The sequence below is a fragment of the Sorex fumeus genome, unplaced genomic scaffold, assembly GCF_029834395.1.
Source record: "Sorex fumeus unplaced genomic scaffold, SorFum_2.1 ptg000007l, whole genome shotgun sequence".
NCBI lineage: Eukaryota > Metazoa > Chordata > Mammalia > Eulipotyphla > Soricidae > Sorex > Sorex fumeus.
Genome location: NW_026606064.1, coordinates 4,526,358 through 4,598,446, shown reverse-complemented (window position 1 = coordinate 4,598,446; position 72,089 = coordinate 4,526,358). Strand labels below are relative to the sequence as shown.

The following is a 72,089-nucleotide window of genomic DNA, read 5'->3' as shown; positions in this document are numbered from 1 at the left end:
ATACCTCAACAGAGTCAGGAAGATAGAAATAGTATCAGCCATCTTTTCAGACCATGATGCACTGAGGTTAGAAGTCAATCACACACAGACACGGAGAAGCAAATCAAACACCTGGAAATTAAACAACTCGATGCTGAACAACGAGTGGGTCAGGAATGAAGTCAAGGACGAAATCAAAAGATACATGGAAACAAATGAGAATGAAGACACGAGCTACCAGAATCTATGGGATGCAGCGAAAGCCGTATTAAGGGGAAAATTTATAGCTCTGCAAGCATACCTTAGGTCTGTAGAAACGATGCACATAAACAACTTGACCTCACAGCTCAAGACCTCAGAAAAGGATCAACAGAAAGAGCCTAAATCAGGCAGAAGGAAAGAGATCATAAAACTTAGAGCAGAAATCAATGACATCGAAACCAAAGAAGCAATCCGAAAGATCAGTGAAACCAAGAGCTGGTTCTTCGAGAAAATAAACAAGATAGATAAACCACTAGCAACACTCACAAAGAAACAGAGAGAGAGAACCCTAATAAACCAAATCAGAAATGAGAAGGGGGATATCAAAACAGAAACCAAAGAAATCCAAAAGATCATCCAAGAGTACTTTGAAAGTCTGTATGCCACGAAACAAGAGAACCTAGAAGAAATGGACAAATTCCTGGACTCCTATAATCTCCCAAAGCTGAATCAAGAAGATCTGGAGTATCTGAATAGACCTATTAACATCAACAAAATAGAAACTGCAATCAATAGTCTTCCCAAAAACAAAAGCCTGGGCCCAGATGGATTCACTAGCGAATTTTTCCAAACATTTAAAGAGGACCTGCTGCCAGTCCTTCTCAAGCTTTTTCAGGAAATTGAAAAAATGGAAACTCTCCCAAACAGTTTCTATGAAGCCCATATCTCTCTAATACCAAAAGGAAACAAAGACACCACAAGAAAAGAAAACTACAGGCCGATTTCCCTGATGAAAACGGATGCGAAGATTCTCAACAAAATACTAGCAAATAGAATTCAACAACTCATCAAAAAGATCATACACCATGACCGAGTAGGATTCATCCCGGGGATGCAAGGCTGGTTTAACACTAGGAAATCAATCAACATAATCCACCATATCAACAAAAGAAAAGATAAAAACCATATGATCATATCAATAGATGCAGAGAAAGCATTTGACAAGATCCAGCACCCATTTATGATGAAAACCCTAGCCAAAATGAGGAGAGAGGGGACTTTTCTCAATATAGTTAAAGCAAATAGTTAAAAAAATCTACCACAAGCTTACAGCAAGCATCGTCCTCAATGGCAAAAAAACTGAGAGCCTTCCCTCTAAGATCAGGGACGAGACAAGGATGTCCACTCTCTCCACTGCTGTTCAATATAGTACTGGAAGTACTTGCAATAGCAATTAGGCAAGAAAAAGATATTAGGGGCATCCAGGTAGGAAAGGAAGAAATCAAGCCCTCACTATTCGCAGATGATATGATACTATACTTAGAAAATCCTAAAACCTCTACCAAGAAACTTCTAGAAACAATAGTCTTGTATAGTAAAGTGGCAGGCTATAAAATCAATACCCAAAAATCCATGGCATTCCTATATGCAAATAGTGAAAGAGAAGAAAGTGACATGAAGAAAACAATCCCATTCACAATTGTTCCCCAGAAAATCAAGTACCTAGGAATCGGCTTAACTAAGGAACTAAAGGACCTGTACAAAGAAAACTACAAAATGCTACTTCAGGAAATAAAAGAGGATACGAGGAAATGGAAAAATATCCCCTGTTCATGGATCAGGAGAATTAACACTGTCAAAATGGTAATTCTTTCCAAAGCACTGTATAAATTCAATGCAATCCCTATTAGGATACCCATGACATTCTTCAAAGAAGTGGAGCAAACACTCCTGAAATTTATATGGAACAATAAGCCCCCACGAATAGCTAAAGCAATTCTTGGGAAAAATAAAATAGGAGGAATCAACCTCCCTAACTTCAAACTCTACTACAAGGCAGTGATAATTAAAACAGCATGGTACTGGAACAAAGGCAGAGCTGTAGACCAATGGAACAGGGTTGAATATACTGACATCTCCCCCAAGCATACGAGCATCTAATCTTTGATAATGGGGCAAGAAAAGTTAAGTGAAGCTGGGAAAGCCTCTTTAACAAATTATGCTGGCAAAACTGGATGGCTACATGCAAAAAAATGGACTCAGACCTCTGCCTAACTCCATGTACAAAAATAAGATCTAAGTGGATTAAAGACCTCAACATCAGACGGGAATCTATAAGGTACATTGAGGAAAATGTTGGCAAAACCCTTCATGACATAGAAGCTAATGGTGTCTTCAAAGATGTCACACCGCTGGCCAAGCAAGTGAAAACAGAGATAGACAAATGGGACTATCTTAAACTAAGAAGCTTCTGCACCTCAAAAGAAACAGTGACCAAAATACAAAGACAGTCTACAGAATGGGAAAGGATATTCACCAACTACACATCTGATAAGGGGTAAATTTCAAGGATATACAAATTACTGGTTGAACTTCACAAAAAGAAAACATTCAACCCCATTAAAAAATGGGTGATGAAATGAATAGAAACTTTCACAAAGAAGAAATCCGAATGGCTAAAAGGCACTTGAGAAAATGTTCCACATCATTAATCATCAGAGAGATGCAGATCAAAACCACAATGTAATATCACTTCACACCACAGAGACTTGCCCATATCCACAAGAACAAAAGCAACCGGTGCTGGTGTGGATGTGGTGAGAAAGGGACACTCCTTCACTGTTGGTGGGAATGCCGACTGGTTCAGCCTTTTTGGAAAACAGTATGGATGATTCTCAAAAAATTAGAAATTGAGCTCCCATTTGATCCAGCAATAACACTCCTGGGAATATATCCCAGAGAAGCAAAAAAAGTATAGTCGAAGTGACATCTGCAATTGTCTGTTTATTGTAGCACTCTTCACAATAACCAGAATCTGGAAGAAACCTGAGTGCCTGAGAAAAGATGACTGGTTAAAGAATCTTTGGTATATTTACACAATGGAGTACTATGTAGCTGTTAGAAAAGACGAAGTCACGAAATTTGCATACAAGTGGCACTACATGGAAAGTATCATGTTAAGCGAAATGACTCAGAAAGAAAGGGATAGACTTAGAAAGACTGCATTCATCTGGGGAACATAAAGTAACAAAATAAAAAACTAACACCCAAGAATGGCCAAGATTAGTACCAGGAATTTTACTCCATGACCTGGAGGCCAACCACACATACTAGGGGAAAAGGGAGCTCAGATAAAGAGGAGAACACCAAATAAAGGTGTTGGGAAGATCCTCCCAAGATGGGAGAAGCATGCTGAAAGTGGACTATAGACCAAACATCATGATTTGCACTCAATGTTTCTTTTGCAAACCACAACATCCAAAAGGAGAGAGAGAACAGAGGGGAATGCCCTGCCACAGAGACAGGGTGGGATGAGGGGATGGGGGTGGGAGGGATATTAGGATCCGTGGTGGTGGGAAATGGGCACTTATGGAGGGATGGGTATTTGATCATTGTATAATTGAAACCCAAGCACAAAAATGTGTAAGTCTGCAACTGTACCTCATGATGTCTCACTATTACAAATTTTTTTAATAAATAAAAAATGTTTCATTATGTGTCTCTTTTGCCAACCACAGCACTCAAAAGGAGAGAGATAACAAAAGGGAATGCCCTGCCACAGAGGCAGGGTGGGATGGGGACAAGGGGGATGGGAGGGATACTGGGATTGGTGGTGGTGGAGAATGGGCACTGGTGGAGGGACGGGTATTCGATCATTGAATAACTGAAACCTTAGCACAAAAATTTATAAGTCTACAACTGTACCTCATGGTGTTTCACTAATAAAAATTTTAAAAAAATGTTTCATTATGAGGTAAAGGTAAAGCTAAATCACTCTGTCCCTGCTATCATCAGTCATAAACTGATCAAACATGCATCTAGAAATAATTTCTGTAACTTTCCCCAAAGATAATGTAACATTCCAAAAAGAAGTCCAAATCAGGCCCTTGATAATGATAAGGAGATTTCTAAGGGAAATGATTACTATATTCTCAGAACCTGATGTAGTTGCTTTTAGTCCTTGAACTTTAAGTCTTGGAAACATGCCAAGCAATCATCCTTAGAAATTGGTCCCCCAGGGATGATGACACATTGCATTATCAATCCCCAATATATGAGACACCTGGAATTAAGGAGATGGAAGATAAGGTACAAAGTCTGCTCATGTTGACAGCAGCAAACCTGTTAGTTATTTTAGACTTAACTGGCAAATTTTCTACATAGCCAACAAATTATCAAACTCCAGGGTGATTTATTTTTTCTTCAGAATAAAAAAAAACCCAAATGCGTGCAAAAAAGTTTATAATGAATTTATATCAACTAAAATACACATTTTATTACAATTTTTTTCAAAACAAATGGTTGTTACATTTTATGTGTGGTGGAAAAGTTATGTTTACAAATTTATAGACAAACATTAGAAGGAAGATTTTCACCAACATTGGCTCACAGTAAGTATCATTCATAAAATTAGAGGGTTTTATTTAGAATCAAATAAAATGTGATTATTGAGCATGGTTGTAGTTCAGACTGAAGACAGAAAGAAGGAAAGAAAGACAGAAAGGAAAGAGATAAAGGAAAGAAAGAGAAAGGAAGAAGAAAGGAAGAAGAAAGAAAGAAAGAAAGAAAGAAAGAGAGAGAGAGAGAAAGAAAGAAAGAAAGAAAGAAAGAAAGAAAGAAAGAAAGAAAGAAAGAGAGAGAGACATAGGAAGGGAGGAAGGAAGGAATGAAGGAAGAAAGGAAGGAAGGAAGAAAGGAAGGAAGGAAGGAAGGAAGGAAGGAAGGAAGGAAGGATAGAAGGAAGGATAGAAGAAAAGAAGAATGGAAGAAAGTGAAAGAGAGAAAGAGAAAAGAAGATTAAAAGATAGACAGAAACAGCACTTTTATCAGACTGATATACACGCTTTATTATTAGTACCATAAATGATCTCAGGGTGTTTGAAAACAAATAGTTATTGGGATCCAGGTTTTAAGGAAAATCAGTATTTCAAGCATGATGTAAGAGATAGTTGATTTTATGTAGTCAAGTTTGAAAGATTATCTTCTGGAAGTTATGATATTTACTCTATTACCATTCATTTTGTGAACTGATGTTTATTAGTAATATCATTTAACAACAGTAATTTTAATATTCTTTACAATGTTCTCTAAGGAAAATATATTCATCACCAATGTTAAATAATATTAGTAACAAAGGGACAGTAAATGATGCATTAAAGCAAATTTTCTATCATTGTCTATTATAATGACATTTCCCTCTGATTTTCTGAAATTAAATATAAATTGGATTATGTATTATAAGTGTCCCCTATGAATCCAGTCTCTAAGTAATACCAGACTCACCGTTTGATGGCTCTGACCATGAAAGAGTCACTTCAACCGTATGTGTCCTTTTTCCTATTTTAAATGTGTCAAACCATAGCTTCTAAAGTATAACATTATGCATAGTAATTATATTAGTCAAAGGAAGCATTTTGGAAAGATAATTCACTAAAAATAAAGTATCACCATTGCATGAGAGATAGGAAAACTATTGGGATTTAGGTTTTAGGGTGGCCTGAAAGAAGATACACACACACACACACACACAGACACACACACAGACATCCAGACACACAGACACACAGAGTTCTAATTATTTATTCGCACATATCCCCACGTACACTCCAGTTTATGTAGCATTCTGAGAGATGAAGTATTTCCAATAGATGAAAAAAGGGAACTAAAGTAGTAGTTAAAGTCACAAGGCCTTTGTTTTAGCAAAGTACAAGACAAATTTCTAACATTCTGGATGAAAAAAAATACATTGATCTTTGAAATTATTCAAAGAGCGATAGCACAACGGGTAGGGCGTTCGCCTTACAAGCGGCCAACATGGCCGACCCGAGTTCGATTCCTCCGCCCCTCTCAGAGAGCCCGGCAAGCTACCGAGAGTACTCGATATGCCAGACACAGTAACAACAAAGTCTTCAATGGAGACGTTACTGGGCCCGCTCGAGCAAATCGACGATCAACGGGAGGGCCTTTTGAAATTATTATCTGAAGCAAGAAGAATTCCAGGTGGGAGCAAAAGCATGTAGGATTCATCATAAAATATTTTGAATAAACATTTAGTGGTCTGATCTTTGCAAGCTATTGCAATCAACTTAACCTTATAGGCAGGTGACTGGTCTAAGAAACAGAACTCAAACCTGCTAGGGTTATAGGGCTTCATAGCCTCAAAGAGAATGATCCCTTTATTATTTTTAGTTGAAATTAACCTCTGCAACTGCACTTCTCCCAATTTCATTCCACAAACATCAGACTCATTCTTACTGGGCTACATATTAGTTTCCAGTTTACCAAATCCATCTTTCAAGTCATACTTCTTTCTACACTTGACAAGCAGTCTGTTTTTTCCATCTTCTCAATTTCTTCAGTCTGTAAATATCGCTCACTTCTATAAGCATGTTCTTTTGAAATCATTTCCACTAAGCATTAACTTTTATTTTTTTAACAGCTGCCATCAGTGACAGAATGGATAGTAGCAACACCACAGACGTGTCTGACTTCATTCTGATGGGCTTGACGGATTCGGAGGAGATCAAGCTGGTCCTATTTGTGCTCTTTCTCCTGATCTACCTGATCACCATGCTGGGGAATTCAGGCATGATACTCATAATCCGCCTGAATCTTCAACTTCACACCCCTATGTATTTTTTCCTCAGTCATCTCTCATTTCTCGACCTTAGTTACTCCAGTGTTATCACACCTAAGACCTTAGAGAACTTAGTCACATCCACCAGGAACATGTCTTATGTGGGTTGTTTCACCCAAATGTACTTTTTTGTCTTCTTGGGTGCTGCAGAATGCTTCCTTCTCTCCTCAATGGCCTATGATCGCTATGTAGCTATCTGCAATCCTTTGCACTACCCAGTGATCATGTCCTCGAAGCTCTGCCACGCCCTCATCCTTGGGTCCTATCTGATTGGCTTCACCGACTCTTCAGTCAATGTTCTTTGCATGAGCAGATTGCATTTCTGTGACTCCAATGTTGTCCGTCACTTTTTCTGTGACACGTCCCCTATTGTAGCTCTGTCCTGTACAGACACACATAACATGGAAACCGTGATTTTTGTTTTCGCTGGCTCCACCCTGATGGTGTCCCTTATTACAATCACTTTCTCTTATGCATCCATTCTCTCTACTATCCTGAAAATTCGCTCCTCCTCAGGAAGGCAGAAAGCCTTCTCTACCTGTGCTTCCCATCTCTTGGGGGTCACCATTTTTTATGGCACGATGATTTTTACATATTTAAAACCAACTAAGTCTTACTCTTTAGGAAAGGATCAGGTAGCTTCCGTGTTTTATACTATTGTTATTCCCATGCTGAATCCACTGATTTACAGTCTTAGGAACAAAGAAGTGAAAAATGCTCTCCTTAGAGTTATGCAGAGAGGGAGGTTTCCAGGCAAGTAAAAAAGCAGTGAAAAGTGTCTAAGCTCTTCTGTTGTGTTTTGTATGTCTATTGAGCTGATGTTTATGTGTCCAGATATGATCTTGGGCATTTCCTGAAAAATAACTTTTAGAAACCCTTATTATTACATCAGGAAGGCCTTAAATATAACTTAAACCTGTCACTGTCACTGTCCCCCCTTTGTTCATTGATTGCTCCAGCAGGCCCAGTTACATCTCCATTGTAAGACTTGTTACTGTGTTTGGCATATCAAATATGTCACGGGTAGCTTGCCAGGCTTTGCTATGGTATAAATATGTGCTTTCATGTTAATGCCTGAGAAAATATAGTTGCCATATTTTAAGTAATATCACAAATTTTCTTGTCTACTTCATCCTCAAGAATTTTATTGCAGAAATTATTTGAAATTTGGGGGGCAATTAGGAAAGTTTCTGAAATTGTTTCCTTCTGTTATATTGAGAAGAGATATAGCAGAGTGATTAAAGGCACTTCTTTTGGAAATAAACTGAAAGTTTAGCTTGAAAATGTACTTTTCTTTCACTTGTATAAGCCTTAATGCCTGTGAAACCTTCAACCTCTTCCTCTACACTTCAAGGTAAATTATAATTTCAAGTTCATAGAGCTATTGTAAAAATTGATAATGGATGTAGTCTTCCGGAAAGTACATACACGTACTTACCATTACCATTAAAAGACTAAAGTCCCTTAGTCTTTTAATGAGAAAGGGAGAGATGATATTGGTTAGACTCAATTCCTGACATCCTGCACCCCAACTCCCAACATTGCTGGCTGTGGTCTTTAAAAACCCTAGCACCACTGTGAGATGCCCAGTTATCCCCAACATCGGAGAACCCAAGTATCTTCATATTCACTGGACCTTGACTTAAGACACGGACAGGAGGAGAATTGCTGGTGGGGAACTTGGGGTCTTCTTAGCCAGGCCTCCCCCACAAATTAAAGACTTAGTTTCTCATAATATTATTTATATACATTAAAAGGTAAAGGCCCTCCCGTTGATCGTCGATTTGCTCGAGCGGGCCCAGTAACGTCTCCATTGGAGACTTTGTTGTTACTGTGTCTGGCATATCGAATACTCTCGGTAGCTTGCCGGGCTCTCCGAGAGGGGCGGAGGAATCGAACTCGGGTCGGCCATGTTGGCCACGTGCAAGGCAAATGCCCTACCCGCTGTGCTATATACATTATGTCATATTTATTTTACAACTATCCACTTATGCTTATAGTTTACTCTCGGAGAGCCCGGCAAGCTACCGAGAGTATCTCGCCCGCACGGCAGAGCCTGGCAAGCTCCCCGTGACGTACTCGATATGCCAAACACAGTAACAACAAAGTCTCCAATGGAGACATTACTGGGCCCGCTCGAGCAAATCGATGAACAATGGGAGGAAAGTAACAGTAACAGTAACAGATTTTGTGAAGGGAAGAAAGGGAGGAGTAAAGGAGAAAAGAAAGAAAGAAGGAAGGAAGGAAGGAAGGAAGGAAGGAAGGAAGGAAGGAAGGAAGGAAGGAAGGAAGGAAGGAAGGGAGGGAGGGAGGAAGGAAGGAAGGAAAGCAGGAGGGTGGAAAGAAAGGAAGGAGAGAAGAAAGGAAGAGAAAAATCAAGGAAAGAAAGAAAGAAGGGTTTCAGGTAACTTATGAAGTGGGGAGACAAGAGAATTAATAGCCTTGAGAAATGAATCTACAGCTTTCCTTTCTATCTTAATCACCGGAGAAGTGAAGAATGGATGCTTGCACTCCATCACCTCAATTCAGCTATCTGTAGATTGTACTTGAGTCTAATTTGATCTACTTGGCTTGGACATTAATTTCTATCACCGTTTCTTGGAGTAAATTGGAATTGAGCTAAGAACTGCTCTTTTCAGGAAAGAGAAAAATCAACCATAACTATTACCCGGATTTTTTTATAGGTTTATTGCTTTCCCAAACTAAAATGAATTTCAGGAGGATTTAAATAGTGATGTTAACCAACAGTATTTAGAGATCATGTGAAAGAAAAAAGAGAAAGAGAGGTAGATAGATTGATGATAGATAGATAGATAGATAGATAGATAGATAGTTTGTGTGTTTGTGTGTATGTGTGTGTGTATGTGTGTGTATAATATATTTAGAGTGAATGTTATCTTCCTTACAGGAAATAGAGCACTGTTGTTGGTTTTTCAAATGGGATTATATATACAGACATTTTAAAAATTTCCTTGTCCTGTTAGTATCAAGGCTGTTAGTGTCCGCTGGGGGAAAAAGCAGCTCAGATAGAGAAGGGAGGACCAAAGGGTGTTGGGAGGATCCTCCCAGGATGGGAGATGCGTGCTGTGAGTAGACTCTAGACAGAACATGATTTCCACTCAATGCCTCTTTTGCAAACCACAGCACCCAAACGGAGAGAGAGAACAAGGGGGATGCCCTGCCACAGAGGCAGGGTGGGATGGGGCAGATGGGGGGTGGGAGGGATGCTGAGATCAATGGTGGTGGAGATTGGGCACTGGTGGAGGGATGGGTATTCGATCATTGTATAACTGAAACTCAAGCACAAAAATTTGTAAATCTACAACTGTACCTCATGGTGTTTCACTAATAATATATATATATTATTAGTTTCACTAATATATATATATATATATATATATATATATATATATATATATATAGGCTGTTAGTGTCCTCTTAGGACTGGAGCTATAACACAGCAGGTACGGCGTTTTCCTTGCACACAGCCAACCCAGTTGACCTGGATTTGATTCCTCTGCCCCTCTCAGAAGCCCAGCAAGTTATGGAGAGTATCTTACCCTCACAGCAAAGTCTGGCAAGCTACCTGTGGTGTATTCGATATGCCAAACACAGTAAGAAGTCTCACAATGGAGACCTTACTGGGCCCGCTCGAGCAAATCGATGAACGATGTGAGGACAGTAACAGTGTTGGTTAGTATCAAAGAGGAAGAACTTTGAACATTTGCGGTTTTCTTCTATGTCTTTATCACAGTCTTTTTGTTGAAGAAGTTTCTCCTCTCCTATAAGGCTTTCCCTAGGCCAGTGCTATAACAGTTAGAATTTATGGGTCTCAATCCTGTGTCCAAAAATTTGGCCTGACCTTCACTATTTTTTCCACTACTCTAGGGCTAGTGATAAAATTACTGTATCACTGTCATCCTGTTGGTCATCAATTGCCTCGAGCAGGCACCAGTAACGTCTCCTTCACCCTAGCCCTGAGATTTTAGAAAGTGCCACATTCGAGGTTCTTTCAGGGTCAGGAGAATAAGACCCATCATTGTTACTGTATTTTTGTATATTGAGTATGCCACAGGGAGATTGCCAGACTCTGCCGTGTCGGCAGGATACTTTTGGTAGCCTGTCAGGTTGGTTCTCCAGAGTAAGAACTAGATAATAAGATGTTGTGCGGCTGACTTGATAAAATAATGTTTTAAAATCAGACCTTAAAGTTATTACTCCCAGCCCCTTTCTTCCCGATATACCTGCTTTAAAACTAATCCATTGCACTGCAAATTAACTTAAAAAAAACTCATGTCCTTGCCATGATAATTAAATCTTTTATATGTATGTCTAAATATGCACACGATAGAACAAATTTTAGTACCTAGATTCTTAGCCTTGACACAGAGTTTCAAATCAGAGGAGGGAGCAGTGACAGGGGAAAAAAATGTAAAGCTATTTCAGGGCTAGATGAATAGGGAAATCCATATAATATTAGGTTATTTTGGAGTAGAAAGAATAATGTATGCCAGCTTGTTGCCCTCTGAATTGTGCTTGTCTTATTCCATTCTTGGATGTAAATATAGAAAGTAGTTGGGATTGCATGTAATTTTACCATTGAATGAGTATATTCCCAAGTTAGATAAAATTCTAACATTATTTGAATTTGCCACTAGGAAAGACTGTTTGGTTTGTAGCATATTAAAAGTTTATTCTATATGTATATTTAATTTAATTTTTTATTTCTATTACTGAGTCCAGATTGATTACAACATCACAAAAATTTTAGAAATACAATTCAATACCTCTTCAATTTCATAATACCACACCACACCACCACAAATGTTCTAACTAGTGTACACCAACACTTTACAAAAAAAACACATGTATACATTGCTCAGTATGTGGCTATAAAATATGTATATATACATATACATAAATTATAAACTAATACTCACGTGAAAATTTCAATTCCTATCCTCAGGTTGTAAATGAACTTGAAGATAAGTTCCTTGTGAGACGTTAGTTGAAAATGAGAACTCTAGATCTGGCCCTCATTCAATACACTAGTATGACTATAAGAAGAATATATTAGGCCCCATATAGAGAAAAAGATAACTCCAAAACCCAGGAAGTAGGCATCATTTAAAGTAAAAGATAAGGGCTGCAGAGAAATTAACTTTATCTGGGCTCAGACTTCATCCTATAAGATCACGTTGAGAAATGAATTTATATCTCTGGAAATCACAAATATGTGGCAGTTTGATATGATTGTCCTTATAAATTACTACATTCTGTATTACATATCATATACGTATATAAATATGTGTATATTTCTATCTCAAAATGAAGAAGCAAATTATGATCATTTATTTTGCTTGTGTTGAAACTCAAAGGTGGAGACATCAACATAATCATTATATTCAAATGTCCATGAACAAGAAGATGCTAACATAAAAAACATTATAAATAGTTAATTGACATAGACATAATGTATATAATTCTTAATTTTTGAATGTTTAGTTCCAGTGTGAAAAAAAGACTTTGTTGACAAACCAGTTTTTCCCAAGGACTCTTCTTGTTGCTTCTTTAACATCTTTGTTCCTTAAACTGTAGATGATGGGATTCAGCATAGGGATCACAATGGTGTAAAATATTGACACTATCATGTCATGATCCAAGGCATAACTGGAACTTGGTCTCACATACATGAAGAGGATTGTCCCGTGATAGATTGACACACCGGTGAGGTGAGAACTACATGTAGAAAAGACTTTACGTCTCCCTTCAGCAGTATTCATTCTTAAAATTGCTAACAGGATGAAACCATAGGAGATCAGGATAATCAGAATGCTCACTATCTCAATGGAACCCACAAAGTAGAAAAGCAGGATCTGGTTGATATGAGTATCAGAGCAAGAAATAGCGAGGAGTGGAGGGATGTCACAAAAGAAATGCTTAATTTCATTGGAATCACAGAAGGACAGGCTAAAAGTGGCGGCTGTATGTACAGAAGCATTTAAAATACCACCAATATACGAGACAATAATGAGTGGCACAAAGACTCTGGGTGACATGCTCACTGAGTACAGGAGGGGGTTGTAGATAGCTACATAGCGGTCATAAGCCATTGCTGCCAGGAGAAAGCTCTCTGTGCCCCCAAAAGTAACCGCAAGAAACATCTGTGTTGCACATCCAAGAAATGAAATGACTTTATTTTTTGACATTAAATCTACTAGCATAGTCGGTATAATTACAGAGGAAAAACAGGCATCCACAGATGATAACACACTCAGAAAGTAATACATAGGGTTGTGCAGTCTGGAATCTGCAATAACCAATAGAACCAATCCCAAGTTTCCAATCATAGTGAACAAGTAAATTGCTAGAAAGAGTAAGAATAAAATGACCTGTAGTTCAAATTTATCAGTGAAGCCTTTCAGTACAAATATCACAACTTCAGTAAAATTCTTCATGTTGATTTTTCAAAAAACAATCTTGGTATGGTTAGAAAAATATCCATAGTACTATGAGAGAAATGAGCAATACTGTGATTCAAGGAAATTGTGCAACATCATCATATTTATTTCTGTAGATGAATTATTACAATTCAGTAGTCAATAACTATTGATGCCGCTCACTGCAAAATCAAATGGAAAATTTGATTTTAAACTCAAGGCTCCAAACATGTCATTTCTAAAGCCATCAGACAAAATATTTATTTAACACTGAATTCTTAATCTGTTTTTATAATGGTATGTTAAAATATGAGGCCCATTGTTTTTACTGTTTAAAATATAGGCTCTTCATGTTCCTGGAGTGAGCAGATGTCATTGTGCTACACTAGGGACGAATAGAGATGTTATCAGCTCCCTCTTGAGCAAATGGATGAGTAATGGATGTCAAGTGATCAAGTGATATTAAAATATACAGTGACTAGCTAAACAAATCTTCCTGTAAAGTTAAAGTGTGATAAGCCCTATCACAACTTCAGTAAAATTCTTCATGCTGACTTTTCAAAAAACAATCTTGGTATTGTTAGAAAAATATTCATAGTACTATGAGAGAAATGAGCAATACTGTGATTCAAGCTGTGATTCAAACAATACTGTGTTCTATTCCAGTGATAAGCTATACACTGGAATAGAACATCAGAGGGTGGAGCGATAGCACAGTGGGTAGGGCGTTTGCCTTGCATGCAGCCAACATAGCCAACCTGAGTTCGATTCCCCCGCCCCTATCGAAGAGCCCAGCCAGCTACCAAGAGTATTTCGCCCGCACAGAAAAGCCTGGCAAGCTACCCATGATGTATTAGATATTTCAAACACAGTAACATCAAAGTCTCATGATGGAGACGTTACTGGGCCCGCTAGAGAAAATCGATGAACAATTGGAGAACAGTGACAGAACATCAGTATTGTAACTATAAGTATTTGAATATTTCATTAGGTTATATAAATGAATTAATCAATTTGTATCTTGAAAATATAGACTATAATTGAACACAAAAATTTTTGAGAACCTGTATTTATTTCAATTAATAGTTAATTAGAATTGTGTTATCCTCTGGGTAAAACATACATAACACTTTGCATTATTATTGGAAATATAAGATTTTGTTATACTACTCTCACAATTTTATACCAACATATGAGAATTGAAACAATAATAATAATTATCTTTCACTTCAGTATCATACCTGTCTTATTTTTTTGATTTTGGGTTTAATGAAGTAATGACTGGAAAAAATATTACACAAAATAGCCAGTAAGTTTATCATGTTCAATATTTTGTAGTATAACAATACAGCAACCATTGCACATGGACATGAAACTCAGTATTTAAGAGCAAAATGGTGCCAAGAAATGAAAATTAGAATATGTGGAATAACACTTTCCTGATTAATCACAAAGTCAAAACTTAAATGTCAAATTTTTAACTCTACCTCAATTCTTATTATTAGCCTATAGTTTTGCAATATTTGCAGAACTTTTATTCAAGTCATTTATTACATTCATTTTTTATATCCACCCATAGAAAATTTGACTCAGTCTTAAGGACACAAGATCTCTGAATTATGTTTTGCATATTATTTGAGTCCATACAGCAAAAGAAGCTTTCTTTCCAATACAGTAGCATGATAATTATCAATAAAACAGAGAAAGCATCATTTGCACTAGAAATAATAACAGAAGAAAAACAAAGAACATACTTAATAATCTTCTGGGAAAGAGAAGAATACCTAGAGGAATTGTCAACATTAGAAGATGACTATTTCTTAGAGTTATTAAAAACATTAAACAAAGAGAACAAGAAATACTCACATGAGACCTAAGAAAGGCAGAGTTTAAGTTGAATCCTATGATTTGTAAATACAAAACAAGACAAATTAAAGCATAAAAGCCACATATTTAAATTAACTATTTCTGAACTAGTCCGAAGAACAAAGTGAATTTTTTTTGAAGGGGGACTTGGGGTGGGCTAGAGCGATAGCACAGTGGGTAAGGCATTTGCCTTGCACATAGCCAACATGGCAGTCTCGGGTTCGATTCCTCTAACCCTCTTAGTGATCCCGGCAAGCTACCAAGAGTATCTCACCCCCATGGCAAAGCCTGGCAACCTCCCCGTGCAAGTTCCCCATAACATATTCAGTATGCCTAAAACAGTAACAAGTCTCATAATTTGATGTGAGACATTACTGGTGCCCCCTCGAGCAAATCGATGAACAGAAAACAGTGCTATGGGACAGTGTTACAGACAGTGCTTGGGGTGGGGTGGGGGACCTGGCAGTGCTCAATGATCACTCCTAGTGGGCTTGAGGCACTATATGTGGTGCTGGCAATCTAACTCAGATCAGAGCACGAAAGGCAAGCCCACTACCCGCTGTCCTAGTTTACTGGCTTATGTAAAATGTTGTTATATCTATTGATTTGCTGAAAGTGCTTAATAACGTTATTGGAAAATCTCTAAGTAGGGCTGGAGCGATAGCACAGCGGGTAAGGCGTTCGCCTTACAAGCGGCCAACATGGCCGACCCGAGTTCGATTCCTCCGCCCCTCTCGGAGAGCCCGGCAAGCTACCGAGAGTATTCGATACGCCAGACACAGTAACAACAAAGTCTCCAATGGAGACGTTACTGGGCCTGCTCGAGCTCTAAGTATAATTTTGCTTATATATAAAGAAGAAACTTTTTGTCTGGGGGCCACACCCAGTAATACTCAGGAATCACTCCTGGTTCGGCACTGAGAAGTTACCCTGGGGGATGCTTAGGAGGACAATATGGAATGCTGCGATGGAAACCCAAGTCAGTTATAATGTTCAAACCTTTTCTGAGGGTTAGAGAGATAGTATAAGGGTAACTTACCTTGCACACCACTGACCCCAGTTTAATCCCCAGCATCACAAAGAGTCCCTGGAAAATAAGTGTTACTAATAAGTTTCAGAAGTAAAACTATATTTGCATATATAGCAAAAATAGAAAGAGACGTCATACTTATAGATCAAAGGGAAATTGAGAAAAATAATTCAATTAATATTTTAAATGAACTAAATAACAAACTTTGATAACATGATGAAATTGATCTGTTTTCATTTGTTTAGAAGTCACAAGAAAAATTTCAGTTGCCATAAAATTGACATCAGCTTAATGGAATATTAAGTAAAAGGAAATTTCAAAGAAACGTTCGCTCACCTCCATAGTTAAAATTTATTTTTAAGTTTATTTCTTCCAAGTTTATTATTTCCTCAGCAGCATTGCATTTAAGTAACATAAAAGAACTGATCATGTAAAACCAAATGAGTAAGTATAGATTTAAAACAATATTTAAAGTGATTTCCTTGAGCGATAGCACAGTGGGTAAGACGTTTGCCTCGCGCAGGGCTGACGTGGACGACCCAGGTTTGATTCCTCCACCCCTCTCGGAGAGCCCGGCAAGCTACTGAGAATATCTCACCCACACTGGAAAGCCTGGCAAGCTCCCTGTGACGTATTCAAATGCCAAAAACAGTAACAACAAGTCTCACAACTTGTTGTGAGACATTGCTGCTGCCCACTTGAGCAAATCGATGACCAACGGGAGGACAGTGCTACAGTGTTAATGTGTCTTAAATATAACCTGTCAATATAAGTAGTAGACTTGTACCATTATATAGTGTATTATTTAAAAATTAGAAAATATGGACCCAGGACAATATTTTTTGGAACAATATTAGTAAATTTGTGAGGAGAAAAGTTTGTTGCAATCTTCAGTAAGATATAATATTTTTACATATAGATAGTATGCATACTTTACTAAATTTTATTTTATTATTTTCTTTTTTTTTGCTTTTTGGGTCACACCTGGCAATGCACAGGGGTTACTCCTGGCTCTGCACTCAGGAGTTACTCCTGGCATTGCTCAGGGGACCATATGGGATACTGGGAATCGAACCCGGGTCGGCCGCGTGCAAGGCAAATGCCCTACCCGCTGTGCTATCTCTCCAGCCCATTTACTAACTTTCAATAAACACTTTTCATGATAAAAATGACTATGACTGTTAGAAATCTTAATTACAGATCAACTTTTAACTTATGTAGACATGCATCAAAATTGCAACTTTAATAGAATTTAGAATACCCCAAGTATCTTGGGTTCAAGAGTGAAGCAATTTTAAAAGGTGGAGAAAACAACAATAGCCTTTATGCAGCAGTGAAAGTGGATTGTTGCACACATTATTTTCCCTTGATAGTGAGTCTCACAGCTACCAGGAAGTGTCAGAGACAAGATTTCATTAAGAGTTCCATTCAGAGTAAATATATTTCCCCCTGCCTCTGGGGCCAAGAGATATAGCACTGCAGTCAGGGTGCTCGCCTTGCATGCAGCCAAGCTGGGTTCAATCCCTGGTACCCTATCTGGTACTCTGAGCACCTGAGCACCACTAATAGTGATCTGGCACCCCATCTTGTATTTTGAGCACCTGAGCACCACTAATAGTGATCCCAGGAATAAACTCTGGGTAATGCTAGTATGACCCCAAACAAAAACTTTAAAAAAAAAAGTTTTCCATGGCTTTTTAAAAAGGCTGGCGCACAGCGGGTAGGGCGTTTGCCTTGCACGCAGCCAACATGGACGACCCGAGTTCAATTCCTCCGCCCCTCTCGGAGAGCCCGGCAAGCTACCGAGAGTATTCGATATGCCAAACACAGTAACAACAAAGTCTCCAATGGAGACGTTACTGGGCCCGCTCGAGCAAATTGATGATCAACGGGAGGGTCTTTACTTACTTACTTACTTATTAAAGAACCATAATTTACAAATTTATTGATAGTTACATTTTTAGACACACAACACTTCAACACCAATCTATCTACCAATGTCAATTTCCCTCTAAGAGTGTTCCCACATTCCCTCCCTACTCCAACATCCGCTCCAGCCTATCAACTTGACAGGCACATTAGAAAGCTTAAGTGGCTGCAGTTTAGATCTCATATTTTCTTTTTTGTTTTTAAGTCTTTGTTTGGGGGGTATATGGCTCTGCCCCTTACTCATATCACTGGTATAACCGAAATCCTGATGCCTGTTCATCCATTACTTCTTATTCTCTCCCTCCCTACCACAGTCCCAAATTATTTCCATCTCTGTCCATCTCCTCTCTAAAAACTGGGGTCAAGAGTGATCTAGGCAGTCTCTTTTACTGCAATGCATATCCTTATCCAATATTCTATAATCCACAGATATGTGATATAATCCTGTGTTTGTCGTTCTTTTTCTGACTCACTTCATTCAACATCCTACCTTCCCATTCCAACCATTTTGCAGCAAATTGCCTTAGTTCCACCTCCACTAAAATGAGTAATTCCAAGTGTTTTCTACATCTCTTACTTCACAAAATAAACTTAAAATAATTCTTATTTCTTTGTTGTGTCGTAATCAAAAGCATCAGATAAGTTGACTGGTCAATATTTTGTTACCCTCTCTCTATAAATGTTCTTAATCTTTTATTTTTAAATGTTCTGATATCTTCTGTAAAATAAATAAAACACAAAACTCTAGAGGGTTTTCATTATTTTACGATCATAAATTTAAAATTTTTGGTTGTCTTTGTTTTATGTAGATTTAAAAATAAAAATTGAAAAGCACTGCCCATGTATCCTAGCAATATATTCTACTCCTCTGTGCAATGGTGATCATTTAGTAGTGAGGAATTCAAAACATATTTGACCTTGATATTTTAGGTTCTGTCTCCTAAAATATCTAGCAAATAATCTCAGGATTTCTCTTACCTCTGGAACAGCAACTGTGTAGTTAGGTGCATTTTTCTTCCGCTTCTTTTAGTTTGCTTATATCTATTTACTTCACCTTGATAAAACCCACAGGGGACAGTCTCATGTGAATTTGTCCCAAATGTATTATCATTCAAAATAGCAATATGAAAATCAACTAAATAATAAAACAATGGTTTTGAATAATTTATAATATGTTCTATCACTTAATCACTTAATCCCCGTTATTCATCAATTTATTCGAGCGGGTGCCAGTAACGTCTCCATTCATCCCGGTTGCGTGCTAGCGTAGCCTAATGGTATCTGTTCGTTTTAGGAACATGTAGAGCCTCAAACCGATCATTTAGGGTCTTGACGAAGAAGTCTGACCACCTTATAGGTGGGCGTCCACGTGATCTTTTGATGTCTCGTGGAATCCAATCAGTAATGGCTCTAGTCCAGCGGTTGTCTGTAAACCTCATTACGTGTCCAGCCCATCTGATTTTTGATGTCTTGGCAAATGAGACAGCGTCCCTGATTCTTGAGCGTTGACAAAGATCAGAACTCCGGATTCTATCTCTCATTTGAGTGAATCGTGATATTCCAAGCATAGTTCTTTCGATTCCTCTTTGAGAGACCCGAATAGTGTTCTCATCCTGTTTTCGTAGGGTCCAGGTCTCTGGACATATATATATATGTTCTATATGTAAAAAAAAACTTCTTAAGAAAAAATATACGTGTATATTTAGCGTCCAGAAAAAGTACACAAGATAAAATCCTTGCCTTGCATATAGCTGAACTTGGTTTGATCTCTCTCGTGTATATGACCCCTGGATCACCTCAAGGAGAACCCCTAAACACGGAGCTGGGAGTAATTCCTGAGTATCACCTGTGTGGCCTAAAAATATTCCACACAAACACACACAGTGTGTGTGTGTGTGTGTGTGTCTTAAAAACAATTAAGTACTCTTAAGACCTGAGACATACTCAATAGCTCTAATACTGGCTTAGAACTAAGTTCCTGAGAGTCATTTTCCAAATCCTATCAAACTCAGGTATTTTATGTCACAAGATAGGTTAATATGGTAAATTATATTATCTCTTACAGAATCTAACAGAAAAATTTAGAATCATACAAATTCATTACCTATCCACTCAAAGGATAGAACGGTCTGGTTTATTTAATTCATTTGGGGGCCACATCCATTGGTGCTCCAGGGACTACTCTCAACTCTACCTCAGAGGCCATTTTTGATGATGCTTCGGGAACCATGCATATTGGGGATTGATCCCAGGACTTTAACATGCAATAGATATTCACTAGGTCTTTGAGACATCTTGCTAGCCAGGCTCTGTGATTTAAATAAACAATGGGGCCAATAACAGAGACATAGAACAGCAAATATGATTCCTGCCTTTCACAAGGCTCAAACAATTTCAATTCTGGCACTTTATAAGAGCCCTCAGTCCCAGCAGGAATGATCCTTGAACACTGAGCCAGGAGTAAGCTCCAAGTATCGCCAAATGCTAACCCCTCCAAAGAAATTAAAAAGAAGTTATATTTCGAGCAAAGTAGTATATAGGCAAGATATATTTAGATTTAAGAAACACTGGCTAAGTAAAAATAAGTCAAAAAGAGAAAGAAAAATGTCAGAATACTTTAGTAATGTGTGAGATGCAGAGAATAAAGCAAGGTAACAGGTAAAATCTATAAAGAACAAACCTTGGCCACATAACTGGTTATGAGTGAGCAAAAGCAAAGTGAGGTATTGAAAGAAAAATCTAGCACATTAGTCTTGAAGGATGTTGGTATTTTGGTGATGGGTTAAAAACATAAACGGTTTTCTAATTACTGTTACAACAGCAACATAAACAACAATTTCAAAAATTGAAAAAAAATAGCAGATAGAATATGTTCCTGAATAGTTTGTATCTGATAATTAAATTGAAAATGATATATAGTAATTGAAACATACAGAGGAATAAAATATGAAATAAATACCATATTACAAAACATATTCACTGCATCACTGTCACCCCATGGTTCATCAATTTACTTGAGCGGGCGCCAGTAACATCTCCATTCATCCCAGCCCTGAGATTTTTAGCAGCCTCTCCTTACTCGTCTTTCCCAACGCTGCTGTATTGGAGGCTCTTTCAGGGTCAGGGGAATGAGACTTATTATTGTTACTGTTTTTGGCATATTGAATACGTCGCAGGTAGCTTGCCAGGCTCTGCTGTGCGGACTTATAAACCACTGATGGAGCTAAATAATTATGTACTTGAAAAAATATATTCTCATGAGGAGGAGATGATGATGTGAGTTGTTGGCAGGCTCTCAGGGCAGCTCTCTCTCTGTCTCACTCTCTCACTCTCTCTCACACTGCCTGCATCCAGTGCTCTCAAGCCGCTGTGTATGGACCAGATCGGGATGTCTCCTCCTTTGTGCTCTGCTTCTGTGTGTTCCACTGTGCACTCTTCTGTCTGTCTCTCTATCTCTGACTCTGTCTCTGTAGTCTCTCCTCTGGTCTCTTCTGATCTCTCTTTGGATCTCACTCTCTCTTTCGCTCTCTCTCACTCTCTCTGGAGCCCTTCTGCTTCTCTCTCTGGAGCCCTTAATATTAAAAATATTAAATTTTTAATGTTTCCATTAGCAATGGAGCGATAGAACAGTGGTAGGGCGTTTGCCTTGTACGCAGCCAACATGGCCGACCTGAGTTCGATTCCTCCGCCCCTCTCGGAGAGCCCGGCAAGCTCCCTGGGACGTATTCGATATGCCAAACACAGTAACAACAAAGTCTCCAATGGAGACGTTACTGGGCCCGCTCGAGCAGATCGAAGATCAACTGGAGTGCCTTTACCTTTACCTTTACCTAAATGTTTCCATAAAATAAAATGTTTCAGAAATGAGATAACTAAGCAACAGGAAAATTTTCAAAGGTGACAGAAAACTTAGAAGTATCCCTCAGAAAGAAATATTCAGAGTCAATTAATTAAATGACAAAAATGAGTAGTCATTTTTTAAATAATAATTAGGAAAATAATGTATATATAAAGATAAACTTGTTTCAAGTAAACAAAGAATCTGATAAAAACAGAGACCTAAAAGTACTTCCTAACTTCTTAAATGATAAAAATGTGACCGTGAAAATGCATTACATTGATTAGTTTTCACACATCAGTAATGGTTGGTATATAAGAGAAAGATGATAAACTGATACAGAAGTTTTCAAGAAATGTGAATTTGAGCCGGGGGTGGGGAGGAGAGAGAGAGTTCAAAGGGCTGGAGTGAATGCTTTGGCTTTATATGTTTGTTCCCTAGTACCACATGGTCCCTAAACACTACACTGGAAGTGGTCATGAGCACTGCTGGGTATACAAACACACACACAAATATATAAATATATATATACACACACATATACATATATACATGTATACACAAACATATATACATATCACTGTTGCACTGTCCTCCCGTTGTTCATCAATTTACTCGAGTGGACCCAGTAATGTTTCCTTCGACTTGTTGTTACTGTATTTGGCATATCATTACTGTGTTTGGCATATCAAATACGTCACCGGTAGCTTGCCAGGCTTTGCCGTGCGGGCAATGTACTCTAAGTAGCTTGCCGGGTTCTCCAAGAGGGGCGGAGGAATTGAACTTGGGTCGTCCAGGTCGGCCACATGCAAGGCAAATGCTATACCCTCTGTGTGCATATGTATGAAACATGAGTTTATGTACTATATGTATTTTTTGATTTTTTCATTTGGGGCCACACCTAATGGTGTGGAGGGCAAGATCTATTTAGATTTAAGAAATAAGACTTATTTTGGTGCCAAACTTTGTGGTGCTCAGGCTTTACTTCTGGCTCTGTGCTCAGGGATCACTCTTGGTGGGCTCAAGGGACCATATTCCCTTGTCCAGGATCAAACTCATCGCAGCTGCCTACTAAAGAGTGCCTTACTTGCTCTACTATTTATTTCTCCAACCCACAGATATTGTATTATTTATTACTTAGTAATTTTATTGAAGAAAATAGAAAATATAACACAAAGTATATGGATTGTCAGTGTATCACTTAATACATAAACTATATACATAGGTGAATATATGTAAATAAATGATAATCTAGGGTTGTTACTGTGTCTGGCATATCGAATACTCTCGGTAGCTTGCCGGGCTCTCCGAGAGGGGCGGAGGAATCGAACTCGGGTCGGCCATGTTGGCTGCTTGTAAGGCGAACGCCCTACCTGCTGTGCTATGTTTTTTAATTATTTTATTTCCTTAGGGTGGAGAATCCCTATGGTTCTAGCCAGCAGGAGTGGTAGTTCAATCATGCTTCTGGGACCCTTCAGTGCCCAGCTCCACCCGATGCCCAAGTCCAGGGATACAGTGAACGGTGATTGAGTGACTATGGAATGCGGAGGATAGATCTGGGGTTGCCAGCAAGCAAAGCATGCGCCTTTACTCCTGGACTATTTTAAGGGACTAAATGCCCCTGGGGATGCCTTTAATTAACTGAATTTTTGCTGCAAATTAAACTACCAATGTCATTGTCTTCCTTTCATTGTTTCTTTTCTTACTCCTATTTTCTTTACTTCAAAATTCGAATACCATGACCAGTATTTCTTTTGTACTACTTTAGAGGCCTTAGATATTAAGATGAAACTTTTATGAATTCTTTAAATTTTTTGAAATATGGTAAGACACTATTCCACAGATCACCACATAAAGTTTCTAAGACAAATTAATCCTCAGTAGATATCAAAAAGGTTGTCTTCCTCTCTTTTATATTTCTCAAATCCTAATTTTTCACTGCACAGTATTTTTCTAGAAAATGCTATCCCATACTACCAGTAATTCCATCATATATCCATGTTCTATCTCTACTTTTCTCAATTATTTTGTTTATTCCTAATATCAGAACAGTACTTTCAATGGTAGTTTTCTTTACTAAAATGTGTCTGAATTATGTCACAGTTCTCATATTTTGTTATAAATGTGTACACACAAATCCGAGAAAACTAAAGGTTTATTCTCTAGAGAAGAAAATTCTGGATTTTAGATCATTTGATGTTGACTCATCAGCACAGCATATCAGAGTCAGGACTATGTCTTGTGTCATTAATTTTACTTGTCTGTCTTAAGCATATCCTTTATCTGTCAGTGATCATATTATTTTTTAAATTTTATTTGAGGCACTTTGTTTTATGTATGGTCTATGGTAGGATTTCACACATACAATATCCCCATACCCAGCAGAGTGTATTTCTCTTTCTGCCATTGTCATAGTTACACCTTCCACCCCACTTTGCACCGCCCACTGAGGTCAATGACCGTTTAATACCAAAGTTTAACGTGCTTTCCTGCAAACATTTTAATCACACGTTTCATTGTTTCAGAATATTTACTTGTCTGCTGGAAAAAAATAAAATAAAATTCTCTTGTTATTTTCCTGTCCCAAAAGAGAATTAATGTGTTTTCTCCTTGGAACATCCCTATGGACTTGAAGAAGAGCTCTAGACCGTGATATAAGAGTTTGAACACTTACTATTCAGAATGTGTCTTACTTGAATAAGCAGTTTATTTCCCAGGTAAGAGGAAAAATGCGATTTATAAAATGTCAGAACCTAAAATTTTGAATCTCTTACTAGAGTCTGAGTTTAATATTATCATGTGTTAGTTCAGAGCTGAACTTAAAAACGAATAAAGAACATTTGTGGAACCATAGACCAGATAATAGGAAAAACTGCATATATAAGTAAAATAATTGTGAGTTAGATATTTTACTTACTTGAAGAGAGGTCATTTTCAGAGTAAAGAAACAGATATAAGCGTCATACTAAAATTTAGAAACATTACTAAAAGGACCCATATTTAGTCTGTAACCCAAAACCAGGTATTTTGAAATCATAATTTTATATTTCACAGAGATGTATAAATGAATTTCAATTTAATTCTACAATTAACTAATTCACAAGAAGGCACTTAACTTGTGTGTGTTTTTAACTTTGTTTACTAAAGTTTGATGTCTTTACAAAAAATTCCAAAACATGAAGATGTTATTTTGTATTGTTTGTAAGACTTAACATTTCCATACTTTTGAGTGGAGGGGCAGGGCGCACAGTTGACAATGCTCAGGGCTTACTCCTGGAATCACTTCTGGCAGGGCTTAAGGGGTCCATATGGGAATCCAGAAATCAAACCTGGTTGGTTACAGCCTACCATTATATTATATCTATGGCCCTACTTCTATACTCTTGATATATTTAAAAAAGTGCCTTATAGAGTGCAAATAGCTTAAAAAGTAAAACATATAAATATAGACTTCAACTCCACCTAATTTGTAAACATGTGACCTTGACAAAATTATTAGTCACACCAGTTCTCAGTTTTCATCTCTATAAAAGGATGCTAAATTATTTAGTTACCAGGATAATATTAGATCATGTAAACTAATATACACAAAAATTTTAACTCTGATAGTGGCTCTTAATATATTTGTTTTTCTGGCATACTCTGACAATGATATCCTTTTGGACACCTAATTCCTCATGTTTTTTTGACTTTATGATAATTTAGCAAATCGATAATTTGACAAGTAATTTTATTTTAGCCTTGCACATTAGCAACATTTATTAAAAATCTAGCATGTCTATCTCCAAACAGATACATTTTTGTCTCTCTGATCTCTTTCTCGAAGTGAAAAAGCTGAGAGTAAACACAATCATTTTTGTTTTCTGAAATATGTTGGAATTTTTTTGAATAGCTTTGATACACTTCTTTAATGATGTAATACACTGTCAATTATTCTTTGAGTTCCTTACAGCAAAGTAGATAATTGCTCTAATAAGACATGATTTGTATAAAAATAAACCTTTATACATAGGCTACCTGCTTATACCACATCTTCAATAAGAGAAGAGATAGGCCCAAAAAATTTTGCACATATTATCAAGAAACTTTAAGCACAGTATTATTTTACTGATATATTCCAGATCAAATTAAAATAAGAGAAATTCATTTTTTTGAGAAATGCATTTTTAAGGTGTTTAATACCATAGACTATTTGAACTCACAGGGTTCAATCCCAAGAGAATGTCATTTAATATACACTGCTCCATATAGAAATCCTATGCAGAATTATAAAAAGCAAATCTAGGTGCTGGGGATATAGTGCAGCCATTGGGGCATTTGCTTAGCATACAGCTCACTTTGGGTTGGATGGCTGCCACCCTATAGGGTCCCTCAAGCCCTGCTAAATGTAATCCCTAAGTGCCAACCTAGGAGGAATCCCTGAGTACCACTCAAAATTCGGTTCAAAGCCAAAATTTAAAAATCAAATTTAGCTTCTACTTTTTAGTCAATATTTATTTCCAAACGCTTTACAAAAACAGATTGCCTTTATAACTTTCTATTTTATTGTTGTTAACTAAAATTTGGAAGTTGGGGCTGGAGCGATAGCACAGGGGGTAGGGCATTTGCCTTGCACATGACTGACCCAGGTTGATTCCCAGCATCCCATATGGTCCCGCGAGCACTGCCAGGAGTAATTCCTGAGTGCATGAGTCAGGAGTAATCCCTGTGCATTGCCAGGTGTGATACAAAAACCAAAAAAAAAAAATTTGGAAGTCATATTTCGCATGCATAGGTCTTTGACATAAAATGGCTATTTATTAAATCTTTTATATTTTATCATTAAAATTTATTTATTTTTTTTATTAGTGAAACATCACAAAATACAGTTATAGACTAACAAATTTTTGTGCTTGGGTTTCAGTCATACAATGATCGAGTACCCATCCCTCCACCAGTGCCCATCCTCCACAATCACGGGTCCCAGCATCCCTCCCACCACCCGCATTCCCCACATCCCAACCTGCCTCTGTGGCAGGGCATTCTCTTTTGTTCACTCTCTCTCCTTTTGGGTCCTGTCCTTTGCAAGAGAGGCATTGAGTGACAATCATGTTTGGTCTATAGTCTATTTTCAGCATGGTCCTCCCACCCTGGGAGGATCCTCCAAACACCCTTTATTTGGTGTGCTCTTCTCTATCTGAGCTTCCTTTTCCCCTAGCACGTGTGGCTTGCCTCCAAGTCATGGAGCAAAATTCCTGGTACTAATCTCGGCCACTCCTGTATTAAAATTAAAAAATAAAAATAAAAAAAGGAAAGAAGAAAGAAAGAAAGAAAGAAAGAAAGAAAGAAAGAAAGAAAGAAAGAAAGAAAGAAAGAAAGAAAGAAAGCCAAAGAAGCAAGTAAGAAGAGGATGGGAAGTAATGTGGAGCAGGGGACAAGAACCTTAGGTAAACCAATGATATGGAGGAGTGGTAGAGCTACATATTCAAACCTTAGAGTCAAAAACACTGAAAACATGAGATCCAAACTACAACCATAATTAACAAGTCAAGATGATAACATGAGGCTATGGGGGTTGGGAAAGAAGAACCTGGGACGCTGGTGGAGAGAAGTTGATACTGGTGATACTGCAGCAGGAACGTTGTCTCAAACCAAACTCTGACTAAATGATGGTGATTTAATAAAATACTTTTTAGAGGAGGAGAAAAGAAAAGGTATTCCCATAACAGATGAGCGTTACCAATAAGTACAGTAAACTATGCTAATTATCTCAAATTATTTGGGAAATGCAAATTAAAATAGCACAGAGATAACACCTTACGCTTGAGAAAGTGATCTTTAGCAAAAGTGTCTAAAACAACTATTGAGGGGTATGTAGAGAAGAATCCTTTATTTACTAGTGGCATGAATGTATATTGGTCCAGCATCAACTGACAATAGTATGCAGAGTATTCAATATATTAAATGAGGATCTACCATATGATACACAAACTCTACTGCTAGCTATCTACAAAAGGAAACAACTAGAATAATAAATTTTTGTAAACCTAAGTTCTTTGAATTACTATTTACATATGTTGTTTGGAGATACAATGGAAAACTATATAGTTATAATAAAATATTTAATACTGAAAAAAATTTAATATTTTTATCTTCTATCATGGTAACATAAGTCTATAAGCATGCATATGCTTACATTTTGAAGGTGTGTATTTCCACAGTACACCTATCATCATCGTGGCAACATCCGTCCACAAAGGTCCAATATATAATGAAAGCAAATCTTTTCTTCCATAGCCTCTGCTCCACCCTACTTGGAGAAATAGCCTTAATTCTATGCTTAGAGTCTTGGAATTTCCTTTTAGTATCTGTTGTCTTTACCTGAGTTTTATATATATATATATATATATATATATGTATATATATATATTATACATACATATATATATACATTTGAGTGAGATTTTCCTATATCTTTCTCCTTATGACTCAATTTTAGCATGAATCCGTCCAGTTACATGTCAACATACAAAATCATCTATAGCAATCATCTGTTACTGAAGCGAGTTGTTTGTACAGAGTTTGGCTATTCTAACTAATGCATCAATGAGCATAGAGTTACATATATCTTTCTGGGGTTAATGTTCTCTGGGCGGATATCTAAGAGTGAATTGCTGGACCACTTGGTGGTTCTAATTTTAAATTGCTCGGAGACTCTAATAAATGGTAAAAGAAGATTTTATTTTCTCTACAACTACCCCCTCAGATACTTCCTGTTTTTGAGCTTTTTCAAATAATTTATTCTCACTGATATGAGGTAATATTCCATTGTCCTTTGATTTGCTTTTCTGTGATAATAAGTGATGATGATCATTTTTGCTATTTTGGGCTGAAACCTACAAATCCTGAGGAGGTACTCTTGGATCAGTGCCTGGGAACACACATGGTTGAGCTTGGGGGACCGTATAGTGCTAAGGATTGAAATAGGGTGTTTAGCCTGCAAAGAAAGCATGTGGTCATTGAGCTCTCTCCATAGCCCCAATAATGAGTATTCCTTAGAGTCTTTATTGGCCATTTTCATGTCTTATTTGGAGCTTCAAGTCTCTAAAATTTCCTTGTATACTTGTATTTTTTATCACTATGCTGTTTTCTCTTTGCCATATTTAGTAAATATTTTATATACAATGCAAAGATAATTATGGGGGTTGGATAAAGAAAGAAAGAGATAAACAGACACCAGAAAACAGTGAAACAGATGGAGGCAAAGATAATGATAAAATTAAAAAAAAATCAAAGAAATAAGTTGTGAAACCCTCAAATGCACTGACAAATATTATTGATCATTTTATAGAATATGTCATTAATATAAATATTTTATTAATATAACCAGAAATGATTAACAGTTTTAAATGTCCCTGACCCTGTGAATGATAAATATTTTATTATCTTAAATATACTTAGGTCTACAAATACTAGAGGCATAAAATGATGAAACAAGCTGAAACATTCATCTGAAATATAGTATATGCAATAATTTACTTTCAGTCATGGAGAGTTACGTTGCAGACACAAATGACCAGTTAATTATTTTTCTTTGTTATGCAGTTTATTTTATTAATATTGTGAATTAATGAGAAATAGTCTGGGGTAGAGAAAAATGCCAGAAGTAAACATTAATTTGTAGCTAGTGTAATAAGATACTTCTTTGAGCAATAACTGCTATAAAGAATATTATCATTGGGTCCAGAGCCACAGTACAGTGGGTAAAGCACTTGCCTTGCACAAGACCAACCTGGATTCAATCCTTGGCATCCCATATGTCCCTGGAGCACCTTCAGGAGTAATTACTAAGTAGACAGCCAGGAACGGCCCCTAAGCACTGACTGGTGTGGCCCAAAACAAAAAAATATTATTCACTAGTGCATTTTTGGTATAGTATTTTCAAAATAAGTTATAATTACCAAAATCATATAATCTAAATTTTCATCATATGACTCAAAATAACATGTTAGGTCTTTGAAACATAATGAGTATATGAATGAATAAACATTTACTTTGATTTGCTTTGGTGTTAAAATCTGAAAAACATATAAATATAATAAACTTCACATGGATACTGAAACAGAAAACTTAGTATAGAGAAATAAAGTATAAACAGAGGAAAATAGTAGAAAACATAACTGCTTTTTCTTTGTACCCCAGAATAATATATATTATCTCTTCACAAATGTTACAGAACTACTAGTAAAGCAGAATAGTAGCTAAGTGACAACATAATAAAAAGCCTGTCTTCTACTCCAAAGATCAGGTGGAAATATAAATCTCACACCCTCTTCTATAACCCTGTGAGATTGTAAAATTAGTAATTTTCAGGACTAGAGAGATAGTACAACATGTAGGGAAACTTGCTTTGCATGCAACTGGCCCAAGTTCTATTTCCAACATAACATACAACCCCACAGTACTGGGAGAAGTGGATTCTGAGTGCAAAGCCAGGAGTAAGCCCTGAACATTACTGGGTACGTCTCCAAATACCCCCAAATATAAAAATTAAGAAATTTTCACCTTTTTCTCGTTGAACTATAAGTTAGTCTTGTAATAAGTGTGTCTGACTTCCATTTGAACAATTTTGACCATCAGGGATGGATAGTTCATGCTTATCATATAAGACAAATTCTGGTTTTATAAGTTGGGGCAGAATATTTTCAGATTTTAACATTCTATCCATTGATATTTTTGTAATTTATAATGATGTATGCTAAAGTTGGAAGTATGTATACATTAAATGAATGGGAATTCTTTTAAAATCTGCTCATACTGCCAATATTTTTAACTTGATAAATAGAGCTCACAACTGAATAAAATAATTTTTCCAATTTTTTGCAGGTCAATTTATCCAACGTTGTTATCCCTACTGTCAAGAATTTCCAAATTCAAAATTAAAACTGACATATCAGGAATGTCATCACATGTAGATTTACCGAGAATGCAGCTGCAAAATGGAACTGAAGTCACTTTGTTTATATTAATGGGTTTCACGGATGATTTTATGATGCAAGTCTTGCTATTTTTACTGTTTCTCTCAATCTATCTCTTTACTCTGATAGGAAATTTGGGTCTGGTTGTGTTGGTCGTCGGAGATTCCCGACTCCACAACCCCATGTACTATTTTCTGAGTGTTCTGTCATTTTTGGATGCCTGCTATTCCTCAGTTGTCACCCCCAAAATGTTGGTCAATTTCCTATCAGAGAATAAAGCCATTTCTTATTATGGCTGTGTAGCACAGATGTTTCTCTTTGTTACCTTTGGGTCCACAGAATGCTTCCTCCTGGCTGCAATGGCTTATGATCGCTATGTGGCCATCTACAACCCTCTCCTGTATACAGTGAGCATGTCACCCAAAGTCTATGTGCCACTCATTATTGCCTCGTATATTGGTGGCATTGTAAATGCTTCTGTACATACAATTGCTACATTTAGCCTGACCTTCTGTGCTTCCAATGAAATTAAGCATGTTTTTTGTGACATCCCTCCACTCCTCGCTATTTCGTGCTCTGATACTCACATTAACCAGCTCCTACTTTTCTATTTTGTGGGATCCATTGAGATAGTCACCATCCTGATTGTCCTTATTTCCTATGCTTTCATCCTGGTGGCAATTCTGAGGATGCGTTCTGCCGAAGGGAGACGAAAAGTCTTTTCTACATGTGGTTCTCACCTCACTGGAGTGTCAATATACCATGGGACAATACTCTTCATGTATGTGAGACCAAGTTCCAGCTATGCTTTGGAACATGACATGATAGTGTCAATATTTTACACCATTGTGATCCCTATGCTGAATCCCATCATCTACAGTTTAAGGAACAAAGATGTAAAAGAAGCAACAAAAAGAGTCATTGGGAAAATTTTGTGTATCAATAAAATATAATTTTCATACTAACTTTAAACATTAAAAATGAACTATGATCATTGCATTGTTAGCAAAATTTAAAAGTGTTTCATTCTATCAGTCTATTCTTTTTAAATATTTCTTTATAAAGAGCATTAGCTATTACATCACATCTGTGAGAGTACCTATGGTCCAAAAAGACGAAAAACAGTAATTGCAGAAGATAGAGAAGAGAACCAGTGCTATGTAGAAAAGTTGATGTCTAAATAAGTCCATTGTTTGAGGATAGATAAGAAAGGTTTGGCATATATACAAAACAGACTATTTTTAAGCTTTAAATAAAAAATAAAATTCTCCACTTTATAATTATTTGGGAAGATTTAGATATTGTCTTAATTAGTGAAATAAGCCAAGGAGAAGAAAAATTAATATGATTTCATAATATAATTTTATTCATTTGAGGTATTTAAGGAAAACAAGCAAACAGATGAAGTAAAGACAACAAAACTAAGCTTTTGAACTCCAAGTCCAATTTGTAGTTAGTAAAAGTGAAGAGAAAAATGGATGGAGGTGATGGGATGTAAATCGGGACAAAAGAGGATAAAAATCTGGTGAACAAACTTAAACTTTCAGTGAAATTAAATCAGTAGATATCCACACGCAATATTATACACCTAAAACATAAAATTTTTCATGTTTGGCAGGGGATAAGGACTAAAGTCAATAAGCTGCTTGAGGGAAGCTTGATCCCCATATTTCACATAGTTCCTTTGCACTATCTGGAACAACCTTTGAACAATGCTCAAGGAGTGACTCGTCAGCATCACCAATTCACTTGATCACTTGACCTCCCATTACTCATCAATTTGCTCGAGCGGGCACCAGTAATGTCTCCATTTGTCCCTGTCGTGTACTACTGTAGCCCAGTGGCATCTGCTCGTTCTGGGAACATAAAGAGTCTCAAACCAATCGTTCAGGGTCTTGATGAAGAAGTCTGACAATCTTGTAGGTGACGGCCACGCGATCTTTTGAGGTCCCGTGGAATCCAGTCAGTAATGGCTGTAGTCCAGTGGTCGCCTCCAAATCTCATTACGTGTCCAGCCCATCTGATTTTTGACACTTTTGCAAACGAGGCAGCGTCCCTGATTATTGAGCATTGATGGAGGTTGGAACTCCAAATTCTTTCTCTTATTTGAGTGAAGCATGATACTCCAAGCATAGCTCTTTCAATTCCTCTTTGGGAGACCCAAATGGCATTCTCATCGTGTTTTCATAGGGCTCAGGTCTCTAAGGTGTATGCAGGAAGAACAGTTGAATCGAATAGATGTGCCTGGAGCTGGAGGTTCTTTGGCCTCTTAGCTATTTTTTGACGTTATTGAAGGCATTCCAAGCAGCTCTCTTCCTCCTGCGCAACTCAGGTGCCAGGTCATTCGTCATGTTGACTTCTCTGCCTAGGTACACATAACTGTTACATTCGGAGATACTCGTTCCATTGAGAGTAAATGGAACATCAGGAATGAGACCATTTCTCATAAACATTGTCTTCATTAGATTCAGCTATAGTCTGACCTTTCCACACTCATGGTGGAAGTCTGCCAGTATTTGTGCTGCCTGACTAATATTTGTTGTTATTAGAATGATGTCATCAGCAAAGTGGAGGTGGTGTAGTTGTTGACCATATATCTTCACTCCCATTCCTTCCCATTCCTGTCATTGCATGATGTTCTCAAGGGTGTAACTGAAGAGTTTTAGTGAAATGGTATCAACTTGCTAAATCCCTCTCTTGACATTGATGATCACTTCCTTGTAGAATGATGAGATCATGGTAGTTAATCCGTAATACAGCTCACAGAGGATCCTGATGTATTGAATTTGAATGCATGTTTGGCTAGGGCTTCAATGACCACTACAGTCTCAACAGAATCAAAGGCCTTCTTTAAATTAATGAACGATAGACAGAGCGGCATCTTGAACTCCTGAGAAACCTCAATGAGCTTGGTTATCGTGTGGATATGGTCGATTGTGCTGAATCCTTTTCGGAACCCAGCCTGCTCGCATGGTTGTCCTTCATCTAGTGTTCTGCCAATCCTACTCAGAATGTTGGTAACAACATATCCATCCCACGGAATTTGGTATGCGGGCAGGTGGATGTGGCTATTGAATAGATCTGAGTAGAAGTTATAGATAATCTTCTCCATTGCCCTTCTGGAAGATGTGATAGATCCATCAGGATGTCGGAGGGCAGTCATCTTAGTCTTGAAGTTGGTGAAGGAATGCTTTTGCTCAAGCTTTTCCCGGCTACTGCTGCATCTACCAGCACTGCTCTTCTCTCTGTGAGGTCGTCCTTGATCGCTTCTCTGCACTGCTTTGTGAGCTTGCACATTCACTTGCGGTTGCCTGAGGCTTGAGCCAAACCACATTGGCGAATGATGGTAAATACAATGGGTCTCATTCCTCTGACCCTGAAAGAGCCACCAATACAGAAGTGATAAGAAAGATCATCACCAAATAGTTCCTAAAAAAATGGTAATGATATTTACAAGGCAGCCAGAGAGTTGGTTCAGGGTTTATGGTGATTTTCATACAGGATACTAACCCAGATTTGATCCTGGGCACCTCATATGGTCCCCTGAGTACCACCAAAGTTGATTCCAGAGCTCACATCTACGAGGAAGACCTTTGCATTATTTGGCAGGGTCCCCAATTTTCTCTCTCTCTCTCTCTCTCCATACACACATACACACATACACACATATGTGTGTGTGTAAAATTGTATATGTGCATATACAATTCAAGAGTTTATGTGTATGTATGTGTGCCTCTGTGTGCATGTGTGTGTGAAGAGAGAGAGAGAGAGAGAGAGAGAGTTCAAAAAGATACCATAGCTATACTTCCTCCTATGAACTTTCCATGTATTCAGGGAAATCTATCAGCCATCTTCTCCTTAATTCATTCTGCTATTCTGCACACATAAATATATACACATATAAGCCTGTATGTACTTATGAAAATGTGCTGATGGTGATTATACTTTGTTATGAACTGACACAACAAAGTAGCATAGAATGATTATTTCAACAGCACAATTTATTTTTCATCATTCTTACTTATATAAGTAAATTTAAACTGATAGAATAATTAAATTTTCTGAAGTTGCTCCTTTTCACCTATAGATAGCTATCTTTCTCGTTATGTCTTCACACAGTCTTCTCTATTTCTGTCTTTTGATCTTAATAGCTTTATGGTACTAATTCTATTAGGACTACAATAAAAATTTAATTTTAAATTAATTAACACCTAAATCCACCAATTGTAAGAATTAGGACTAAACTTAAGATCTAATTTCAAGTATATGACCCCAAAAAAATCTCTCACCAAATACCAGGAAATATGTGGCATTTTCAGTTATGGGGAGAAAGTCTTGACATAAATAATCTTATATGAATATATATATATATATATATATAGAGAGAGAGAGAGAGAGAGAGAGAGAGCACTGTAGCACTGCAGCACTGTCCTCCTGTTGTTCATCGATTTACTTGAGCAAGCAGCCCCAGTAATGTCTCCATTGTGAGACTTGTTGCTACTGTGTTTGGCATATCGACTACATCACGGGTAACTTGTCAGGCTTTTCTGTGTAGGCAAGATACTCTCAGGAGCTTGCTGGGCTTTTCAAGAGGGGTGGAGGAATTGAATCCAGGTCAGCTGGGCTGGCCGTGTGCAAGGCAAATGCCCTACCACTGTGTTATCGCTCCATATATATATATATATATATATATATATATGTATGTATATATATATATGAACATGTATTGACATACATTACATAAGCTATATATATGTAGACAAGTTTACATATATAGATAAATGTGTATTTATACACATTCACTTTTAATTTAAAATAAGCTGTTTTGACTTTCATATACATGTGAATCAAATGGGACAAATTCTCATCATTACAATAACAAATGAATTCATAACTATATCACCGACCTAAGTATCTACCACCAAATCAATAATGAAACCACAGATGACTTGTGAACTCGTTTCCCAAATGACAACAGTTTTTAAGGTCATCTCAAAGCACTAGGCTACCCCTTGAACTCTAAGTTTTGCCAGCAGTCACATCACAGCATCTCCAGGAAAAAGGCACATGCATCCCAGCTTTTTAAAAAAAAATTTATTAGTGAAACACTATGAGATACAGTTGTGGACATTACAAGTTTTTGTGCTTGGGTTTCAGTTATACAAAGATCGAGTACCCATCCCTCCACCAGTGCCTATTCTCCACCCCCAATGATCCCAGTATCCATCCATTCCCACCCCCCCAAACTCAGCCCACCTCTGTGGTAGGGCAATCCCTTTTGTTCTCTCTCTCTTATTGGTTGCTGAGGTTTTCAAAAGAGGCATTGAGTGGCCATCATGTTCGGTCTATAGTCTACTATCAGCATGCATCTCCCATCCTGGGAGGATCCTCCCAACACCCTTTACTTGGTGTTCCCTTCTCTATCTGAGATGCCCTTTGCCCTAGCATGTGCAGCTGGCCTTCAAGCCATGGAGTGAACCTCCTGGTACTTATCTAGACTATTGTTGGATTTTAGTCTCCTATTTTGTTACTTTTATTCCCCAGACGAATGCAATCTTTCTATTTCTGTCCCCCTCTTTCTGACTCATTTCACCTAGCATGATACTTTCTATGTAGCACCACTTGTATGTAAATTTCACGACTTTATCTTTTCTAACAGCTGCATAGTACTCCATTGTATAGATGTACCAAAGTTTTTTTTAACTGCCATCTGTTCTTGGGGACTTGGGTTTTTTCCAGACTTTGACTATTATGAACAGTGCAGCAATGAACATAGAAGTGCAGAACATGCATCCCAACTTATGGTGCCTTCAGAATGCTGATTTTTGGAGGATGCAGTTCTTTACATTTTGGTATACAGTTTGGGTATTACAGCATTAATGATTTCCTCATCAACTACAGAGACTGTATATTAGAATGTATGACTTGACTTAAATTCAAGAATGGCAAAATCATGTAACTTTTAGCAACTCATTTACAACTGATTGGCAGATTGGTTTCTATTCATAGTGATCCAACACCAACTTTAGGGTTTTCCCTGATGACCCACTTCAGACTTAGCACTGGGTGTGTTTTCCCTTGACTTCTTCCCTTATGTGATGGCAACTAGGGCTGGAGCTATAGCACAGAGGTAGGGCATTTGCCTTACATGCAGCCAACATGGCCGACCCAAGTTCAATTCCTCCGCCCCTCTCGGAGATCCCAGCAACCTACCAAGAGTATCTCACCCTCACGGCAAAGCCTGGCAAGCTCCCCGTGGTGTATTCGCTATGCCAAACACAGTAACAATAAAGTCTCCAATGCAGACGTTACTGGGCCCGCTCGAGCAAATCGATGAACAACAGGAGGACAGTGACAGTGACAGTGATGGCAAGTGCAAACATTCCTCAGTGCCCACATCAAGAAGCAAAGTGCAGAAAAAAAATCTCTGCTTGGTCCATGATTCTTTCTGTCTTCAGCAAATATCATTTTCAATCAAGGAACACTGACATTTAAAGGTAATTTTATAGACTTGCAGTTTTTCCTTCCTTCTTTCTTTATTTTATCATCATGTATTACTATATGAGTATATGGGTTCCTTTCATAAGATGAGAATCCCAAGGGCTCTATTTCCTTAGAACATAAATTAAATCCTAAGGCTATTTCCTTAATGTAAAATATTTAATTTTAATGAAATTTTAATGAAGTCTCCTGCCCCTGTGCCTGATTGTCCTCGCTCGCCAGGACCCCTTGGAGGGGAGAGGGTTGACCTTTCCTCCCTGCCCCGACCAGGGCTCTGGCAGCCAAAGACCTCTAGGACCAGCCACAATCATGCTGAGACCACTCTCCACACACAGGAAGGTACTGGCAGAGGGAAAAAGCCACGCGGGTTCCGGGGCCGAGATCTCCAAGCCTACTCGGATTGGGGCCGAGCATCCTCCACCCAGATCCTCCAAATTCCAGTAGGCGGGGGTCACACCCACCAACTGGCCCCCTGGCGCCGTGTAATCCCATCAGCGGCCAAGACTCAGAAACTATAAAAACCAGCTCCCGGAACCACGCAGCCGCGACATCTTACTATGACATCTTATTATCTCATTCCTACTTTGGACAAACTGGCAGGCTATCGAATGTAGCCTGCCCACACGGCAGAGTCTGGCAAACTCCCCATGGCGTACCCAATATGCCAAATACCAGTAACAATGATGGGTCTCATTCTCCTAAAGAGCCTTGAATATAATCTCATGCTAGGATGGAAGAGACGTTACTGGGTCCTGCTCGAGGCAATCGACGGATAACAGGATGATTTGTGATTGTGATTTGTGATTGTGAAATATCAAGAATACAAATTCATTTTTTATTGCAATATATCATTGCAATCCCCTATCACACACATACAGTATTTCCACATTTTTTTCCTCCACGTTGGAATCCTCTCCAAATTGCTACACATTTGATTGCCCTCTCAGAATGTTTCCATTATGATAACTGTTCATTGAACAAGATTCTAGGTTTCTAATAACCTTTACTCTTTAAAAATGCTTTTGTAGAAACCAGGAGATGCTTTAGTAGTAGGCAATGCATCTTTAGATGAAAGAAGTGAGTTTGAGTCCTGACGCTTCCTATATGTGAGAAGTATAATCCACGCAGCTTTGTAATTCAAGTTTTCCCAAATCTCTGTTCTCTGTGTTCCCCAATATCACAACCAATTTCTGGTCCTATTTTAGTCAAATAGATGCAGGTACCTCAAGTAATGAGTGTGTCGCAGACAAAGAATACAAAGGGTACATGCACCTTTGGTGAACCGAATAAAAAAAAGCTTGCAGCATGAGGCATGTCTGAACCCCATCATTACAACAACTTCAGAGGGAAGGAAAGGGGTGATATAAAAATTTAAAGAAAAATTTATCCAGTGAAATCAATGCTATTTGACAGATTATGTGCTTTAATTTATGCGATAAATTATTTCAACTCTGATTTTGATTAAAAATGTTTAAATGATTAAAAATATTGCTGCTGAATATATTACTGCGTATAATTTAAACTATCCTTTAAGATATTTAGGTAAGAAAATGTAAAACATTTTATTTTTTAAAATTTTGTTTGGTTTTGGTTTTGGGGTCACACCCAGCTATGTTCAGGGGTTACTTCTGGTTCTGCATGCAGAAATCACTCCTGGTGGCACTGAGAGACCCAGGTTCAACTCCTGGCACCTCATATGGTCTCCCAGTTTTTATTTTTCAAAATGTACAGTTGGGACGGGCTGTAGCAATAGCACATTGGGTAGGGCATTTGCCTTACACGTGACCGACCCAGGTTCAATTCCTCCTCCCCTCAGAGAGCCTGGCAGGCTATTGACAGTAACACACCTTCGTGGTAAAGCCTGGCAAGCTCCCTGTGAAGTATTCTATATTCTATATACCAAAAACAGTAACAACAAGTCTCACAACGGAGATGTTACTGGTGCCTGCTTGAATGAATCGATGAACAATGGGAGGACAGTGCTACAGTGTTTCTAATTTTTTAGCTTTTTTTATTTTTAAGGACACATTAAGTTTTCTTTTTATTATCCACATATTTCCCACTAATATATTGACATAATAAAAATGTGAAGCTCATTAATAGAATATTTATTTTGTGGTTGGAGATATAGTACAGCAGGTAAGGCATTTGTCTGGTACACAGTTGACCCAGATCAATCCCCAGCACCCAGATGTTCCTATGGGGCCCAACAGGACTGATCCTGGGCACAAAGTCAGGGGTAAGTTTTGAGTATTTCTGGGTGTGACCTAGACCCCCACTCGCAAAAGAAAACTTCATTTTGCATTGCTCATTGCTATTTGTATTCTGTTGAATTTCACGAATGTAATTTCATCTTGGTCTGAAGTCAAGGTCACAGTCCTCCCGTTGTTCATTGATTTGTTTGAGCAGGCCCAGTAACGTCTCCATTGGAGACTTTGTTGTTACTGTGTCTGGCATATCGAATATGTCATGGGGAGCTTGCCAGGCTCTGCCGTGCGAGCGAGATACTCTCAGTAGCTTGCCGGGCTCTCCGAGAGGAGCGGAGGAATCGAACTCGGGTCGGCCATGTTGGCTGCGTGCAAGACAAACACCCTACCCACTGTCCTATAGCTCCTGCTGCATTTCTCAGTACTTCAGACCAAGTTAGTCTTTATTGCCAGTTCTTAAGTCTCAAGATATTATAAAATTTATTATATGCAAGATTTTGTAATTTTAACGCAAACTTTCAGCGCTAACTTCAATAGTATTGTCCTTAGTACTTGCATATATATGTATATATACATAAATATACAACACATGTATGTTTATATGTACTTATTATGCATATGTTCATATATGAATGTAAGCTATATAATTTATAACTGATCAATTCTTGTTGATTGTGAATTAGGTCTTGTTGACCATGACTTAAGTCATGAATTCCAGAGAGAAATATCCTGATTAGACCTTATTCTATCTACTTCTTTTTCTTTTAGTTGATTCCCATCTTCAAAGGAACCAGTTATTTATGTTTTATCTTAGCTGCACTACATAAACACATATGCATAATACATTTGTTGTATAATTAGTATTGTTGTATGATTAGTACTAAAAGTCTTGTACATAATCATTGCTGCTCTCATTTACTCTAAATGACACTATTTATTCAAGGCACACTTTTCTAGTAAACCAGACATCCCAGGTAACGTGTTATAGCCTACACTTACAACTGTAAAGACAAAAAAATACAGTTTATATCCTTATTCATGTTATGCAAACTTAGTATACTGGAGGATATATAAAGTAATCACCCATTTGAGGGTTAAATGTACCATATTTCCATTTTGACCTAAACAAAAAGCACTGATGAGGCACTGATTATTCTTTCAACCTGTTTTTATTTTTCTAGACAAAAGCTATAAATTAAATGTTAATACAGATTAATTTTACATCACATTTATTTGTTGCTTTGACACACATCTGGTAATATTCAGTGCTTACTCCTGGCTCTCTACTCAGAGACCAATCCTCATAGTGTTCAGGGACCCATATCTAGTCTCAGGGGTTGAACCTGGGTTGAACCTGAGCACCTTAACTCTTGTACCCTCTCTGTGACTCTCGACATTAATTCTTGTATATCTTATTAACTTCATTATGAAGTTTAGATTTCAGGTAAAATTGAATATATCCTTATTTTTAGTGCTTAATTTTCGTTTGCCCAAAGAACAACTGCAATTTTTAATTTGAAAGGGTAACAAATAGATAAGCAAAAGTACAACATTTGCTTTGACTAGAATCTCCTCAGTTAGGAAATTCTTATATGGATGCTAAAAAGGTGACATTGATCTTGGAACATGATCAAGATTTCTAAGATATGTATATTTAGAAACAATGAGATGAGTGGGGAGTTAGTAGAGTAGGTAGTGTGCTTGCTCTGAGTGCTCTCAAACTATATTTAATCTCTGGCACCACATACAGTTCCCCTGAGCACTGCAAAGAGTGATCCTTGAGCATAGAGTGAAGAGTAAGCCCTAAACAAAGCCAGCTGTGGCACAAAGGAAACAACAATAAATAAAAGTCAGAAAAAAGTTAATAATAACTAGACCAATCCATGAACTTTGGAAAATTTAGAACAACAATAAATAGAATAATGGCTAAATCATCATCACTTTGATTTTAAATTTTTAAACATTTCAAACACTTTCAGTGCCAGCTACAAGACTATGCGGACCTTATTGCATTGAGAAGACATGAAAGGAAAATTAAATAGAACAAACATCTGAGAGGTTCCTCATAGGGATGTTCAAATGAGAAAGGAATTTAATCTTGTGCACTTGCTATAAACTATGTGAAAACCCATCCAGCCACAAAATTCTAAAGACATATTTTATACCTAAAAGTGGGTAAAAATTAAATCACACAATATTGACAGAAATACATTTACATAAATGAAATTTTAATATGCATTAGCTTGAATAGTCAATTAATGATATAAATTAACTGTATTTATAAAATGTTACATTCCTGGTGGGCTGGAGCATAGTGGGTAGGGCATTTGCCTTGCACCTGGCTGACCCAGGTTCGGTTCCTCTGTCCCTCTTAGAGAGCCCAGCAAGCTACCGAGAGTATCTCACCCTTTTGGCAAAGCCTGGCAAGCTACCCGTGACATATTCGGTATGCCAAACACAGTAATGGAGACGTTACTGAGTCTGCTCCAGCAAATCGATGAACAACAGGAGGACAGTGACAGTGACAGTGCATTCCTGGTAGATTAGAGATCTATTAAAAAATTATAGTATGTATAAGCTTTGAACTTAAACCAAAACATTTCCTTGTCTTCTTTTCTGATATGTAGATACAAGCTGATATCCAACAATATTAGCGGTTTAATGTGATGTTAAATATACATATTACTTACAAACCAATATCTCTCACCAGTTTTTTAATGGCTTCTTTTACATCTTTATTTCTGTAACTATAGATAATGGGATTCAGCATAGGGATCACGATGGTATAAAATACTGACACTACCATGTCATGAACAGAAGCATTGCCTGACCCTGGTCTAACATACGTGAAGAGAATGGTCCCATGGTATATTGACACTCCAGTCAGGTGAGAGCCATAAGTCGAATAGACCTTCCGTCTCCCTTCAGGAGAACGCATCCTCAGAATCGCCAACAAGATGAAAGCATAGGATATTAGAACAATCAAGATGGTCACTACCTCAATAGCTCCCAAAAGGTACAACAGTAAAAGCTGGTTGATGTAAGTATCGGAGCAGGAAATAGCAAGGAGTGGAGGGATGTCACAAAAAACGTGTCTGATTTCATTGGATGCACAGTAGGATAGGCTAAATGTGGCAGCTGTTTGTATAGAAGCATGCAGGATGCCGCCAATATAGGAAGCAACGATGAGTGACACATAGACCCTGGGTGACATGCTCACTGTATACAGGAGAGGGTTGTAGATGGCCACATAGCGGTCATATGCCATTGCTGCCAAGAGAAAGCATTCTGTGGTTCCCAAACCAACAAACAGAAGCATCTGTGTTGCGCACCCAAGAAAGGAAATGGTTTTATTCTCTGACAAGAAATTGACCAACATTTTGGGAGTGACGACTGTGGAATAGCAGGCATCCAAAACTGACAAAACGCTCAGAAAATAATACATGGGGTTGTGGAGTCTAGCGTCTCCAATGACTAACACAACCAGACCAAAATTTCCTATCAGAGTGAAGAGATAGATTGCAAGAAAAAGGAAAAACAGCAAGACCTGCATCACAAAATCATCTGTAAAGCCTGTTAATATAAATACCGAAACTTCAGTCCCATTTTTGAATTGAATCCTAGATAAATCTAAATCTGATGGTAACTCTGACATTTCAGATTTAATTTACTGTTTCCAGAAGAGGAATTCTGATAATTTACTTTCTCCTCAAGGTAGTCTCTGAGAAGGATGTAGTACTTTCCTCTGTAGAGATAGTTTATGCTGTTATGATGAGATTGGAATCAGTAGGATGCATTTACTAGTTTCATAAATAGAACTTATTTTGTTCATTTGGGGACTGAATTTGCCATGTAAAAATTCTGTCAGTTTAATTGGTTACTTTTTCAATTTAATTCCTCTTTTACTCCCCACCCGTATTTTCCATCACTTTACTAATTACAAGGGCAAAGACAAGTAACAATATTTCATTATAAAATTGTTAGAATGCATATTATGCGCCTGACTAGTTCCAGATTTTACACAATATTGTGAGTCTAAATATCCTTATTTGTTTAAATGAGCATAAGTACTTCTGGTCCAAACATTGGGTAAAGTTATATGACAAAGAGCAATATTTCAAATTAAAATTGTTAGAATATAGAATGTGTTCCTGAGTACTAGTTCGAGACTTTACACAATATTAGGAGTGTCTAAAGATCCATAATTACATAAATGAGCATAAGTACTTCTGGTCCAATCATAGAGCACATTTATATAAGAAACAATGCAAATCATTCAATTATAAAGTGATGCAAATATTTAGAAAACACGGTTAGTTCATCTCACATTCAACTTGTCACAGAATTGTAACAAGTGATGACGACATTTTAAAATGATGTCACACATACTCTTTCAATAACACTGTAAATCCTTTTCCCTCCAATTATCCCGTTCCAGTGACTTCCATCGTAGGGTTGTGGTGAAAAGAATAGCAGAGTGTCCTGGAGAGAAATAACCCTTGTCAGCACACTGTAACAAAAACCAGTTCAAATGCAAGATGATTTTTTTTATTCTTTATGTACATCCAGAAAATTTCAGCAAACTCATGGATGGTTTTAGGTTTTCGTTTTGTTTGTTGCTTGTCATTTTTTTTTTTCAAAACAGGTCATACAAGTTCTCCACTTTCATGCCACCGCATCATATTGAGCTGTTACTATTTTTCTTTTATTTTATAATCATAATGTAAGATATTTCTCATTACCATTGTTAGTATTTTGCCAAATTTCTTTGAACATATTTTATCTCGATTCCAGAATGTATAAGAAATGCTCATTTTTCTGGGATTATAGTTATTTATGGAGTTTATAAAACAACTGTGAAATGCACATGATCTGCTAATTGTTACTCTTGTTACTGTGTCTGGCATATCGAATACGTCACGGGGAGCTTGTCAGGTTCTGCCATGCGGGCGAGATACTCTCGGTAGCTTGCCGGGCTCTCCGAGAGGGGCAGAGGAATCAAATTCGGGTCGGCCATGTTGGCCGCTTGCAAGGCAAATGCCCTACCCAGATCTGCTAATTAATAACAAAATTATATGTAGGAGTTATTTCTGAAAATATAAAATCACTGTGTCTGTGAATAAGTACAGGTTGTGTTTGATTTCTTTGAAGTATTTTTCTTTATTATCCTCTTAGATCCTCAAACTACATTTTATTTATAGTAGATTATAGGAAAAAGGGTGAAGTAACTGCCCATTAAAATAAAAAAACACTGATGCTATTGTCATCATGTTAGTTAAACTATGAAAAAATGAAAAGACACAAAAGGAAACGAAAAGTAAATGTATAGATATGTGTTAAAGAGATAAGTGTTTCCAAACAAATCTCAAGTTATTGAAAGATTTATAAATGGTGTGAAATATGGTGTGATTTTTTTAACCTAGAAAATACTTATCACTTAAGAAAGCTGTGTGCTTTACGGCTGGAGAATTAGAACCATGAGTAAGGTGCTTTTGTTGCATCCAGCCAACACAAATTTAATCAACCCTGGCATCCTATATGGTCCTCCAAGCACAATCAGAAATAATCTCTGAACACAGTTAAGTGTGGGCCCCTAAATAAAAACAAATAGCTCTCAAAAGATGAGAAACCTCCATTGCTATTTTAACAGAAATGATAAAAAGCTCCATAAAAGAGTTTTTTTCATGTACAAAATAAAGACGTTCATCAAAGGCAAGAGACATAATACAAGTGCTTATCTGGAATGTGGCTGACTCAGGTCATGGGACCACCCATCGTCCACGAAACAGAAGGCTTGAGCTCAGAGCCAGGAGTAAGGCTTAAGTACAGCCATGTGTGGCTCAAATTCTTCACTGTCACTCTCCTCCCGTTGTTCATCAATTTGCTCTAGTCGGCCCAGTAACGTCTCCATTGTGACACTTGTTACTGTGTTTGGTGTATTGAATACATCATGGGTAGCTTGCCAGGTTTGCCAGATTGGCTATGTCGGCTACGTGCAAGGCAAACGTCCTACCTGCTGTGCTGTGTCTTTTAATATTCTATAACATAACAATTTTAAAATAAAATCTATCTTTTTAGTTAACCTGTAGGTAATTCAGCAAAATCACCGCATGCTCTCCTTTTCTCATCAATATAATTCCTAATGATGCCATGTGGGCGGGATACTCCCCATAGCTTGCTGGGCTCTCCAAGCGGGGAAGAGGAATTGAACCTGGGTTGGCTGGGTTGGCTGCGTCCCAGCCAAATTCCCTACTGCACTTTGCTATTGCTCCAGACCTCAAATCCTTACCCTTCAGAAAAAGAGCTTTGTCATAGTGACATAATGCTAATTTGAATTTTGGAAAATTTTCAAGTAAATATTTAAGATCAATATGTATAATTCATAATAAAGTATAACTATTCTAATATAAAAATGGAAACATTATTTTATCTAACAATATCTGATCTGTATTAATTCAGATAATTCACTTTTTACTCATAAGAATACAAATATAAAAATAGAATGACAAATTTTAATTGTAATATTAATATATTTGTTCATAAAGATATAAGTTTGTAGCATAAAAGTACATAGCTGCATGTGAGGGATATCACCAAAATATATTTCTATTTAATTTTGGGTGACACACGTGTCTGTGCTCACAGTTTACTCCTGGCTCTGTGTCTAAGGGTCAGTTCTGGAAGCGCAGGCAGAGCAGTAGATCATGAAGCTTTGTAATGATTTCTGTGAAAATAGAGGTGTAGATTCCTCATCATTTGCCTGGTGGTTTTGTTCTGCTTTGTTTTTGCCTTGCGTCTGCTAAACTTCTGTATTATCACCAAGGCCTTGTTTAATAATTTTGTTCTGTTTTTTTTCACCCATTATCCCTTTCTCCTTCTCTCTTCCATGTCTTGTTCTTGGATTATGTTCAAAAACTTACTGAATAGAGTCAAGAATAAAACAGAAATTAAGTCTATAAGAAGGACAGAGGAGTTGGACTTGATAGTACAGAATAGTACAGTGGGTAAGCAATTAATGACTCAAAAAAATTTTGGGATAAATCTCTTGAATCTTAATATTCTGTAACATAAAAATTTTAAAATAAAATCTATCTCTTTAGTCAACCTGTAGGTAATTCAGCAAAATTACTACATGCTCTCCTTTTCTTATCAATATAATTCCTAATGAATCTTGATGTAATGCATCTTTCCTGCAATTCTCAGGTGATCTATGAATAAAGATGTGCTTTTTTTTCAGATCAAATTCATTAAGTGTATAGCTACTATATCATAGGGAACTGGTCTCATAACAAAGAAAAATTATGAAGTTTATGTCCATACTCCTCTTTTGTAAACTGTTATTTATGAAAAGCAGAAGTGGTGTGTTTATGTTTATTTTATTGGACATTTGATAGATCCTGAATTTTTAACCATCTGAAAGATTAAGAATCAATCTGAAAGATAAAAGTTTCTCAATTCATATGACAAAATCTTAAAGATTCAGGTATCTATGAGAACAGTATCACAGACACTAAGTTGTTAAAGAAAGAAAACGGAATCAAATTACTACAGATCATTGGGAGTGGATTATCGGAAAACTATCATTGTTATTGAGTAAAAATAATTTAGCATCTTCGTGGAGAGGGAAGAACTGAGAGAGCCATACATTTATGGTCATCATCCAGTGTTTAAGAGAAAAAAGGTACAATCAATGGTTTATGTGACTCCTATTGAGCAGTACTTCATATTTATTTGTTTGTGAGCCACACCTGGGGGTGCTCAGTGGTTATTCCTGACTCTTGACTCAGGAATTACTTCTGAGGTTGCTCGGGAATCATGTGGGATGCCAAAAATCGAACACATATCAGGAACACGCAAAGAAAATGCCCTACCCACTGTATTCCCACTCCAGCCTCCCAACACTATTTTTATTCTGAACATAATAACTAAATTTTGACATGTTGAAATTATAAAAATGTCATAATCTAGAAAAAATTCAGATGCATTTACATTAAAAATCATTTTTAACTACCAAGCACAAGTAAAATTTTAAGTCAAAATAATAAATTAAAGTTGCCAATGACTTAATATTTAACTGCAAATAAATTTTTCATAAGAATTTATAATTGTAAACTGTTGTATCACAATGATCTGGTTTTCACTTTTTTCTACTTTATCTTAAGCTTTAAATTTAATTTTTAAATTTACTGCCCTTCTTTCTAAGTATTACATTTTATAATCGATATGCCAGACACAGTAACAACAAAGTCTCCAATGGAGACGTTACTGGGCCCGCTCGAGCAAATCGATGATCAACGGGAGGGCCTTTACTTTACTTTTACTTTACATTTTATAAATATATAAGATAAAACAAAGTTCTAATTGATAGTTCTTTTGATAAAAATATGCTGGGTTCACTTAACTTCTTTGCTGTGTTTCCTCAAAGTTATCTGATGAGATCTTAATACAACCATGAGAACATTTACGTATATATAATAAATTCTTTATTTTTAAAAAACAAAAATTTGTTTGTTAAATATTTTATTGAGTATGAAAAATATTTTCTCTTACCTGTGAAAATAAACTGCTCACTTAATTGCGGTATACTAAAAAGATTATGCTGTTGGATTTATATTATCTTCTTGAATTCTTTAAAGATCACAACATGGCCCCAAGAGGAAACATACTAGTTCATTTCTTGGACATAATAAATGGGGATTTTTTTTTAGACTTAACAAGTCAATAATCTGGTTAATGATCTACATGATGCAAAGAATTATATGAATGCACTTTGGTCCTTAGTCAAAAATGATCCCTTGGTGGAAAAAAATATATGATAACTTCAGACTGATTCCTAGGTCTAATAATAAATAGCTAAATATTATTAAATGGATGACTTAAATTATCAGGAGTCCTCCTTCTTTTCCTGGGTATATGACATACCAATATCCCTGAAAATTTTATTATCTTGTATATGATTTTTTTAAAAAAGCATAATCGACAGCAGAATATATATTTAATAAAATTTACCATGTTTTTGAAAGTTTTACATAGCATACTTATAATCTGTATGAGAAATAGAATTCAGCTCATTAATGTTTTAATAGGTGACATAAACTATTTATACAGGCATAAGCATTATTGACAGGAAAGATGGGATGTTTACAGATATCAGTGATATTCTGTGTAATGTACTATTATAATAGACACAAGGCAACGACAAAGTCAAACAGTTTGAGTTGTAAAGGACCTGTCTTCTCTTAGAGATCCCACACCAATCTATAAAATAAGTATCCACTCAAGATACATATATGAGTAACTACACAAGTAATGTGAGGAAATTATACAAAATACCTGAGGGACAAGGATCTACACACATATTATATGTTAATATACAAGGGTCATTGGCAATTGCATGTGAATATAAATGGAAAATAAAAGAGTACTCATAGAATGCCACAGTGAAAAACTGATCTATTAAATGAGTGTAACTCTAAACTGATCTATAGAGTCACAGTAACCCCAGTTAAGTTCTAACAGTGTATTTGTTGAAATTGACACTCCAAGTGTGCAACATACATGAGAAAGCGAACAAAATAAAACAAAGCAAAAATAAGTAAAGAACAATTTCGAGAGACAGTTCTGAAAACAAGAGTGGGAATACTCACATAATCGAATTTGAGGATTTAACACAAAGTTAAAATTTTCAGAAAGCGAAGCATAGGTAAAATGACATGAGGCTAAAGATGTGAAATACCATAGAGCCCCTCAAAAGTTTGATCACACACATTTTATTTTAATTTCTTGAGGAGGGGTATGTGGCTTACTCAGCAATGCTTGGCAAAATCCTGGGAAACTTTCCCATCAATAAGTGGCCCTGTGTCACGGGCCTGATGGTTTTGAGCTGGCACACCAGGTGGTGCAGGGACCACAATAACTATACAGGGTCGAGGAGAAGCATTCGATGTCTGGAATAAAACTACATATGCGCTCCTGAACTATGAGTTGTTACCTGGCCTTAAGATTTAACTTTTGATACAATGTCACGGTCACGGTACTCCCATTGTTCATCGATTTGCTCGAGCGGGCCCAGTAATGTCTCCATCATGAGACTTGTCGTTACTGTGTTTGGCATATGGAATACGTCATAGGTAGCTTGCCAGGCTCTGCCGGGCGGGCGAGATACTCTCGGTAGCTTGCCAGGCTCTCCGAGAGGGGCGGAGGAATCGAACTCGGGTCAGCCATGTTGATCGCTTGTAAGGCAATTTTGGAGAGAGCTTTTTCTAAGTTACATTTGAAATATAAAATAACTTTTATTTCAGGGGCTGGAGAGATAGCACAGCGGGTAGGGAGTTTGCCTTGCACACAGCTGACCCGGATTTGATTCCCAGCATCCTATATGGTCCCCTAAGCTCCGCCAGGAGTAACTCCTGAGTGCAGAGCCAGGAGTAACCCCTGTGCAGCACCAGGCGTGACCCAAAAAGCAAAAAAAAAAAAGCTTTATTTCACCATCACCCCCCGCCCTCCTACACACACACACGCAAACACACACAAACACACACACACAAAATAGCTCAATATCCAAAGGAGATTTAGTACGCTTTTTGGAAATGTATTGTAGTAAAGGAGATGTATGGATCACCCTTTATCCCAGTGTTTAAAGAGAAGGACAGAGAGGGCAAGAAATCAAGCAGGGAGAATAGGAAGTGATGGGTCAACAGGCATCAGGGCTTCAGTGGAAATCTATGACTTCGAGCTAGTGATAAAGGTATTTCTATAAGTCTGAAGATTTCTTAGTGTGTTTGAAGACAGAAAAAAAGGAGATGAGTAGCATTTTAGATCTATGTCATAGGATCTAGAAAGGAGAAGCAGCTTTCAACTGAACTTGAGAACTTGCTATAAACGATATGAGGATGTGTCAATCCACAAAATGCTAAAGATATAATTTTTAGTTAGGGTGAGTTAAAATCAAATCACACAACATTGACAACAGCAATAAGCTTAACAAATACAGTTTTAATATGTTTCAGTTTGAACATAGTAAATAGCATTAAAATTCAACTTATTTTTATACATTTTTATTCTAATTCTCATTGTTTTAATTTTTAGGACATTATTCTAGATGTACAGGAACTGTGAAATAAAACCAAGACAATTTTTTCTCTACTTTTTGGGATTAAAGACATAGACTTATATCTGACCATTTAAACAATTTAATGCAATTATGAAAGTGTACCTATAACCCAATGTCTCTCAACAATTTTTTCATGGCTTCTTTTACATCTTTGTTTCTTAAACTGTAGATAATAGGATTCAACATAGGGATCACAATAGTATAAAATACTGACACTACCATGTCATGAACAGATGCATTCCCTGAACTGGGTCTCACATATGTAAACAGAATTGTCCCATGATAAATGGACACACCAGTGAGATGAGAGCCACACGTTGAAAAGACTTTTCGTCTTCCTTCAGCAGAACGCATCCTCAGAATTGCCACCAGGATGAATGCATAGGAGATTAGAACAATGAAAATGGTAACCACCTCAACAGCTCCCACAAGATAAAAGAGCAAAAGCTGGTTAGCATGGGTATCAGAGCAAGAAATTGCAAGGAGTGGAGGGATGTCACAAAAGACATGTTTAATTTCATTGGACGCACAGTAGGATAGGCTAAAAGTGGCCACCGTGTGTACAGTAGCATGCAGGATGCCTGCAATGTAAGAAGCAACAATGAGTGACACATAGACTCTGGGTGACATGCTCACTGAGTACAGGAGAGGGTTGTAGATGGCTTCAAAACGATCATAGGCCATTGCTGCTAGGAGGAAGCATTCTGTGCTTCCCAAAGACACAAAGAGAAGCATCTGTGCCGCACAGCCGTAATAGGAAATGGATTTGTCCTCTGAAAGGAAGTTGACTAGCATTTTGGGGGTGACCACTGTGGAGTAGCAGGCAACCAAAAATGACAAAACACTCAGAAAATAGTACATGGGGTTGTGGAGCCGAGAATCTCCAATGACCAACACAACCAGACCCAGATTTCCTATCACAGTGAAGAGATAGATTGCGAGAAATAGCAGGAATAGTAAGACTTGCATCTCAAAATCATCTGTGAAGCCTGTTAATATAAACACAGTAACCTCAGTCCCATTTTTCAACTGAAATCTGTGTACATCTACGTCTGATGTCATCCCTGACATTTCCACTTTTTTAGGTATAGGTTCAAAGGAAGTATCTTTGAAAATAGTCCTCTCAGGTTTCTCCTCAAGCTTGTCTCTTAGTTGGACATAGTGATTTCCTCTGTAGTGATGTTAGATGCAGTGATGATGACATTAGGCACAACTGGGTACATTTTTCAGTCTACATAAATAAAATAATTGATGCCATTCAGGAGATAACTGAAATTTATCACATGAAAAGAATCATGTCAGTTTAAATATTTTGCTACCAATTATTTTTCTGTTGACTTTCTGAAGTCGTGTTGTTCTTTTTGCATTGTCTTACTGCTCACAGAAACAATGAATTGAGCTATATTTTCATCTGAAAATATTATACTGGAATTTCATAACTACTAGTTCTAGGTTTCATTCAACATATATTTAATGCTAGCTTTTCACTTAGTATTTGCACATGTTAAATGAACAGAAGCACAATTGTGACATAAGAATGTGTTGAATTCAAAGAAAAATAATAAGTCATTTAACTATCAAATGATCTTGATGTCTGAAAGCTGGAATAAGTTAGCTATGCATCAAAATTTGTCACATAGTTGTGACAGTTTGGAAACATTTTCAAAAGTATTTCATATGTAGTTTTCCAAAAAATTTTTTTCTCCCTTTCTTGGCAATCACCCTAGTTCCTTATATTCCATCCTAGGAAAGTGGCGGGCTGAACAGCAGTATCCTGGAGATAAATACTCTTTGCTTGCAAAAGAAAAAAAAAAGTGTCATATTGATATTTTGGCTTCCTATACACATCCATAAGTTGTGACAATTGCATTCTTTTTTTTGCCATTTTTTTCACCCTCAAATACACAATACAATTCACCAAGTATTAATTTATACTTGATAGATAGAACTGCAGCACTGTCCTCCCTTTGTTCAACGATTTGCTGGAGCGGGCACCAGTAACATCTTTATTCTGAGACTTGTTATTACTGTTTTTGGCATATCAAATAAACCACGGGGAGCTTGCCAGGCTCTGCTCTGTGGGTGGGATACACTCAGTATCTTGCCAGGCTCTGAGAGAGGGACTGAGGAATCAAACCCTGATTGGTTGCATGCAAGGCAAACGCCCGACCCTCTGTGCTATCACTCTAGCCCTTGTCACTTGGTAAATTTCACTTCGTAAATACTTCAGGTAATTCTTCTGTTATTTTTATATTTATATTCGTAACAATTGAGGAATTTTTAAATTATTTTTAATCATGTGGTCTTCAGATATCTTTTTGATATACAATTCTGTCAAATGTTTATCATATGTCAAATGCATATCAATTGTGTATAATTAGCCTTTTAAATGTTAAGTTGCTCAGCAAATTTCGATAGCACATGGGTAGGGCGTTTGCCTTGCACGTAGCCAGCTTGACCGAGCCGGGTTCAATTCCTCCGCCCCTCCTGGAGAGCCCAACAAGCTACCGAGAGTATCTCACCTGAGCCAAAGCCTGGCAAGCTACCCGTAACATATTCAATATGCCAAACACAGTAACAACAAGTCTCAAAACAGAGACGTTATTGGACCCGTTCAAGCAAATCGATGAACTGGAGGACAGTGTTTTGTTTTGCAAAAGATATGCTCTGATTATGGGATAATTAAGTTTTATGTAACTTCAAACTTCTTTTTGAAGAAATAAATGATTACTTAATATATCATTTCATTCTACCCAGAGATTTACAAAAGTTTCAAGTATAGGCCCAGGAAGGAAAAAATGGAAATTTTGAGAATGTAAGTAAGTCATCATATTACTAGTTTTAAGATTTTTGCATCTTTTTACTGCATTTCTGTTTTATTTCCTATTATGCTATTGTCTTTTACCTCTTAGAGTTTCACACCATTTTCAATTTAGTGGACAAGGAATAAAGTCAATGATTTTTAAAAAGAGCTAAGAGTAACTTTTATTTTAACTGAATATGTTACTAAGCACTATCATATATGTAATAGTTCATATTTAAGAAGATATCAGTATGTTGACTTTAGTTTTCCTTTATTATGTCTTAGTTAAAACCATAATGTTTAAATTATTTAAGAATCTGCCAAAAAAAGCACTCACTGCTGAACTGAAGACTTGTAAATAGTTGTCCATGATGTCAGATATGCATTAGTTTAGCTATATTAAGAGGGGAAAACATTAATAATCAAAAACTGCTGCTCAATAAAGGAGAAACAATGACATTGATCCACAGAAGTCTTTTCTAATAAGTATGATAAAGGGCCACATTAGATCAAGATATGCTCCTTTGAGTCACAGAAAATTATAGGACAAAATATAAAAATTAACACAATTATAATTCTGAACTATAAGAAATATGTTCTAGAAATGGAATAAGTAGATCATATAAAATAGTTGATGTTGTATTTATGCATGAATCCAGTCTACTTATTACTCATAAGATATTGAATAAAAGACATTAGGTAATGAAAATATAAATGTTACTCTTTTTTCCAATTCCTATGTTAGAGAATACTATTTTTCTTAAGTATAATATACTCAAAAGCTAGTAGTTTGTTATGTTTTCTTCACTAAATCATTTATTAAACTTTAAGTATACCCTTTAATTGTACTACTTATTTTCTGATCATTATTTTTTATCAAAAATATTAAAGCAACGTTCTAAATGATAAATTTAGTAATAAATATGTGTAGAAAATCCTGTGATATTTCTTTTAAATTTTATTCCTAAAAAAAAAAAGTTATCTAACTTTAAATGCAAGTGTGAGTCAAGTAGAATCCTTTCTCTTAAGTATGGAGAAGGGTATTTGTTTTAGATTCAAAAATCAAAAGGGTAGTCTGTAAATATTTTTTAGATTTAAGTAAAAACTTTTCTCTTACCTGTAGAAATGAACTGGCCACTCAACTGAAGTACACTATGTTTATTATAAGTTTGGATTCATATCATTATTTTAAGTTGCTTTTAAAGTTCATAGTGATGTCCCCATGAGAATTCACACCAATTCTTGGACATAAAGATGTAAAAGTCATTTGTTTTTAAGAATAAGTTAATGGCTCTGGATAATGAACTACATGATAAAAGTAGTTACATAAGTGAACTTTGGCTTCTGGTCAAAATATGATCTCCCCATGGAAAAATAAAGATGAATCCACACTGATTTTTGCCTCTACTACAAAATGGTCACTAACTAGTAATATGATGACTTACATTCTCAAAAATTCCATTTTTTCCTTCCTGGGCCTATACTTGAAACTTTTGTAAATATCTGGGTAGAATGAAATGATATATTAAATAATCATTTATATAAAATTTATAATAATGTTATTAAAATGACTATTAAAAATAAAAGTTATTTTATTAGGTTTACAGAAACTCGAAATTCTCTTTTATAACAAAAAAAGTCAAAACATTAGCTTTTATCTTCTTGACATCGCTAACATTTTTAAGAACTGTTTCTTGACAAAATGTTTGTATAAATCCAGGAAAGAAATTTTTTCTCTTTATAAAATACAATTTAAGAAATCATTATATCACTGAAACTTTATCTGTAATGTAATTAAATTATAAAAAGGTAAAGGCCCTCCCGTTGATCATCGATTTGCTCGAGCGGGCCCAGTAACGTCTCCATTGGAGACTTTGTTGTTACTGTGTCTGGCATATCGAATACTCTCGGTAGCTTGCCGGGCTCTCCGAGAGGGGCGGAGGAATCGAACTCGGATCGGCCATGTTGGCCGCTTGTAAGGCGAACGCCCTACCCGCTGTGCTATTATTTCAGAATTTAATATTGACCACAAACCAAAAAAATAAATAGTTTAATGCCTTGTTTAAAGGATTCCAACTTCACTTTTTCTCTCTGGAAAGAAAGATGGCAGCCGCTTCGGAGCTTTGTGGAAGGCCGGGTATGAGCCATTCGTGATGGGACGACTGAAACCTCATGGGAAGAGGGGCATTCCCGGCTCATCCTTTACGCCCTACCGAGGTCAGGAGTTGCCCCTCACGAGCAGCAATCTGGCTCAGCCATGGCTCCAGAGCACAGAAACCAATCTCATTAGTATCTGACTGTCAGCAGAAATACTTACAGGCTTAATAGGTAAAATATCAGGAATCAAAAATCACGCAGCCGTAATAGTGGCTGCGAGACATCATTTGATTCATGTGACCAACTATGGAAAACAAATTATTTCACAATGCTTTTTCAGCATGTCTGATTTGGGGGTGTAAACTCTAAATACTAATGGTGCATCTTTTGTTGGAACAATGAATCTAATCAAAGTAGATAGAGTGTTAACTAGAATTCATCTGCCTCACAGGCATTGGGAGGGTTGGGGGGGTTATTGGGGTTCTTGGTGGTGAAAAATAAGTATTGGTAAAGGCAAATGTGTTTGATATTTGCATGACCAAGGCTTAAACCTGAAAGCTTTGTAATTTTTCCCACAGTAATTCAATAAATAAATAAATAAGAAAAAAAAATAAAGGATTCCAACTTCACAGTTCGAATAATTAACTCAAAATACAAATGAGCCTAATAGCAAATGACAGTTTCTTAAAAGACCCCTGAATGTGGGGTAAGAGAAAGAGTGCACGCAACTGAGTGTTGGGTTTAATCTCTGGTACCACCTATGGTCCTCTGCGTTCCACCAGGAGTGATCCCTGAACACAAACCAGGTGTTAAGTTTTAAGTACCGTAGAGTATGGCCCAAACACCAAAACAAAAGAACAAATAAAATCCCAGCACTTTTCATACTAGCTTAATTTAAGCATTTGCTCAATTGCCCAAAAATGTGGGACTCACTCCTTCAGATCTATGTATGAATGCCTACATGAATCTAGAAAAGTTACTAGCTATCGCAGTCATGAGATTATTATGGCTAAAAAATATAGCTAGTATAAGGGCAATATCTTTAATCAGACAGGGGAAATATAATGTCCATTTTTTATATTCCAAAGCTTAGAAGGCTTCCTCAGTTCCCAAAACGAATGAAAATAAGGATACAGGGGAGAAATACTGGACAGTGATGGAGGGAAGTGGACACCCTTAGTGCAGTCTGTGGTGTGGGAACACCAGATGTCCTACCATTAACAGTATTGTAAATCATGATGTCTACAATAGAGTAAACTTATTTTTAAAAATGTTTTAAAATGATCTGTATAATCACATACAGCATTACTGGGATTAGGCAGAATGGCTGATCACATTTATTTTTTAATTAATTAAATTTTTTATTAGTGAAACACCATGAGGTACAGTTATAGACTTACAAATTTTTGTGCTTGGGTTTCAGTTATACAATGATCAAGTACCCATCCCTCCACCAGTGCGGTGGCAATCACATTTATTAATCCTTGTAATTGTTTTGTACATTATGAGTGAGGTGGTCAAAATCTGTGTTTCAATGACATGGTTTTCTTAGAGATCAGATAATGATCTCTTAGAGACCAATCAATCAATTTTTGGAACTTGTGCTTGTAAATTAGAGTCCATCCTTAATTTTTCGAATATCTGGCAGTGGACCTATCTCAATTGTTACAATTTGCAAATTAGATCACTTCAATAGGAGAGATTTTTCCCTCCAGTCTGATCCAATAGAAAAGACTTTTCTCCATATCTGGGATTTTGCCTTACATATGAGCACCCTAATATGCTCACAATTAGCTCTTTTGAATATAGGATATTCTGATAGAAATTAATGGCATTTATATACTAGTATAAAATCAGTGAGACTTCATTTGATTTTCTTCTGCAATAGGTTGCTCCTATTGGGACATGGGATTTAATAATTGTATATTATTTCTCTAATAATAAAATGCTCGAGCATAAAATGCTGGAGCGATAGCACAGCTGTAGGGCGTTTGCCTTGCACGCAGCCAACATGGCCAACCCGAGTTCGATTCCTCCGCCCTTCTCGGAGAGCCCGGCAAACTACTGAGAGTATCTCGCCCGCATGGCAGAGCCTGGCAAGCTCCCCGTGACGTATTCGATATGCCAAACACAGTAACTACAAATTCTCCAATGGAGACGTTACTGGGCCCGCTTGAGCAAATCGACGAACAACGGGAGGGCTTTTACCTTTTACCTTTAATAATAAAATAAAATAGAAGCCCAGTTATTTCACTCCCATAATGGCAGTCCTTTTTTAGCTAACACCACTAGCTTCATAAACCGTGTTCTATGCTTGGAGCATCTAAAATCTAAACAAAGCTACAATTAGGACTAAATGGACTTTATGGTACTCAGAATTTCCCAATATCAAAATTAAATATCAACTGGGATGATTATTTGGACCAGCTGATATTACCAAAATTACATTCTGAATTTGTCTTTTTTAACAAGAACTGTTTATCCTCAATTGAAATCAAAGACTCTAACACAAGTTTAGGGAGAAAAGTGTTCAAAATAATATCTAATGTCTAAAGTTGAATTAATATCCCACCTGCCCTTAGTTATCCCAATTATTAGAACATCTTCTTCATTTTTTAATATGAAAATGAGTTGGATTCTTTAAAACATTCACCATTAACAGGGAGATCACTGTCAATAAATAGAACATGCAGCTGGTTGATGGGTGGAGCGATGTCATCCTGCCATTGCTCTTGTAGTGGGGATCATTTGGTAAAGCATTGAGGGATACTCTTTACTATTTTCTTAATTATCATTGTACTCAATATTCTGTCTCGTTTTTTTAAGCGCTAACTTAGTCTGTAAACATCATGATTTTTATGTTTTATTTTGAGTTTTGAGGGCATTCCAGCTTATGTTCTGGGCTTACTCGTAGTTCTGTGCTCATGGATCACTCCTGGCAGTGCTAGAGGGAATTTGTGGGGTGCCACGGATAGAACCTGCAAGCACCTACTTGCTGCATTATACTGTCAGTACGTGGAATTCACATTTTGACACAGTCTGATTATCTTTGTAATTTTAGAGGTATATGTAGAACTAGGTAAAGATAATTAATAAAAATAGATCTGTGGTGGTGGGAAATGGGCACTGGTGGAGGGATGGTATTTGATCATTGTATAATTGAAATCCAAGCACAAAATTTGTAAGTCTAAAACTGTACCTCATGGTGTCTCACTAATAAAAATTTAAAAAAAGAAATAATAAGGAAAAAATAGATGTCAGAAAAAATCTATACATATGTTACAATTACAAAATCTAAATACTTTTTGGAAAATTTAAATAACACAGAGGGTAGGGCACTTGCCTTGCACATGGCCGACCAGGGCTCAATTCCTCCATCCCTCTTGGAGAGCCCAGCAAGCTACCAAGAGTATCCCTCCCGCATGGCAGAGCCTGGTAAGCTCCCCGTGGCATATTCAATATGCCAAAAACAGTAACAACAAGTCTCACAATGGAGACATTACTGGTGCCTGCTCAAGCAAATTGATGAACAAGAGGACAGTGCTACAGTGCAGTTCTACATATCTTCTCTAATAGCTCCCTGCTATTTTAACAGGTAAATATCATGGGGAAAATCCAGACAGATTATATTACATTTGCTCAAATTATCAAATAAAACTTCTTACTTATTTCTGAATATTTGTCTTCTATGTGTCTGAACATAAAAGTAATTCTGACTCTATTTGATAGCAAAAAAAAATATTATTTACATTATTTTGTGCTGGAGCAATAGCACAACGGTAGAGCATTTGCCTTGAGCACAGCCAGCTCATCTGAGCCAGGTTTGATTCCTCCGACCCTCTCGGAGAGCCCCACAGGCTACTGAGAGTATCTAGCCTTCACGGCAAAGCCGGGCAAGCTACAGTGACAGTGACAGTGATGTTATTTTATTTTCCTTCAACAGTTTTTCTTCTAAATTTACTGTAGTACAACAAATTTTATTTCAAATGGATATTTTATATAAAGTGCATTTTCACATGCTAACAAGAATACAAAATAAATAACACAAGTGATGAGCAGAGAAACATGTATTTAGCAGAATGAAAAACGACAAGCTCAGTTTATTTTGAAATATGATACATCAAACATATTTTAAAGCTCTTTGTCCAGCATGACAATTGTACGGTATTTTGAGCAAATTTCATAACTACAATATTCTTTAGAACACATTTTGTAACCCAAATTAAGCTGGACTTGGGGTCTATGACAGGAACAAACCCATTATCAAAGAAAGCTTTATCTTTATGTCACAGCAATTGTTCAACGAATTTCTGCTCTTTACTCTTCCCTATAATTTGTTTATGTCCTTGTGCATTTATGTCCTTGTGCTCTGTTCACTTAGCATGAACTTAGAATACATGCAAGCTCCAATTGTCTTTTTAAATCAATCTTACATGTCTTTTAGGGAACACTATTTTATTAACTTAAAGTTGTTTTTCTTCAATTAGTATATCTTACATCAATTTAGTTACTAAATCATAAAAGAGGGCCTAGAAGAAAATGAGAAAAGCTTTTTCTCCCCTAAGGAAAAAGTGACATATGCACATGGAGATGTCTTTACAAGATTACCTTCAGTAATTTCTAAGGCTCAAGAAAAATTATTCTTTATAGGTAGAGCAATAAGAAATAAGAAAAAAGAACATAACCAGTTTGTTCAAATTATTTAAAATCACTTCTAAGTGGCATAGTTTTTATATACTTATTTTCATATACTAATTATTTAGAAGAAAAGTGTTGTTTCTTAAAAACTCAGCTCAATCTTATGCTATATTAAAAGTAAATAAGAAATATTTATGAAAGAATTTTACAATATATACACATTGATTATACTATGCATTTTATAGTTGCTATGAAAATGAAAAACATCATAAGCACCCCCTTCCTATAGAGATATTACAATCTTTGGGAGCTAGAGCAATAGCACTGGGTAGGGCTTTTGTCTTGCATGTAACAGACAAGAGTTCGATTCGTGGCTTCTCATATGATCCTGGGCACGACCAGGACTAATTGCTAAGTGCAGAGCCAAGAATAACCTTTGAGCATCACCAGGTGTGAGCACCCCACAAAAAAAAAAGATAAAAATGATAAAAATACAAATTTCTTTTTCAAGTTTCTCATGGATTTAATCTTCAATTTCTTTTCACATGCTTCTTAAATGACATTACCTAAACTTTTTAATAACTAGTCGATAAAGCATGTAGAATACAAGAAGATCTGAGGAATACACCATAGCCAGTGATTATTTTGTACCAACTCCTGAGGAAATTTAATAAACTGGATTGAAAATAAAGTATTGGGGTTGGAGCAATAGCACAGTGGATAGGGCGTTTGCCTTGCACGCAGCCAACCCATGTTCGATTCCCAGCATCCCATCCCCTGAGCACCGCCAGGGGTAATTCCTGAGTGCGGAGCCAGGAGTAACACCTGTGCATCGCTGAGAGTGACCCAAAAAGAAAAACAAAAGAAAGAAAAAGGAAAGAAAAAAGAAAAGAAAATGTTACTTAAAGCCAATATTTTCTCAAAACCAAATTTCCCCTTAAATGCCCTGTGCTTAGAAACTACCCAAATGCACTTTGATTATAACTTCTGTAGATTTTTCATAGAAAAAATTTTTCTGTGTATAACTCTGAAAAAGGCACTTTTCACATCCTTGTTCCTCAAACTGTAGATGAGTGGATTCAGCATTGGAATGACAATGGTATAGAACACAGAGGCCACCTGTGCTTGGGTCAGGGATAATGAGTTATCCGGCTGCAAATATGTAAACGTCAGAGACCCATAGAAGATAGTTACCCCCATGAGGTGAGACGCACACGTGGAAAAGGCCTTCTTCCTGCCTGCTGCAGACTGGATCCTCAGGATGGCTGAGATGATGGCAATGTAAGTGACCGTGATAATGAGGAATGGAAAAATAATAGTGCACCCAGCTAACACAAAGACCATTATCTCTGTACTGAATGAATCCACACAGGAAAGAGACATAAGAGCTGTGGTATCACAAAAGAAGTGGTTGATGTTGGAGCCACAGTAGGACAAGCTGCTAATCACACAGGTCGGTGTGATAGAATTTGTGAAAGCAATTGCAAAGGTAATTACTGCCAACCAGTGACACATTCTCTGTGACATAACTACTGAATATAATAAGGGATTGCAGATTGCTACATAGCGGTCATAGGCCATGGAGCCAAGAAGAATGCATTCACTACTTGCCAAGCTCACAAAGAAGTACATTTGAACAAAGCATCCAGCAAAGGAGATGGTTTTATGACTGGATTGGAAATTTACCAGGGCTTTGGGTGTTATTGTAGAGGAATAGAATATGTCGATGAATGCTAAATGGCTAAGGAAAAAGTACATAGGTGTATGAAGCTGAGCGTCCATTCTGATTAACACAATGAGACCAAGGTTTCCCAAAACAGTGAATAGATAGATAAAGAGAAATATCAAGAAAAGGCTGAAATGAAGTTCAGGGTGATTAGAAAATCCAGACAGTATGAAGAAGGTCACCTGAGTGAAATTGTTCTCAGCCATTCTTTCAGCTCAGGCCATTGATATAGCTGCTAAGAAAAAAAGAACAGCAATAAGAAGTATTCAATAGATGTCTACAGATCAAAGAATTACCTGGGTTGACCTAGATGTAATTTAATAGTTGTCGGTTGGAAAAAAAAGTCTTCTAGCTCAAAGCTGTTTGACAATTTAAAATTATTTACAGTCACCCCAAAGAAATCTGAAAGTTTGAAAATTCAAGTTAGTACTTTCAGATTGTTCTAGGAGTTTAAGGAGATATTAATAGAGACAAATAATTGATCCTCAGGTAGACAAAAGTTTTGTTTGTTAAATATTTTTAAATAAATGTTTAAACAGTGTATTTTAAGATATATATTACATGAAATGAAATACAAGCATCTTTTTATATTTAATGCAAAATATTTATATCACACACTCAATGCAATGATAAGCTGTGATCAAAGAAGAAATCAAACTTTGTTAGACCTTGGTAACATATTTCTTTCCAACACATGGTTATCTGTAACTTTTAGTGAGAGCTCATTTACTATTGAATGAGAATTTCAAGTTAATGACACAAAGCACTTTTCTCAATGCCATTTGAAAGTTAGAGAAATGTCAAAACACTGCCTCTGATGAAAGCACGCACAGACATAGTCACAATTACGGAAAGAAGATCCTAAATTTAGACTTACCTGCAACACAGGATGCAAAGAGAATTTCCTTCTCTTTCAGTTTTCTTTTCTCCTACCCATGTTCAATTTTACAATTAGATAACACACAAGAGAACATGTTGTTCAATAGTCACAAAATTCACCATTACTTATTGCCATTTAATTTTCTGTGCCTCATCTAAAAGAGTAAATCATATGGAATGTCAACATGATGGCTTAGAATTGAAGATACCTTTACTGTTATATGAAAGTGTGATATTCATTTAGTATAAGCACTATATAATACAAAATAAGAACTTCATTGTTATGGTGATGTTGATGATGGGAATTTTGGTACCATTTCTAAAAACATATATAATCTTAAATTAATCTGATAAAAATATTATAGGAATTATTTTCCTTGTCTCTGAGCATTAAAAATCTCATATTTTAGTGAAAAATTGGAGTCATACGCAGGTTTAATTTTCTTATTAGTCTTTTCCTAAATCAATCCCATGATAAGTATTGTCTTTCAATATTATCTAGAGTTGTAATATGTTAAGCAGTTGTTTTATATCAGGGCCTACTCCTCAAACTCTCTAACTTATATAATAAAGGGATTCGTTAATTAGCATCTTTGATCTCTTGAGATTTTAAATTTAATTGTACGCAAGGTCCATTTTTAACTTTCCCAAAATAAGTATTCAGTGGAAATGGTCCAAAATTCACATCAGTCCTTTCGTACATATTCGTTTAAAATTAATTTAATAATTAAGGTATTTAATTTAAGTTGATATGATTTAGAAATCATGTTTACTTTGCCATTTAATATTAGCATAGAGATGCATGCTTATAACCTCACTGAAGACATTATATAAAAATAGAATTCCTTGATGTTAGAGAATATTACATAAACCTTTGTTTTTCAAAAATGTCTCAGATAATTCTAATAAATATAAGGGAGCTCTTATGTATATAGTTTAAAATTTTTTCATACATTTTGAAATTGAGTTGCTGTCTACCTCAAAAAATTATGCACATATGCAAACATTCAGTGTTTTCTAAATGAGTGTCACAAAATTATTCATGCATCTAGAACAATGAACAAGAAACATAGAGTAAAACTAAAACTCATGTTCTCAGTTTCATGTTCAACACATGGGTCAGAACTTGTAAGAATTCAGTTCTTATTATTTTATTATTTGTTGATTATTTACTTATTTATCTATTCATGGTATTTGGGCCATAGTTAGAGATATTCAGGACTTACTTCTGCCTCTGAACTCAGAGGTTTCTCCTGGAAGAGGTCATTCCTGGCTGTACTTCTGGAAACCAAACCCATGTTCTCCCAAGGCCTTACCACCTCTCTTGTCTCTCTCTATTTATTATCACTTGATCACTTGACATCCCATTACTCATCGACCTGCTCAAGCAGGCGCCAGTAATGTCTCCATTCATCCCTGCCATGTGCTAATGTAGCCTAATGGCATCTGCTCATTGTAGAAACATGAAGAGCCTCAAACCAATCGTTCAGGGTCTTGGCGAAGAAGTCTGACCATCTCATAGGTGGGTGGCCAGGTAATCTTTTGATGTCCTGTGGAATCCAGTCAGTAATGACTCTAGTCCAGTGGCCATCTCCAAATCTCATTACATGTCCAGCCCATCTAATTTTCAACACCTAGGCAAATGAGACAGCATCCCTGATTCTTGACCATTGTCAGAGGTTGGAACTCCGGATTCTTTCTCTCATTTGAGTGAAGCATGATACTCCAAGCATAGCTCTTTTGATTCCTCTTTGTGAGACCCAAATAGCATTCTCATCCTGTTTTCATAGGGCCCAGGTGTCTGAGACGTATGTTAATACAGGAAGAACAGTGGAATCGAAGAGATGTGCCCAGAGCTGGAGGTTCTTCCTCTTAGCTGTTTCTTCGACGTTCTTGAAGGCGTTCCAAGCCGCTCTCTTCCTCCTGTGCAAATCAGGTGCCAGGTCATTCATCATGTTGACTTCTTGACCTAGGTACACATAACTGTTGCATTTGGAGATGTTCATCCTGTTGAAAGTGAATGGAATGTCAAGAACGAGACCATTTCTCATAAACAATGTCTTTGTGAGATCAGCTGTAGTCCGACATTTCCACACTCAAGGTCGAAGTCAGCCAGCATTCTAATAACACCAAACACAAGCTTGTGTTTGGTGTGATTAGAACAATGTCATCAGCAAAGCGGAGGTTGTGTAGTTGCCAACCATCTATTGCCACTCCCATTCTTTTCCATTCCACTCGATAGTCAGGCCAAGGCTCAAGCACGAGTGAAGCCCCACAGAGCAAGGGAAACGGAACTTTGTGACCTTGGAATTCAGGTTCAAGGACCTGGGAACAGAAATCCTCTGCCTGCTTCCAGCAGCCTGGCAGACCTCCATTACCTCCACTACCTCCACTACCCAGCCGCTGACACACTCCAGGAAGTTTTCCGGACCACGCGGTTGCGCTGCAGACGTGCAGTCACATCATAAAACACTTAATACAAGATTACCGCACCATATTTGATTGTGTTGAAATATGGTTTGAACCATAGGAACACCTGCAAGGACAATTAGAGGCCACTCTAAAAGTCTTTATCCCTCTTGGAGAGCCTGGCAAGCTACCGAGAGTGTTCTGCCCACATGACAGAAGCTGGCAAGCTATCTGTGGTGTATTCGATATGCCAAAACCAGTAAATACAATGTGTCTCATTCCCCTGACCCTGAAAGAGCCACCAATATGGCAGCATTAAGAAGGATGAAGAAGGAGAGGCTGATAAAATCTCAGGGACAACCTATACTGCCAAAACGAAGAAAGACAAAAATGACTGTACTTTCAATGCACATATGCTGGCATTGGTTGCATCCATCGAGGACCTGATGCACAAAAGATCAAGTATGACATCATTGGTCTGACCGAGATGAGATGGCATCAATCACATCACGCCATTTTGGACATTGGGGAAGAACTTTTCCTTGGAACATGCAACAAAAGAGGTTTCGGTGGTGCCGGTGTCCTTGTCAACACGTACTTGGCCATAAACATTGATTTGCCCGAATGCCTAATAACCTGAATAACATTATTACACTTGAAAAGATGTGGTTCACTTCCGGCAGTTTCTATCTTCATTGTCTACGCACCAGCATCCAATTATGATGAAGGAGAAATTGAGAAGTTCTACATGGAGCTGGAAAAGTTCTCTAAAGAAGACCACACCTTCTACAAGATCATTGTCGGTGATTTTAATGCCAAGGTAGAACCGAGAAGATCAGCCGACGAACTCCACATTGGGACCCATGGCCTAGAATGGAATGAAAAGGGTGAGAGACTGTCTGAGTTCATCATGTTAACCAAGACCATCCATGGTAACTTACAATTCCAGAAGGCCAAATCTAAACATTGAACATGGGAGTCTCCCGGTGGATGGTTCCACAATGAAATTGACCACATCATATTCAATTGACAGTATTGCCTGACTGATGTCGCTCTTGTCCCAAAATTCCAAATATTCCAAACGGGATCAGGCAACTCTCTCCTTCATGCAAAATTCTACTTCACAGAGCGGGGAGAAAGGGCTGCAAAGTTTAAGAAGAGAACTCCCAGCATGAGCACCAACTGGGAGCTCTTTGGCACTATTGTGGCAACATGGGAAGATGACGTCATTGACAACATTGAAGAGGAATAAGATTGACTGGTTCAGCACCTCCATGATTGTGCAAAGAATGCTGAGAGAGAGATAGTCACAAAAAGACACCTGTCTTCGAAAACTCTTGAGCTCATCTGCCAACGTGGCTTGGCATAAGCCTCAGGCAACCACAGCGAATGTCCAAAATCGCAAAACAGAGCAGAGAAGCTATAAAGGAAAACCTCAAAGAGCGAAGAGCAGAATTGCTGGTAAATGCAGCAGAAGCTGGGAAAAGCATTCACACTGCCCGCCTGTCCTTCGCCAACTACAAGACCAAGATGACTGCCCTCCAATGTCCTGCTGCATCTATCACATCTTCCAGAAGGGCCATGGAGAAAATTATCCATGACTTCTACTCGGATCTCTTTGATAGCCACATCCACCTGCCCACATACAAATTTCGCAGGATGGATATTTCGTTCCCAAAGTTCTCCCTCCTGAAATCTGACACTCCATTTCTTTGGTAAAGAAGCGAACAGCACCCGGCTCAGACAAGGTCAGACCTCAATATGTGAAGAACCTGCTGTCAGTAGTCCTCAATACACTGGCTCGGCTCTTCACACGCTACCTGTCTGAATACAAGGTTGTGTCCCAGTGGAAAACCAGCAGGACTGTACTACTGTACAAGAAGGGAAACATCCATGACATTGGCAACTATCGCCCAATCTGCCTATTGTCTATCATCTACAAGCTGTTCACTCGAGTCATCCTGAATAGGATTTGCAGAACACTAGATGAAGGACAACCGTGGGAGCAAGCCGGTGTCTGAAAAGGATTCAGCACAATTTACCATATTCACACAATAACCAAGCTCATTGAATTTTCTCGGGAGTTCAAGATGCCGCTTTGTCTAACATTCATTGATTTAAAGAAGGCCTTTGGTTCTCTTGAGACTGAAGTGGTCATCGAGGGCCTGGCCAAACAGGGCGTTCAGTGTCAGTATATCAGGATCCTCCGTGAGCTGTATTGCGGATTCACTACAAGGATATCACCATTCTACAGGGAGGTGATCATTGACATCAAGAGAGGGGTTCGGCAGGGTGATACTATTTCACCAAAACTCTTCGGTGTCACCCTTGAGAATGTCATGTGAAAACTATTTATTATACTAGGAGTTTTTGGATTCTCTGGTGCCTCCTTATTTTATTTTGGGAATTTTTGGAATCAGACCAGCTGTGATCAGAGCGTACTCTGTGCTCAGGGACCACTCCTGGCAATGCTTCGGGTGCTCTATGTGGTGCCAGAAATCAAAACAGTTCAACCATGTTCAAGCAAAGTGACTTAATCCACATACAATTAATCCTTTTTGCTTATTTCATTGAGAATCTTATAAAGATTCTGATTTAATGATATTGTTTCAGTACCTATACTTCAAATCATAATGCCAAAAATGAAAGGATGTGAGGAAGAAGAAAAGTGCCTCCTATATTGAGGTAGGCTGGGAGATGGCAGGCTGGTGGTGGGAGGGAAACTGGAGACATTGGCGATAGAAAATATGCACTGATGAAGGGATAGATTTTGGAACATTGTATAACTGAAACCAGATGATGAAAAACTTTGGAACTGTATCTCATGGTGATTCACTTAAGAAATAAATTCTGATTTAGCAAATCTTACATGGGTCCGTTAAAGACATTTTTTTTAACTGTTCCAGATCTATGAAGTATTGATTAACAGACTTCCAAATACTAGCTTCAGAGAACCTTATTTTAAAGACATTTAGTCATTTCTCTATATAATTTTAATAATCCTTTAACATAATCCTATAGAAATATTTTGATATTATAATAAATGATTAAGTCATAGTCTTCAGTGGAGAAAGGAATATATAATTGCAGTTGTACTTTTCACATAGCGACTTTAAAAACAAATAAAAACTGTTGTTGACCAGCCATGTCATTTAAAGAAGATCATGTGCTCAGATTTGTATATTTATCCTCCTGTAGCAAGTTGTTTCAGAACATAAAAATTAGAGATTTAAGGACTAGAGAGATAGTACAGCAGGTAATACTTTGCGTTGTGTGCAGCCTTCAAAACCTCAGAATCCCCAAACACCACCAGGAATGATTCCTGAGTTCAGTGTCGGAGAACACTCCTAAGCATCACCAGGTGTGGACGCCCCCAAAAGAATAACAAAAATTAGAGATTTTGATATGTACCTGAATCTCCTTTTATATGATCTGAGTCACATATAAATTTATTTGAATATATGATCTTCTATATAATTCATATATATTTGGCAAATAATTTAGGCCATACTAATATTTATTTGAATTACTATCACTGTCACTGTCCTCCTGTTGTTCATCAATTTGCTCGAGTGGGCCTAGTAACGTCTCCATTGTGACGGTAATTTATACTTTTTGTCATTTGTCACTATCGCCTTTATCAATCAATGTATTTGCTTGTTTTATACAAGAAAATTGTATTTCCTTGTTTCCAGCATAATTTAATCCAATTTACTTTTATTTAAATATTTATATTCAGTTATCCTAATATGTTTATTGATAACTATTCTGTTCTATAGGCTATTTTTAATTGCAGGACTATTTATTTCATTCCTCAGCTTGTTCGAAGTTTGCTATGGAACTATATCCTATCATTTTTATCACTAAAAATTGTTAAAAGAACAAAAGATTGAATAGTGAAAAATATTGAATTTGAGTCAGAATATACATTGAAATTTTATTTTATTATGAAGAAGCATCATAAAGAGAAGAACTATGTTCTGGCACAAAAACAGAAGTGAACTTAATTTTAAATGTCATGTTTGAGACACTTGAATAACACTCAGTAAAAATGCAATTTTAGGGGCAATGGTATGTAAAATGTACAAGTGCCTAATAAAAGTATATCTTTCATTCATACTATATTCGTTATTTTATCTTATAAAATAATATTTTTTCTGTGTAGTGAAAGGAGAACCATCTTGGCTTTCACAGTGATGACACTGATATGGGTAATGAGACCTAAATATATTTAAACAAGCACTGATACACAATCTTTCAGGCCTTGATTTTCTCATTTAAGAGCAGAAAAGAAACCCCACTTGATTAAAAATGGCATGAAAATAAAACCGCTTTGCTACTTGGTATTCATAGAGTAATTCAGAACTCAAACCTTTTCCATTTGTAAAATTTTTTATCTGATAACCTTTTATGCAACCTCTGAGGAATAGGTATATAATTGAACATGTTAAATGTGTCCTGGTAATAACCATAAGTAAATTTGTTCTGAGCCCGTACTTTAGTGTACATATTAATTCACTATTTTATTTATTAAAGGTGAAAGTACATACAATCAAGATGAATGTGCTTATTTTTACATAAAGAGTAAATTATGCTACATGATGTAGAGTATTTTCAATGCTTTATTTAGTTGATCAGTACATTTATAAGAGTCAATTCTAAGAATGCCGCATGGCATAGATTTATATTATGCATGCAGAAATATCTTTAAGTCTATTTCAGAAATTGTGGAAATTCCTGATTCAAAGTCCAAAATCACTTAATGATTTTTCAGGACACTCAAGTTTCAAATCTTTATCACTTGATGACTCAGCAAATTCTTTTAATGGTAGGTGACTGACTTTTTTTTTATTCTCAACTTAGAACAGATTATTAACCAAACTTAATTTTTTAGAATCAAAATTTGAGGAGAAACCTTTTTGATACTATACCTACAGGAACTTCAGATCAATCACAACTCTTACAATGAGCTCTTAGGGAATGTTATTTTCCATCTTAAGATCACTTCTAACTGTAAACATTTTAAAAAGAACTATTTACCACCGTATTTTGTAAAGTTAACAGATTTAGTAGAAGCATTTTCATTTTATTTTTAAACTTAAGTATGTTTTACTTTTTCTAGATTTCACATTATTCAATTATTGAATTTGTAGTGTGATAAAGATAAGCTTCAAAAGCTATTAACCATGAAAACTTTGTTTTTAGATATATATTTTGCTAAGAATCACACTCTGGTGTGCTCCGGACTTACAGCTAGCTCTGTGCTCAGTCAGTGGTATCTCTTGGCACTGCTCAGAGGAACTTCTGAGGTGCCCTGGGTTAAATCTGATCAGATGAATATAAGGCAATATTCCTATCTGCTGTTCTAAACTATTTTGCTTCTATAAGTAGCTATAGCCTTTTGTCATTAGTGTTTACAATTTTGAAAAAGTATGTAAACAAATAGCTAAGAGCACACCTATTAATTAAATTATTTTTTGTTGCAAAACACATCTTTTTTTTCTTTGCTTATCAGTAAACCTTGATGATTTAATCACACAGCAAGAAAAAGCGATATACTAATTGCCAGCATATTTAACTTTTTCTACAAATCCAGTACCCTCACCTAACATTTTTCTAGCACTATTTGTTCAGACTCCAATACAGTTCTTCCACTGTAAAATTATTTGTAAAAATTTCTTTAATTTTTCAGATTTTATGTCTTTCCTTCATGTGCCCTTACAATGGTTAAAAACCACAATCCCTGATGATATATCTCCTAAACATATTTTAAGATGAGGGAGATAGCACAGAAAGTTAAAGTATTTCTGACAGTCTTGACTGATTAAAATCCTCTACACTATATATATGGTCCTTTGAGCACTGCCAGGGGTCAGTCAAAATAATCCCTGAGCAGCACAACACTGTATGGCTCAATATCCCTTCTCCTCAAATTGAACATGACTTATATGAAATAAGAGCTGCTTCATGTTAGAAATAACAATTGAGGCAGGGTGGGATAGGGGGATGGGAGTGGGAGGGGTACTGGGATCTATGGTGGTGGGAAACGGGCACTGGTGGAGGGATGGGTATTTGATCATTGTATAATTGAAACCCAAGCACAAAAATTTGTAAGTCTACAACTGTACCTCATGATGTCTCACTAATAAAAATTAAAAAAAAAGAAATAACAATCGTTTCATCTAATTAAATTGTGGTATTCACTGCCTTTTAACCTGGTAATAATCTGTTAGAATTGCTGATTGCTTCTTTCAAAATAATCTTAGAATCCATTTTATTTAATACAGGAATTTTACAAAACTTGTCCCTATACTTTTTCCTATAAACATTTTTTTTGTAATGGTCATAGTTGTCATCAAATCCTCTTCTGTCGCTTTGAGCTTTTTAGCTTTTTTAAATTAATAATAAATTTTATTAGAGATCAATAAATAACTTTATTGACATTAACAAATTCCTAACCATTATTTTGATTTAATAAATATTTTAAAATTCATTCAAAATGTTCCTTGGGATTGTTGAATTACACGTTGCTTGGTTTTGTTTGTTTAATATGTAAATTTAGTTTGCTTGATTTCATGCTCTCTAAAGCCAAAACTTTATTTCAAATTAAGCAAAGAGGTTTATCCACACAATCTTGATTTTTAGAACTGAGTAAATATTGCAAAATAATTCATATTTTCTTTTTCTATCAATTTTGATGCACTTAAACCTCAGAGCAAAAACTCTTAACACATTGTCAGCAATATTTTTACCTCTTCTTTAATAGTCACTTATCCACCCCCCAAAATATTTTGTCCAAAATTTGTTTATAGTTTCTGAAATAAACACTAGCTTTACTC

At 36.8% G+C, this 72,089-nt stretch overlaps 6 protein-coding genes across 6 annotated transcripts; 2 read left to right on the top strand and 4 right to left on the bottom strand.

Annotated features, from left to right (window-relative positions):
• The first annotated feature begins 6,636 nt into the window (after positions 1–6,636).
• Positions 6,637–7,589, top strand: LOC130042178 (olfactory receptor 8H1-like). The gene is given in 2 exon segments (XM_056134481.1): positions 6,637–7,552; positions 7,555–7,589. Coding segments are annotated over 2 exon segments (951 nt in total).
• A 4,729-nt stretch (positions 7,590–12,318) lies between these two features.
• LOC130042162 (olfactory receptor 5T2-like) lies at positions 12,319–13,278 on the bottom strand. The gene has a single exon (XM_056134479.1). It carries the CDS (start codon positions 13,273–13,275, stop codon positions 12,319–12,321), a length of 957 nt encoding a protein of 318 aa, XP_055990454.1. The 5' UTR covers positions 13,276–13,278.
• A 17,580-nt stretch (positions 13,279–30,858) lies between these two features.
• On the top strand, positions 30,859–38,472 carry LOC130042130 (olfactory receptor 1094-like). Its single transcript, XM_056134478.1, has 3 exons — positions 30,859–31,813; positions 36,642–36,742; positions 38,407–38,472. Exons 1-3 carry the CDS (start codon positions 30,859–30,861, stop codon positions 38,470–38,472), a joined length of 1,122 nt encoding a protein of 373 aa, XP_055990453.1.
• Positions 38,473–42,271: 3,799 nt separating this feature from the next.
• On the bottom strand, positions 42,272–43,246 carry LOC130045765 (olfactory receptor 5T3-like). The gene has a single exon (XM_056138606.1). It carries the CDS (start codon positions 43,238–43,240, stop codon positions 42,272–42,274), a length of 969 nt encoding a protein of 322 aa, XP_055994581.1. The 5' UTR covers positions 43,241–43,246.
• Positions 43,247–50,800: 7,554 nt separating this feature from the next.
• On the bottom strand, positions 50,801–51,769 carry LOC130045755 (olfactory receptor 5T3-like). The gene has a single exon (XM_056138594.1). The coding sequence runs from the start codon at positions 51,767–51,769 to the stop codon at positions 50,801–50,803; it is 969 nt and encodes a 322-aa protein (XP_055994569.1).
• A 9,445-nt stretch (positions 51,770–61,214) lies between these two features.
• Positions 61,215–62,168, bottom strand: LOC130042113 (olfactory receptor 8I2-like). Its single transcript, XM_056134477.1, has one exon. It carries the CDS (start codon positions 62,166–62,168, stop codon positions 61,215–61,217), a length of 954 nt encoding a protein of 317 aa, XP_055990452.1.
• Between the last annotated feature and the right edge of the window lie 9,921 nt (positions 62,169–72,089).

Excerpts from the sequence above, each read along its gene's own strand:
- LOC130042130 (XM_056134478.1), top strand. The coding sequence starts at position 30,859 with ATGTCATCACATGTAGATTTACCGAGAATGCAGCTGCAAAATGGAACT. Across the intron at positions 31,814-36,641 it reads AGTCATTGGGAAAATTTTGT|CAATGAACATAGAAGTGCAG; the intron begins GTATCAATAAAA and ends TGAACAGTGCAG. Across the intron at positions 36,743-38,406 it reads CATTTTGGTATACAGTTTGG|AAACCAGGAGATGCTTTAGT; the intron begins GTATTACAGCAT and ends ATGCTTTTGTAG.
- LOC130042162 (XM_056134479.1), bottom strand. The coding sequence starts at position 13,275 with ATGAAGAATTTTACTGAAGTTGTGATATTTGTACTGAAAGGCTTCACT.
- LOC130045765 (XM_056138606.1), bottom strand. The coding sequence starts at position 43,240 with ATGTCAGAGTTACCATCAGATTTAGATTTATCTAGGATTCAATTCAAA.
- LOC130042113 (XM_056134477.1), bottom strand. The coding sequence starts at position 62,168 with ATGGCTGAGAACAATTTCACTCAGGTGACCTTCTTCATACTGTCTGGA.
- LOC130045755 (XM_056138594.1), bottom strand. The coding sequence starts at position 51,769 with ATGTCAGGGATGACATCAGACGTAGATGTACACAGATTTCAGTTGAAA.